The sequence below is a fragment of the Harmonia axyridis genome, chromosome 3, assembly GCF_914767665.1.
Source record: "Harmonia axyridis chromosome 3, icHarAxyr1.1, whole genome shotgun sequence".
Taxonomy (NCBI): Eukaryota; Metazoa; Arthropoda; class Insecta; order Coleoptera; family Coccinellidae; genus Harmonia; species Harmonia axyridis.
The window spans coordinates 34,442,536-34,512,345 of NC_059503.1; the positions used below are offsets into that span (position 1 = coordinate 34,442,536).

The following is a 69,810-nucleotide window of genomic DNA, read 5'->3' on the forward strand; positions in this document are numbered from 1 at the left end:
TCCCTCATTTCGAATGTAACGAAATACAAACTCGCCGATACAAATCAACAACGACAATAATTAATATTGTTTCCAAACCTCCAACTCCATTTTTCCGAGTCTAACGAGTGGAAAATGAAACGGGGAATGAATTCTTAATTTTCCCTTCGTTAAAATGTGGTCGATGTTCACTTGACCCTTAATTTTGCAATTTGAGGCGTCTTCTGTTTTTCGAATTGATACTGATGAATTCGAGTAGCTTCAGGAGGTTGGAGGGTTGGAGTTGGAAAGTTATGAGCTTCGATACAATAAAGTTAGGATGCAAACGACTCGACGCGGTGTAATCAAAGTCATTCAGTGGCGTACCTTGGACAGCATTATATTAACAAGAAATATTTCGAGAACAACACTGCCATAAAGTTATGACTTCTTTCGTTGTTATTCATATAAATTACCAATTTGTAGCTGAAATCTATCTTAATTATTCTCAATGATATTGAAAAGTGGTCCACTATGAAGCATTAATTTCTTTTACTTAATTTCCAGACAAGTTTCCAAACAACACCTCGACGTTGCTGGATGTGATACTTCATTCTTAGTCCATATAATGAAGTAAAAACCAGTTGCATAGAGTTGCGTTTTGTTGTTGTTCATATATCTACCAAGTTATAGCTGAAATCTACCACAATGGACTAGTTTTCATTTTTTTGTTAAGGATTAGTTCTAAAAATTTAAGTAAAATGAAACAAAAATGTGGAAGAATCATTGAAATATCTCTAGAAATGAAAAAGTTATGGGACTTGCGCTTGGAAGAATAATTTCATAGTACGCAGCGTCTAGTGTGTGACGTCACGCCACTTACACGAGGCGACTGGTATTCGCAGAGTGCATACGAATTCATTGGTGTACAATCACTTGTGCCGTTCGTGTCGTGTTTTGTTCGTTACACGATGGCTGTAAATAAATACACATAAATATGTTTTGCCATTGATAATGGATAGACTTCAACAACCAGTACTCAACTACAAACTGTTTATGAAAGGTTTTTGAATAAATCATCGTTATAAGTTGAACCATGATGAAGCAAATTCAAAAGTAGATACTTACTTGAAATGTCAACTCCTTTTATTTCAGCACTGACAAAAGATGGATTTGAAGAATAAAACTCCATCACTGTGAATATATCTATTTTAGGCAAATTGTCACTTTGTCCTTTCACGAAGCCTTCCTCCATTATGGTGACATGAAAACAAAACTCGAGTTAAAACTACACTGTACAACTACAAACGGCGCGAAAGCCTTGCCGCGGCTAAGTATTTAAACGTAATTTATGGTGTAGCGATCACAGGCAAGTGGCGTGACGTCACAGACGAGTCGGAGACCAAAGACGTTCCGCGCTTAAATACGTAAATTTAAATAATCTATTTCTCGGTCATTTATTGATGGATTTTCAAAATTTTTTCACTGATTTATCAGTTTTGCTCTATATTTTAATTATATCGTGTCAAATATAGTATTATCAACATCACTAAACTAGTTCATTAATTTCAATGACATTGGAAAGTGTTCCATTATAAAGCAATAATTTCTTCTACTTGATTTCCACACAAGTTTCCAAACAACACCTCTACATTGGTGGATGTGATACTTCATTCTTTGTCCATATAATGAAGTGATAACCGGTAACATAGGGCTGTGGTGGCCCTTTGCTAGCTATTTCTCTAGATGACCAACGCGACTGCTAAGGACTGGTTTCACAAACATCAGCGAAGTCAAGCGGTAGCACGCTGGTACTAAAAGATTTCGCGGGAATTTCAAATGGGATTCCTTTCAAAATACTTGCTCCTGTGAATGGGAGTTAGAAAATCGGTGTATAATTGAATATTATTTATGCTCTTGTGATTTTATATTTGATAATACTACCTCCTCGTCGATAATACATTGTTTACATTGAAACGTCAAAATTTTACTTTAAATTCGTCATTATTGACAGCTTAAAGTGCATTTTTGAGAAATGAACACAAACCGATTCAGCCCATAAAATATTGAACATTCAAATTGTTGAAAAAAAATAATCCTCTCAAATACAACTCGTTCTTCAAATTTTATCAGATAATTTTTATTTTCTTCACACAAACTTTTTTATTTGAGGCAAAAACATTCAAAAAATCACGAATCCGTTAGGAAGAGTGATTTTATCAATCGATTTGTTTTCATGTTTTTGCCAAATAAACAAGTTTTCGTGGAAAAGGAAAAAATGATCGATAATATTTGAAGCACTCGTGGTATTACCTTTGATGAATTGTTTTCAAATGAGTTTCTTTTCTATCATTTAGTATAAAAACTAATTGATTCATCCATTCTTCGATGAAATCCGCAATAAGGAAAACTCTCAAATTTGCTATTCCACCCGTGTTCTGCATCCGTTTTTTTACCTCCCACTTCGGCTCTTGTATTTCAAACAAAGTGGAACAGTTTCAATCACTGATTGTGAATATTTCACGATCGAGAGATTCTACCAGTGATCCGTGGAAACACATTTCGCTGCGTTCGAACGAAACAATCGAAGTTCGCCCTTTCCTATTTTTGTAGGGGAATTCAAGAACCTCAAAATGAATGCATTAAGTAGGAGGGAATTTTGACTTGAATTATAAATGGGGTTGAATTTCCATGGATACAGATCCGAACATAGTGGTAATCGAGTATTTTTCAAAGGTGGATACCTTTCAACTGTGTTCGAAGAGATATAATTGATACAATCAAGATTCTGAATAATTCTAAAACAAATCACAGTTGTTATTTAGGGTTTGTATTGAAAGGAGCCAAATTCCGTACAAAATAACTAAAATGAATGAAACATGACTAAAAACATTCCATAACAGTATGACAGTAGGTAATTTCAATCTCATGGATTAACAGTATGCAGTACTGCCTATATAAATAATTGATTTTGTTTCAATATACAATAAGGGAATCAGTCTGTTTAGTCAAGGTAAATACCTCATGAGGTATATAATAGGCAGGTTACTCAAGTTTGTTTTATTAACTCAGAATTCTGACTCTACCAATCTAGCGCAATAAGGTATGATTGAACCAATTTCGAAGCTCCCTGTTGCCGAACAGAATTTTCTCAACGATAAGGTCGACTCACTGATGATGAATCTGTAAAACCTAGAAGAGTTTTGGGTAAGCTCGATGATAGGTACCTATAAAGAGTTTAACTCGACTGACTGGCCATAGCCAAGTGGTGGATGCAAGTCATCCAGGCCATTCAGAAAAATAGCTTATTAAGTATCCTAATACTGTCAGTTTCGGAGATACAGGGTGATTTATGAAAAATGGCCCACATTTCTGATCTCCATAACTTGGGAATCAGCAGTCCGATATTGTAAAAATTTTGTGGGTTTATTTACTCCATGCAACCCTTCAAAACGTTGAAAGTAATTTCAATATTTTCAAGGCAGTACCTACTCAGATTATTGAGACTTCGAAATCTATATTTTTCACACGTTTTTAAGAGAAATATCATTATTGCAATGAAAAATGAAATAATTAAGTCTAATGAATTCAATTTTACTTTGAATAGAACAAGAGCATCCTTGGCGCCACGTTGGCGCTACATATGGTCATCGTGAAGTCACATCTTAGGGCAAGGAACAAAGACGTGGACCAATCAGGGACCTGGATTGCGCTTTGGTATACAAAATCCAAAGCGACACTTAACATCCCCAGGAAATCGGGGTACCCCAGTACGCTCGTAGCTGTTACTTTGTTAATATATAACTTGTACAGCCAAATTAAATATATTAGTTAAGAAATCCGGTGTTTCATTATCCCAATTTAATAGAATTACAGTTGATCGATTCAACCACAAACATTGGTCCTTCGAGCCGGATAGTGAACATTGCGAAAGATTTCGACGGGTAGTGTTGTAAAATCGGAAAACAACGCTAAGGTGTACAAGTGTAAACGGTAGCAGAGTTCAGCGTATTCAAGGCATTTTGGTGTTCCACTTGGGGGAGAATACAATCAACGCAACAGCGTAATCAAGGCAGTTTTTTGAGTTCCACTTGGGGGACGACACAGCAACAAAAACCAAAAAATCAACGCAACAGCGTATTCAAGGCATTTGTAGGAGTTCCAGCTGGGGGACAATACAAACGGACACATAGGGTTACAATTACAGAAAAAGGACGGATTGTGAGTACATTTTCCTTTCCTTCCTCTACTTGGGTACGATTTACCAGTGCATTGACTGGTTGAAATTATTAAATAAATTAGACTCTCATTATTTCTCACAAAATGTCGGAATTGAATGTTTTAATTAAACGAAGAGGTGTAGTCAAAGCTCAATTAACACGGTTTGAACTGTTTTTGAAGACTATCGAGTCAGAAAAGGCAGGTCAAATCCCGGTGCGTGTGGAAAAATGCAAGGAGTTGTGGAACGAGTTCGAAAATTTGCAAATACAAATTGAAGAACTCGACATCAATCATCCTGACTTACAGGAACAAGAAAGAATCGAGTTTCAGGATGCGTATTTTGAATCAATTGCTCTCGCGGATATAAAGATCTTGCAATTCATTAAGGGTTCACTTTGCTCAAGTGAAAATTCAATAGCAGAAAGGAATGTAAAATTGCCCACAATGCAAATTACAGAGTTTCAAGGTTCTTACAAAAACTGGTTAGAGTTCTATGATAGTTTTAATGCGTTAATACATTTAAACAAGGGATTAACGGACATCCAAAAGTTCTATTATTTGAAGAATGCTCTTAAAGGCGATGCTGCGGAAGTCATTCCCAGGAAATCGGGGTACCTCAGTACGCTGGTAGCTGTTACCTTGTAAACACATAACTTGTACAGCCAAATTCAATACATTAGTTTAGAAATCCGGTGTTTCATTATCCCAATTTAATAGAATTATAGTTGATCGATTCAACCGAAAACACCTTCCTTATAATTAATAAACTTTTGGCCTTACAAAAGGGCAATTAAAACTTACCTGGTTATGCGTCCAAAATAAGAAATCTCAATTTTTAAGGTTGATGCACATACGTGGTGATCCTCTCCTTTTTGCGTCAATGGGTTCCCTAGTTTATTTTTGTGGTTTTTAGATTAATGATTTTTTTTTCTTGTACCATGATTCTCATCATTTGGATTCTCATATGGTATTCCCAAGCGTCTGTGTTACACAATGTGTGCCATGGCATCTGTTGTGGTCGGCTTATATAGTCGCTGCACAGTGCGCTTTTGCATAATTTTTTACTAATGTTAAAGAAAATTGTATGATTCATGTAATTTATGCAAATAAATTGTATTGTATTTGATGTTATCTGTCTACTGTGCATACGCATGATCTAAAACTGAGAACATGAAACAAGAACCACCTAGAATTATGGTCAAACTAGTGGAAACTTTCTCAAAGGATAAAGGAATTCATTTGGATTACACAAGTCACATACTCTCAGCATAGTGCGGGAAAAATTCGAAATGAACTATCTTTACAAATACTTCGAAAGGAGAGAAAGGAAAAATCAACCATCAAAAAATTTATGAAGATATAACAACTGGCTTCATTAGGAGAATCGAAAATTTTGCTTGTTTACATAGCCAAGAGTGGAAAATATGCTTCGTCGCTGAAGAAAATTCGATGCAAAAATTATCAAACATTGTTATTCAAGCATTGTTATTCAAAATATGTTCAATGCATTTGTCGGAATGTCAAATTAAGCATTATACTCATAAATATCCAGATGTCTCGTAATCCCCCTAATAGTACTTTTTGCGAGTTATTGGCGCTCAAACACGCATGCACTCATCAGACTTAGATATCGGCTTTCCCTTTGCTAAACTTTGCGAATTTTTATGCGTACTTGGAGTGGCCTCTGGATGTTTCAGGTATTATTTCTATTTTCAATTCTCCAATCAGAATGTTGATTCTTCAGAGGAATGCAATATATTGGGGTAACGATTCCACAATTTCCATCTTTCCACAATTTCCATTGAGAGAAAATCCCAAGTAGATATATTATATACTGATTTTTCAAAGGCTTTTGATCTGCTTAACCATGGAATATTGTTGAGGAAGTTGTCTGAATTTGGCCTTTCCTCGGCTCTCATTGGTCTTTTCAAGTCTTACTTGTCCAATAGGCAGCAACATGTCGAGTTCAAGGGAGTCAGGTCTACAGTGTTCTCCAGTACTTCTGGAGTCCCTCAAGGAAGTAACCTTGGGCCACTCCTCTTCATAATATTTATTAATGATTTGGCGGAGGTAGTTGATATCGACTGTTTGTTATATGCTGATGATTTCAAAATATACCTGGAGGTAAGCAATGTATCGGACTGCTTGCGACTCGCCTCTAATTTGCAACGCGTTGAAGAGTGGTGTAGAAGAAACAGGTTACCTTTGAACGCTGAGAAGTGTAATGTTATGTCATTTACGCAAAATAAAAATACTATTCGTTTTGATTACACAATAGCTTCCAAAGTTCTCCAGCGTCCATCGGTGTTAACTGATTTAGGAGTGAATATTGATTCCAGAATTTCGTTTGTGCCACACATTGATGCTACCTTGTCTGCTGCGTATGGGATGTACGGGCTCATAGCGCGAATCTCTCGCGATTTCTCTGACACAGTCACATTAAAGACCCTTTATTATGCATTTGTCAGATCAAAATTAGAATACTCGTCTATAATATGGTCTCCTTGCTACCAGGTCCATATTGAGAGAGTTGAGTCTGTGCAGCGGCGTTGTCTAAAACTTTTTTCATATAGAGCAGATGGTGTCTACACGCCTATCGGTTTTCCTCAGAACCTGCTTTTGAGCAGACACTGCATGAATAGTTTGAAATGTCGACGAGAATTCAATTGTATTTACTCACAAACTAATAAATGGTGTCATTAAAGATCCTTGCATTCTCGAAAAACTAAATTTTGCTATTCCAAGACCAGCCTCTAGAGTTAGAAATACATTTTATATGCCGACACCTCGAACGAATACATTGAAGTATTCACCTCTTTATAATTTGTGTGATGCCTGTAATACTATAAGTTCTCACTTGGATATTTTTAATTGTTCCATTTTGAATATCAGATCACATTATTTTGACTGACTGAGCATTTTTGTTATCGTTTTTTTTTCTCAGAATATGTAATATTAGTGTATACTTTATTTTTCATATGTTCCTTGTTCTGTAATTGGGTTTAAACCTGTAGAACATTGTACATATTAAATAAATAAATGAAAATAAATAAAATAAAATAAATCTTATCATTCTAAATTGATATAAGAATTGCTCTCATTTCATACCATAATCAATTGTATTATTTTTTAATCGTTTGATGTAAAAGCAAAGTGAGTGTTTTCATATTCTTACTTTTACAATTCACCTTTGGATAATTGAGATAATGAAATTAGGTAAGCTCTATATTTTTTTTATTTTTCAAGCATTTCTCCGGCACTGGGAGATACTCACGATGGAAGTCACGAAGAATAGATGAAATTTATAAACACATTTTTAGATATACCAAAGTGTTACACAAATCATTTTGTTAATAATGGTGAAAAGAGAAATATAATAATCAAGGAGTATTTTGTAGGATGGGGTTGATTTTAGAAAAAATGTCTATCACTCAAAATAATGAGGATACAGCTCAACGGTATTGCGATTAATATGAAGGCAAAGGACAACGGTTTATATTTTCTTATGCGAATTAATTAAATTTTTTGTACAGGGTTGAAATTATTAGTTTTTTGTTAATGCATATTTCCTGCATGGTATTAGCAAAATATTTCAAGAAGATGCCTTCAATTTTACATTTCTCAGTAGAAGTCCCCGATTACCCAAAATTATTTTTTTGCATTCTGCGGAATTGACTTCTGTTAGAGCGGCAAATTATGTCTCTGCCTAGGGCGGCAGTTTGGCTAGCAACGGCTCGTAATGGTCGAAGCATAGTACATAATCATTATTTTTGTAGTTAGTTTTCAAAATTTTCAGCAGTTTCGGATAACACTGTTCAAACACGACATGGATAACTCAGTATGTTGAAAAATCCAGAAATAATTGATGCAGATAGCTATAACAAATTATTTGACAGAAATAGACAGCGAATATAGCAGAAATAAAAAAAAATTGTACCAAATTTATCGAAGAACACAAAGCGTTCCGAAGAACAACATATCCTTGAAAATTTATTAGAGTTTCCCAAACAGATGAATACACAAAGGGCATTTTATGCCTTTCATTGGTTCAAGTAAAATCCAAAGAAAACAAGCTCTGCAGCAATAAATCCTCTTCGCAGTTTGGATATAATTCGTAACAATCAGCTCCAAATACTCCTGCATCTCGTGCATCCGTATATTTGTTATTCAATTCACCATCATCGTCATCATCAGGACTAAAAAAAAATAGTTTATTATAAAAAAACATATTGCACCATCGGGGGCTTGATTTATTACAACACTAAAAAGACTCACGATAAAATTATATGAAGAAGTTCTCCATAAGGGCCATTAGAAGTGTGTTTAAAACTTGAATAACCTTCCTCACAGATGAATCTGACTAGACAATCTTGGAGATCACTGTTATATCTGAAAACAAAAGAAAAAAATTGGGAGAAGCTAAATGGAACTGAAGGATATTTCGAGATATTCAAAAAATTAGTTATTTTCACAAACGACATCGAGTAGCACTGACATGAAGTCGGTAGATTTTACTCACTCATTATTTCATGCGCCAATACGCTCTATTAGTGATGACGTCACACACCTCCATTTTTGGTTCTCCTGTCAGTGTTCGGAATCCAAACAAACAAATTGTCTTTCAAATTAGTACGTTGTCGTTGAAGAAATTGGCTTATTTTGATAAAAAAGATTATTTGAGTTAAGGAACGATTTTACAATATTAATTGATAGACAGAAGGCACGAGATTATTGCCAGTAAGTTCGAACTTGAAGTTCAACTAATAAACACGGCTTTATACAAAATCTGGGAAATGATACGGGATTCAAACTTAATGGTATTAACCTCGTTCCTTCTGTCTATCAATTAAAACTGAAATCGTTGCTCAAATACTCTTATTTATGAAAATAAGCCAATTGCTTCAACGACACCGTACTAATTTGAATGACAATTCATTTGTTTGGATTCCGAACACTGACAGGAGAACCAAAAATGGCGGTGTGTGATGTCACACTAATAGAGCGTATTGCACCTTCGGGGACGATATATTTATATACAGTTATGTAGTCGCGAACAGTGCATTTGGCCCATGAATGCAAGTGCTCAAAAGCACCTATGGATATGTTGTATCAATTTGAAAATTACAGAAATTATGACAATAGAGTGATCGGTCTGAAGACGAACGCTCGAAAAGTATCTACCTACTTCTTTTAAGAGAGGAGTCAATAAATTTCGCATTATGAGCGGATCAAATATATATCATCACCTAATGAAAATATGTTCCAAAGCATCATATATCTCTTTCCTCCTTACATCAGAATCTTCTCTAGTCTTTCTGGACAATATCGGAGGATAAGTCTTAATTACACTAGTGTTAACTGCAAGTGGATACTGCCACTGAAAATTCCATCCTACAGAAATTGTCCTCGTTTTGCTGAGTTTTATTGGAGTTCCGAAACCAATCACCAACTGAAAATGAAAACAAACTAGCGAATAAATGAGAAGGAAAAGAAGGAATACACTACAAATATAACAATCAGATTTTATATTATTATATATTGAACGAATTATAATTTCCATTCATTCACGATAAAGAAACAAACCATGGTTTTTAAAATAACAATTTAAATAATAATCAAATTTTTCGAACTTTGTCCAATTTCAAAAATTCATAAAAAAATAATGTAAGATGGGACAACTTTGAGTGATACCATGTATTCAAGCTGAATTTATGTACAGTGCATCCCATTTTGGGTGAGACAGCCAGGTTTCTCGCTTGTTATTTAAGATAGAGCCTTGGGGTTTTCACGTTCCTGTCCTACTTTTTCGTGAAACTCAAGTTGGTCTAATCAGATTGTGCATAACTGTTTCCGTTCAAAAGATACAGGGTGATTTTGGAAATTGATACTTTTCGGACCCCTTCTTTATCTCCGAAGTTATTAGAAATAATGCTGAGGTAAAAACTACTTCTGAATCAGAATTCTGCGTAGAATCCAGTGGCGTACTCATTATTTTTTTTCGGGTTATGTTTTAGAAGATTCAACACAAACTTATGTTTTTTTAAATGGAACACTATGTGTATCATTACTTCGTTGAATTCGTTATTTTTTTCCCTTCAAAATGATATATGACACTATGTAGGTAGGATGTTCAGAAAGGCCAAAAAACACTGAAACATCAATTAATGATGATTTTTTTGTTAATGGGCAATGGATTTCCCATAGAAAAGAAGAATCAATAATAATAACAATAATTTATAGCGATGACAGCTAGATCAGATTGGTTTTTTCCCTCCAATGCCTACTTGATAAAACAATGCTCCCAAATGCATAGTAGCCATAATAACAACAAGGATGTTTGTGTCATCAATGACCTACTATTTTTAAAAATCGAAAGTAATAATCCTCTTATTGAAACATAGAAAATTCATGGCCCATTTACAAAAAAATCATCATTATTTGACGTTTTAGTGTTTTTTTAACATTTCTGAACATCCTACCTACATAGTATCATATATCATTTTGAAGGGAAAAAAATAACGAATTCAACGAAGTAATGATATATAGGGTGTTCCATTAAAAAAAATATAGGTTTGTGTTGAATCTTCAAAACCATACCCCGAAAAAAAATATTGAGTACGCCACTGGATTCTACGCAGAATTCTGATTCAGAAGTAGTTTTTACCTCAGCATTATTTCTAATAACTTCGGAGATAAAGAAGGGGTCCGAAAAGTATCAATTTCCAAAATCACCCTGTATCTTTTGAACGGAAACAGTTATGCACAATCTGATTAGACCAACTTGAGTTTCACGAAAAAGTAGGACAGGAACGTGAAAACCCCAAGGCTCTATCTTAAATAACAAGCGAGAAACCTGGCTGTCTCACCCAAAATGGGATGCACTATACTTTTTGAAAATATGAACAATGATTTCAAATTCAAAATACAAAGTAATATTTTCAACCTGAACACTTCAAATGAGAAATAATGAGTCTGGTCCTGGAATGTTAAAAAATTAATACAGTATAAATTCAGTAGTCCGGGCAGATATCGTTCCGGTACCTGTCCGGATTATTGAGGCGTCCGGATTACAGGTAGTGATTTTAATTTATGAAATAAAGCAACTCATAAATCATCAAAATAAGGTTTATCAATCAAGTCACAAAAAAATATTATTTTCTCATAAAATAAAACAAAACTCATAAGTACATGTAACACGTTATGTAAATATGTACATGTAGGTATTTATAATATTGTATACATACATATTATGTATGTATGCAAAATGAAATATGTTCTTCTTTTTTGAAAAATACATATCAATTTTAGTTTGGCCTTTTTTGGATGCATCTTTATCCATCGCCTTGTCTTTAAGCCTTTTCAAAAGCTATAAATCTTCAAGGGGAATATTATTCTCCTCAGTCTACCTGATAGCTGGACTTTTCTGTGAGTGTAAGTGTCTTATGTGATCGTTTGACTGCAGCCATTGCGTCCGGCATGCTCAAAAACAAAGTGCAGAATGAAAAATGCTGCCACCGCGCTGTTTCCAACCGACATGTAACCGTTTTTTACATGTATAAACAGGAAAATGCTATTGTTTTGCATAATGAATATTTTCGCGCCCGGATTTCAGAGGCAACAATTTCAAAATGCCCGAATCCCAGCAGTGTCCGGAATACTGGAGTGTCCGGGCTATCGAAGTTGTACTGTATGTCTCTGACTCAACCTTGGCATGTGTCAAATTCTTCCCAAGTTTCAATAAGTTCTGCTGATAAGTTTGGTTCTGATGATGGTTTCATTATTCCATGAATATACAAACTCCATCTATAGCTTTCTTAGAAAAGACAGAAATTAATTTTTTGCAGTCAATCCGTACTCACCTAGTCCTATTCTACCTCTGGTAAGAATAGGACTAGGAACTTGCGGTTTCTAATTATCGAAAGAAAATCCGAACAAAGCGTGAAGATGAAAAGAAACTCAAACGAACATATTGTTCATTTGAAATTTCAAGACTGTACTTACTACAAAATAAATTAAATGAAATTTTCAATATTTGGGAATATTTAATACTACACACCATATGTAAATATATACTGCTAATTGACATAACTCATGAGTGAATTGAATAACAGCACAAATTTTTTCTGTAGTTTACGAAATACGTAAAATTTGAAAAATCGGCCACTATATTTCATCATCCATTTCTGCTTTTGAATACCTTATTCCATCAATTTTAAAAACGTTATCCATGTTTAAAGTTCATTCACTGAATAATAAATCAACAATTAATATTCTTTTGAAAAAAGAAACATTTTCAAATCCTGCACTGTATGGTTATTAAATATCAATTATCCAACATTGAAACTCTTTGATCTCAACATACCTTGAAAGTTCCTCCTAGAGGAAATACCAATCCACGCTTTTCCCTAGCTAGAACTGCAGAATTATTATTCAACCTTAAAGCTCCATCTCCACACAGAACAAACACGAACAGGCAGAAGATTTCAGGCAGAATATAACGCATCTTCATTATCTAAATATTCATTTATAATTTTCGTTATAGTTCCCGCAATTTCGTTCAGTCTGTTAAATCATCAACCAGAAATTATAAATATCAATAACAAGCTGAGAGCTGTATTAACTGTTATTGTTGTTTTTCGATCATTGTAGGCCCCATGAAGAAAATGTGTCGTTTACCTTAATTGATTCAAATTGTTGGGCAAACAATTAGATCTTGTTTATCGTTCATGTTAATATACACTTTTGTCGAACCAATGTTCGAAGAATTCTTTCGAAAAGTTCGTGCTTGATTTGGGTCATTATACAGGACGTTTTTGGAAGTCGGCTTTTTTCGAACAATTCCATTTTACATACATAGGCGTACAACTTTAATTCCGCCGTTTTTTCTGCGAAATTCGAGGATTTTATGTGAGAAACTTGTTATACATTTAAGTTTCAAAGTATTGTCTATTGCTGGCCACTACTTTCTCCCAGCTTTCGGACAGCGTACGATTCCCGCGTTAAAAAAACTGGTCATCTTTTGAAACGATCCACGAATCGATCCAATTTTTCACTTATTCATAAGACCAGAAGTGCTGGTGAGTCAGGCCGTGTGCCATTGTTCGATACAAGTAATAGTTCGACGAAGCAACGTCTGGAGAATACGTCGGGTGGCGTAGGACCTCTCATTTCAACGTTTCCAAAATCCAAGTATGTCTTTCGCAACATGAGGTCGAGCATTGTCATGCTGTACATTCACTTTATCATGTTTCTCGTTGTATTGCGGCCGTTTTTCCTTCAATGCTCGGCTCGAACGCATTAATATTTCATTCGGTTTTAACAACACATAATACACTACGCCGAGCTGGTCCCATCAAATATTGAGCATCACGTTGGAACCGTGAATATTCGGTTTGGCCGTCGACATGGAAGCATGGCCGGGATGCATTTTTTCATTTCCTATGTGGCTAGCGCCACCAGTTGCTCTAATCCATTAGGGAACGGAGACTAGCGAGACAACTCCGTTCCCTATGTGTCTAACGCAACTCGCACATTTATTAACAATGCTTTCTGAGTACCTGCAAAAAATTTTTACATATACACCCCTATTGTTACGTCGTGTAGAATTTTTCCTGCAGAAAATTTGTTGTTTGTTGGCGCCACCTGCGGCCGCGGTATTACCCGATCGTTAAAAAAACATCGTCATAATTAATGATAATAACTTTCTCAAGTGTAAAACTGTGCTTATCTATTCTAAAATTCATCAAAAATTAAGTTATTTGATTACTTAAAATTCATCTAATCATCTTTATACATTTTCAATTTCTTCTGTTAAAAACTGATTGAGCAATTTCGAGTGAATTGTGTGATACTCAAATTAAGTCATCACCACGAAGCCGGTGCAGAAGAGGTTAATCATCCCTTTTACCCATCCACCTGACCATCTTTTGCCACCAGATTAGGGGGTAAATCACAGACATCATCTCTCTTAACTCACGAGGTAAGTGCACACAAATTCTTTCAACAAGTTGCTTAATCTCTTAATAGTTATCGTCATCTGAAATTGGTTGCAATAATTTGCGATCATTTATATATTGTTATACCTATATTTATGTTTAAAATGATAATTGAATTTTTTTTTCTGGTAATAGTCCATCGGTGGAGTTATTGATTATAGGTACAATAAACAAATGGTCTACTCCACTATATATATTTGATTCATGCACTATGCATTTCGGCGAGGTAACTTGCCATCATCAGGTGCTCTGAAATCAAACAAATGAAAAGATCACAAATTAAATGAATTATAACCTACCTAGAAAGTTGTTTAGATGTCGACGATGTAACATGAGCAAGATGAAATAAATACAATTAAAATCATCAAGAAAATCACACTAATAACGACATCTTTATTCAACAATTAAAATCAAAATAAAGCTTATCCACAATCATCTGTTCAACAAAAAGGGAACATGCGGAAACTCATGAAATTCAAGAAAGAAAACTTAGATGTCGTTCCGTTCTTCAATATTGTCTAAAATTACAAAAATGAACAGTCCACGAACAAACATAAATTATAAAATTCAACAAAAATCAGGCACCTCGTATGGAATTGAAAAATGCTGAACAATGCAAGTTAATATGTTTAGATGTTGTTCCGTTCTTCAATATTGTCTAAAATTACAAAAATGAACAATCCACGAACAAACAAAAATAATAAAATTCAACAAAAATCAGGCACCTCGTATGGAATTGAAAAATGCTGAACAATGCAAGTTAATATGCTCATTGACGCAATTGTACTCTTGAGACCTCAACGTTCTGTTGATCTCCAAGATCTCCAGAAGAAGAATTGTATCAGTTCAAATGAATAAAAACTATATGGCACCCCTTCTTATATTGTGCAATTATAAGACCCAATACCTTACGACTGAAGTAAAGTTGCAAGCACACTTTTGACTTGAATGTTTTTGATAACAAGGTCTTCGTTTCCGTAACAATGCCATGGCCTTTATCGGTGTGTTTATTTCGAATGAACAGGATGTCCCAAATTCGATGCTCACTGAAAGCATCTCAAGAACTATGTATAAAAGACTTGGGGTTTTTTCACATGCGAATAAATAAATTTATATGATACTCATAATAGATAATAGAAATCAATTACCGTTTTACAGATATAAAGGAGAGTTGGAGTTTCTTAAATAGGAGACATAGTTTTTTAGAGCAGTTTTATACCCCAGATTGTTCGAAAACCATCGGATTTTCAAAAATATCACAAGTTTCAGAGATAATAATAATAATATTTATTTGCTCCATCAAATATGTTACATGGAAAGTCAGGATATATAGATACTAATATATATCACGAGTTAAATGTTTACAACAAACACTGTCACAAGTTTGACAAACAATGTAAATAAACATTTAATAATAACGATCAAGGAATTCTCTCACAGAATAAAAACAATTATCTTTCAAAAAAGTTTTCAACGAATGCAAAATTTTTCAGACAATCTGGTAACCTATTGTATATCTTGGCACACATATGTATAATTTGCACTTGATTGGGTTCTCGTGAGACGATGATGTTGAATCAGTAGATGGTCCCTATGTCTCGTTTCATAACAATGAAAACTTCCGAGAGTGCGAATTATCTCTACCACATATTTCATACATGCGAGGATGTAAGCAGACGGCAGAGTCAGTATTCGCTCCTCTCTAAACAAATGTCTGCAACTTGTACTGGTTGAGACTCCACACAAAGCGCGAAGAGCCTCTTTTTGTCTCAGAAAAATCCTATGTGCAGCAGAAGAACATCCCCACAGAAGTATACCGTAGGTGGCCACGGATTGAAAGTTGGCAAAATAAGTAACTCTACAGACATCAGCCGAGGAGACTGCTCTCATCCGCCTTATCGTATATATAGCCGTAGACAACCTTCTTGATAATTCAGACATATATGGTTTCCATGAGAGATTTCTGTCGAATAGTAATTTAATCTTTTCTGCATCGTGATTCTCGTGGTCTTCGAATCTCAGAATCTGGGTTTTATTCATATTTAATTTCAAACCATTTGCAGAAAACCATCCCTGTGCAGCCAGCATAGACATTGAAGACGCATCTCTCAGTAACTCCACAGAATCGGCTCTGTTGAACAAATTCTTATCATCAGCATAGCGTACAGTCGCACTGACAGAAACATTCAGAGGGAGATCGTTTGTGTATATATTAAATAATACTGGTCCCAAAATTGAGCCCTGTGGAATCCCACGCTCTGTAGTATAGGTAAATTTTTCACCCTTCCAGTCAACAATATTCATTCTTCCCTGAAGGAATGACTGAAAGATAGAGAGTGTGGTGCCACGAATTCCATAATACTCCATCTTGTTCAGTAGGATCTCCCACTGTCAAATGCCCTCGAGAGATCACAACTCAGTACTTCGCATTGATCTTTATCATCTAGGGCCGTTGTTATTGATTCTAATGAGCTAGTCAATGCAGTAGTAGTCGATTTTCCAGAAGAAAAACCATGCTGATCCTCACTTAAGACATTTTTACTCTTCAAAAATGCTATTAGCTTTCTCTTCAGGAGTTCTTCGAGGATTTTCGAGAAAACGCGCAGAATGGAAATGGGCCTGTAGTTGACGCATCATCGGCATCTCCTTTTTTGTGGAGTGGTACAACTCTGGCTATTTTTAAATTCTCTAGAAATATTCCCTGTTGCAGACACTGGAACTTCACTCATAATATCTGCCACATATGGAAAAATCCTTTTCAATAGTAAGTTGTTCATGCCATAAATATCTTGCGTTAATTTTTCCTTGAGACCTCTCACAATACTCTGGAGTTCAGACACGTTAGTTGGAAAATTGAACATTGCGTGGTCGTTAAATTTCTTTCTCGACTTGTAGTTCTGGAATAGAATGGAGGTGTCGGCATCCGATCCATGGAGAATCTGATTTCCACTATCTACAATATCAGAGAAAGATCCTGCCATATCATCAGAGGACAACTGGGGCTGCCCGGCACCAGTGCCTCTTCTTCCCGTCTCTCGGTTTATAACCTTCCATACATCTGACCCAGTTGATGGTTTCCGCTTGTTCAATGGCTGATTTCAAGGTTTTACTTTCATTCGATTCCATATATTTCTTTCTATGCGTGTTATTCGAACAGAATTTGATTTCTATCTCAGGAAATGAAGCGCTAAAGCACCGTTGAAAGACCTCATGAAATTTATTGTAACTCCTCTCAGCCTCAGTATTCATCGTAATATCCCACTGAGTCGCCGTAATTTGATTTTCGAACCTTGACATATTTTCGTCATTGATGAGAAATTTTGTTTTTTTGACATCGTTAAGTGCACATTGTGCACATTCAATGTTTCGGTACTATAAAAAAAGTGTTGAGAAAGATGATATCTATGCAGGTCTGAGATCTCCTCGTCACGCGACTAGGCTCACTGAACACTGGATTTAGGCCATACGATTCCAACAGGTCAACCAGAATGTCCTTGTCACTGCTTGGTTTAATAAAGTCAACGTTAAAATCACCTGTTATTATTATTTCATATAATTTCTTACTATACAACCTGTCTAGTACTTCACCTAGCGCTGTTAAAAACATCTGAACATTTCCTGTTGGAGGTCTATAAACGGATAATAGAACTAGTTTTTCATTCGGTATCCTCACTGCCACCATTTCAATATGATTCTCCACTGACATCTCTCTGATAAAAGGAATTCGGGAAAATTGAATATCATCTCTTAAAATCACAGCGGCTCCACCATAATTTGAATTCTTTCTACAGAAGTAATCTGCCACCACATACTCCTCAAGTCCCAATCGTTGAATAACATCTTACGAGATCCATTGATTTTCCTTTGTCTCAATATAGATAAGAAAAAGTCAATTTTGTTGCGTATTGATTGTAAGTTAGAGTTTGTTACAATGAAGTATTTCTCTCTAGAAATTTCCGATTCTTTCTTGTCTCCGAAAAGGAAACTTGAACTTTTTCACTGTTATGTTCTCTGGCCAGTTTTCGCCTTTATAGATGTCCTCGAGTAAGGAGATATTTGCACCTACCTTGAAAGAAATACTGGAGGCACCTTGTCGAACTGGTAGGACCTCCACAGTAAAAGGTTGTCCGTGAAATTTTGTTTGAAGATGTTCCATTATTTTCTCTTTCGGCGTTTCAATACTTGCACGACTTACCCATATCCAATCCTTCTTCTCCATGCCACTGAAAGGTGCAGAGAACATTGTACCCTTTACTATTACTTCCTTTCTTGGTCTATTTCCACGTAACGTAGAAAGTGTCGATGGTATTGGGCGGATGCTAACATCTTCCTTCTTTGCAGAAACCACTGGTGAATTCCGTAATAATAATTTTCTTTATGATCCACAACCGAACTGCCATCTGAAATTTCTTTAATATTATCTTCAGTTTCCGTATCTACCACAGATGTAGTTCTCAGGTTTTTATTATTCAACGTTAACAGACAGGAACCATTACTACGGTTCAAATCCTCCTTCATAGGTGGCACTAAATTCGATGTATTATTTTCAAGTTTCTCTAGAAATGAATTGAAACTTTTGAGTAATTTTACTTTATCATGTAATTCAGAAATCATTTTACTCTTCTCTTCCAGTAGGTAACAATTTCAGATAAACCACTTCGTTGTTTTGGCAATTACTTCTGTAATTATTCTCTGTATTGAGCTGTTCCTTTTCTGAAGAATTTTCCACTTCATCAACTGTAATACTTTCATGGTTTATAGAATTTTCAAAGCATAGTTCATTCAGGTTGACTAATCGTGACTTCAGAGATTGAATTTCTTTTTCCTTCTCCTCGAAAACACATATTTTGGAGGTTATGTTGTCACAACAAAATATTTTCCGTTTTCATCCACATACAATCCATTGTTTTTAAGAATGCAGCTCGGATGAAAAGAACTTCGACATTTTTCACAGGTCACATAATTTTTCACCTCCTTTACACATCTTTTGCAGACAGATTCTGCAGTGTTGTTTACTCGTGGCGCCATTTTTAACTTGAGATTTTTAGTTAATTTTTTTATGGGACGCCTTATATATAAATATTTTTCATTTATTTCGATATTTTTCGATATAAATCGAGAAATTGAATAAAAACCCAACTGAAATAAGCCTGATCTCAAGAGAAAAAATTAAATTATCAGAAAGCATGGATAAGAAATGTGCGGATTACGCTAGCCACATAGGTAACGGAGTTGTCACACATGTCTGCGTTCCCTGATGGATTAGAACAACTGGTTGCGCTAGCCACATAAAAAACGGAAAAATGCGGCCGGCATATTCCTATGACTTTCTGAGCTTGGGATTATTGTATAGAACCCATTTTTCGTTTCAATCACAACACGATGCAAAAATCCCTTCCGCCTCTGCCTTGCAAGAAGCTGTTCACAAGCAAACAAACGCCGTTCAACATCTCTTGGCTTCAACTGGACGACACCCAATTTCCTTGTTTCTGAATCATTCCCATGACTTACAGGCGTTTTAAAATGGCTTGTTATTTGATTCCTAATATTCCTGCCAATTCTTGTTGCGTTTGACAAGAGTCTTGATCAAGTAATACCTCCAATTTACATCTTCGCAAACCTTCTCTCTTCCACCGGTCTGGTCTTCGACGTCAAAATCACCGTTCTTGAAGCGTTGAAAACACACTCTCGGCCCGTTCCTTCACTAATAGCGGCCTCGCCATAGGTATTTGAGAGTATTCGTTGAGCCTCAGTCACAGATTTCTTTATAATGAAGCAGAAAGCTAAAACCTCTCGCGAATGATGAGAATTTGGCTAGTAAGCTGACATGTTCAATTGAGAAATCTAGAATAATTTATGTTGCAGACAAATCGACTAATATTTCGATGGCGTTATGTTTACAAATGCCTAAGCTTATATTGTATGACATATACGATCTATTTATTTCGATTACCATTCACCGCTACAGTCATTTATTGCAAAACGGAGGAAGCAAAGTTTTACACCTAATATATAATTATATAAAGTGAAGAAATAATTCCTACTGAAATCATTTTTATCATTTTAATCTGCTGATTGTCTTCATTTAGTTATCATATTATAATGGAAATCAGGAAATGACATTATACCTACATCCTGATTTGCATCATATTATACAGAGTGTACCATGTGTGGTTGACCATAGCTCAATGGTGAATGTGGGTCAGCCAGATCTTTCAGAAAAGTATTATTATTATTATTATTTGAACTGGGGTCGTTTTGCTTCGGTGAGCCTTCCGGGAACTGCGACCATGCAGATCTTTTGTTCACTACCCTACTCATTCATAGAAACCCAGGGAGGTCGTCAACGACGTTAATAAAATTGACAACCTCCCTAGGGGCCTTGGCCATTACCTCTCTGGTATCCAGGACCGGCTTGCCCATGTGAATGGTTCTTAGGCCAGCCAGCTCTGGACACTTGCATATCAAGTGTTCAGAAGTTTCTACTTCCGATCCACAGAGCCTGCAAATCTCGTCTGCTGACTTACCCATTCAGAAAAGTAGCTTGTTGATATCCTAAGACTGTTGTTTTCGAAGATACAGGGGGATTAATGAAAATTGACCTATATTCATATTCATAACTTGAAAATCAACATTCAGTTTAAATTTTGTTGATTTATTTACCTCGTATAACCCTTCAAAATTTCAATATTTCCAGGGCAATACCCAGATTATTGAGGTTTTCCTATCAGACTTTTACAAGTTTTATAGGAATGTCGTTATTGTCATAAAAAAAAATAATTCAGTGTAATCAATTTTGAATTTGAATGGCACACTTTTTTCGAAACAGTAGCAAAGCCACCATTTCATGAATTAGCATGAATAGGTTTACATTTAGTAAATAGAATCACAGTTTACATTTTCGGAAATGGACACGTCATTTTATTTAAAATAGATAGATTAATAGAAACCAGAAACAGAGAGATCAATATAATTCGGGAAATAAAAAAAAGGCACTGGGAAATTTCCACCAGAGAAATGGAAGATGACTTATATGGAACACAAAAGTGCATAAGGAAAATCATCAGGGGCACCAAAAAGGAAGTTGAGGAAACAGTTCGAATAAGTAATATCTCTGCAGATAAATGGAAAAGTAACTTTGTGAGCCTGCACTAGCAAAACAAAAATCAACAACCGAAAAGGCGACATGGATTAAGATGAGCACGTGTAATTCCGAACGTGGTAAATGGCGGTAGTGTATTACTACAATACACTATTGAAAATAATTCACAACATTTCAAAACATAGCGTTCTTATACTATTGACTATGTGAGTTTCGGTAGCGACAGGGAAGCGATCATTTTTTAAAAATAAAGTTATAACTCCAAGGAATATATTAATATAAGACTTTCGATCAAATTTTTTGTATTGAAGAATTACTCAGTGAAATAAGAAAGTAAAAATTTCTGCAAAATAATTATGTAGAAGTTTCAGTTACCATTATTTGATTTTGAATTTGAGTCACCCCAAGGAAAAACAAAAAGGGGCGCAATTATATTATTTACCCTGGGGCCCATCGCTTGCCTATCGCGGCCCTGTTCGTCGCATTCATGATTTTTTTGGATTATTTATTTTAGATTCCATTGTCTAAAAGAGAATTGCTTTTTCTTCAGATATGCGAAGGACTTCCTTTTATAAACCCCCATTTATCAAATTGACATGAAACATTCTGAATGTCTTGAATTATCGGACTCTGTAAAATGCGATGAGAGAGTTCCGTCCTATAAAATCATCGAGAATATGATGAACCAAATTGACATAAGATTCGCAGACAGCTCAAAATTATTTTACTTTTATATAATATAACAAATTCTCCACTCTTTGGAGGATACACTGCTAACTTTCCCACCGATTATAAAATCTCATCAAGTTTCATTGATATATACTGCTCAACAAAAGTAAAGGATGTTCAGACATTTTGAGATTGTTTCAGAAGTTCAAATTTTTTTTTAACCAAAGTTTTGAATATGACTAATCTGAACGTTTACTCGCTCATCTGAATAATTTTCTTGCCTCTTCATTTATAACTCTCACAGTTGGAAGATGAAAATTTATTTTTAGTATTTGTAGGACAAAATCTGTCCACTCAAAAAATTAAAGTTCAATGAAAAGTATGGACTCCTCGAACATCAGCTACAGCTTGACACCTTCGCATATTTTTGATCAGATTGTTGAAGTTGGATTGAACAATTTCTCTCCATACTTGTCTGAGTTCTTGACAGGCGCGGATCCAGGCCCCACTTTTGGGGGGGGGGGACCTTTAGATACTAAAAATACTGAAAATGTGGACCCCAGACACCTCCACCATTTTGGGACGCCATTTTTTGCCGTTCAATAATATGGTTTTCCACAAAATGTATTGAAAGTGAAATTTTTGCTGATCTTGTAATTATTCGAGCCTTAGTATGTCAAATTCTAAGAGGGCCGGCAAAATTTAAGAGGTGCCCGGGCCATTTGGGTGGGGAACGTTCCCCCAGTTCCCCCCCCGTGGATCCGCGCCTGGTTCTTGAAGTGTATGAGGAAGTAATTGATGAAATTCCAAAGCTCTTTTTAGCAGATCCCAAGCGTGTTCAATGGCATTGCAGTGTGGCGAACGAGGAGGCAGGGCCAAATGAAATATACCATGAATTTCCACAGCTTCATCGACAATTCTCGCACGATGGAGTGACGCATTATCGTCCAAAACTAAGAAATTTGGCTCAATGGCAGCATCAAACAAAGGAATGATATTGTTGATAACTTGCTCTATGTGAATTTGCGCATTCGTGGTAGCATCAAGCAACAACAATTCTGTAAGTTGCCTCCCCAATCAGTATACTCTAACACCTCTGGACGGATGAACTTCCTGAATCAATCTACGATTTCTGCTCGCCAGATGTTGGGTCTATACCCGAACACGCCAACTATCAGAAAACTGTTCATATCTCGACTCATCCGTGAACAATACAGACCTCCATTGATGGATGCAATTCACGCAATGAGCCCATTCCAATCAAAGTCGCATATGATTTTGATATGATAGGAATCCTTTTGAAAAGTCGTCGTGAATGTAGATTGAGACTTCGACGAACTGTATCAAGTGAAACCAATACAACAGAAGCATTCAAATGCCGCTGTTGCATAATTCGACAAGAACTCAAAAGCTCTCTACGTGTAGACACAGTCAGAAACCGACCTTTGCATGAGTGGGAGTTCTTAGGCGTCCACTTCTTGGTCTTCCGGTCAGGTTTCCAGTTCCTCAATATTGACGAACGAGTCGGGAAACTACGAAAAATTCTTGAAAACGCAAACAACAACAAGAATTCGCCAAAAAACTGAAAGAGTTTTCAAACGAGTAGCAAAAAAATCATTCAGATATAAGGAAGTGAACTTTTTATTTCTCATAAATGAACATTTGGTGCACAAGAATCGGAAAATTTTGAAACAGTCGCAAAACTATCAGATTCCTCTAATTTTGTGGAGCAGTATATTTTCCTCATTAAATATATTTGTCGCCATACCTCAACCAATCCTCACTGATGTTACTTCAGGTTTTGAAAAAACAAAAAAGCATTTAAAACTGGAAAATCTATATTTTAAAACAACTCATCTGAATAAAAATTTTTCTATGTGCTTATTAAAATCGTACTGATATCGATGTTTATCTCTATTCTTCATCTTCTGTCTCCAAAATCATGTTGAAGCTGAATGGCTGGAAAGCATGTCCTTCTCCCATGTAAAATTTGCTCATAAACTCGACCCTAGAAAATAAAATGAAAATTGAATTCAAGGGATAAAATTTTAAATATAGATAACTCACCAATGTAACCTTAGGGTGTGCAAAAACGCTGATAAACCCTCCATAAGGACAAGGATGGCTACAGAAAAGAATGCCCATGCAGCAAACAGTATATAGATCATTACTACACCTATATAGCCATTTGTTCCAAAGGCTTTGCTGAAGAGCATACTCCACAATACTTCACTAAGCTCTGTAAATGATATGTAAGCAATAAAAATACATATACAAAGTTAACGAAATTGAAGATCATGAGAAGAATTCAACTTACGTGCGTGAGCAAGGGACAACGCCCATAGACGAAGATAAGAGGCAGTGTGGGACACAGTACTCAAAACATATTCTATGGTGTGGATAGCTTGATGAATCATAATTTCTCCAAACTCCTCTTCTTCGTGATCCCCATGATCTTCTTTTTTTTGTACATGTAGGGGCCTGAAAGCTACTTCCACTTCTTGATTGGTAATATTACCATCTTTATCGACCATGCCACGGCCATTGGTATCAGAATTCTCTTTGTTGAATTCAGTAATTTTTATTAATTCTAAGCTTTGATCTTGAGCGGGATGGACACCACCGTTTCTTGATAGCTGATGAGAAAAAATGCAATATTAAGTTAATTGTTGCAAAAAAAATTGTAAACGACAATGTATTTAAAGTAACACGTCATTCTATGTTATCATGAAATTTCACAGACCTAAAGTTTCGCTTTCAGATTTTTGTTTAGAAAACTGAATTAAGTATATTTGATTCAAAAAAAAATTGTGAAAATTACATTATTACGAATTTGGACAAGCGCAAAAAACTTCTGAATTCACTTCAGTGCTTTCCTTGTATTTTTAATGAAACATTTCTTTTACCAGGCCAAAATAGGTCTGAATCGCCTGATGTTGAGTCATTCAAGAATCAGACCATGTTTTTGCTTTTAATATTGGAACTTACACCACTACTTCTCTTCGACTTCTTTCCGTGAGTCATCTTGAAAAAGATAGGCTTCCCGAACAACATTATTGGTATCATCAAGAGAGCCACGACGACGAGGATAACTTGAAGTGTATGCTGAAAATCGAACATGTAGGCATCGCACCATAGTTCAGGATGGTCTGGATCCCGACGTCCAGCATCTGGAGCCTCTTGTGCTTTCTGTAGCATCATGTTGATGAAGTATATGAGTACAGATGGTGCGCATGATGTTCCAAGTTTAACTAAGTTCAAACAAATTGTTATAAGTAAATAGTAGGTGATTTTATAATCTAGAGGTGAAACTTCATAAGTTGCTCGAAGATTATTGGGTGAATGTAAGACTTCTTCGAGGTGTAGGTTTAGGTTCAGTTCATTATCTCTTTAATATAGTTGTGTGATATTAGAAATAAACGTCTCCATTTTTAAGTGTACCTCAACAAAGGAGCACCACGCATAGATCAAAGGTTTGTTGAGGAGATTTTCTCATTTTTGTTTCGGTGCGAGCTCTAGCGGCATGCCGTTTTGGATGCCTACTTGGATGAATGATAAAAATGAAAATCTTCCACCAATCAAAACAATGTGTGATAGAAGATCGAATTGGATATTCAAAAAAAAAATATTCAACTACTCAGAACAACAAAAATTCATTATGAATTATTATATGCTAGGTATATATGCTTCTCTTTGTTTGTTTATTCGTAGCAACTAAGGAAGTTCCACTTATTTTATATCTTTTTATATTAAAATATTACTTGGAAGATCCTCGTCAGCGGCATATTTAATCCATTTGATGAAAATCATGATCACCATCCACAAGAAGATGCAGCAGAGAAAGACTATTTGTGGCACGAATTGAAGAAGGATGTCAGATTTCTTGTTGAAGTGTCTGAAATAGTGATTATTCATGGAAAAACATAATTTAAAACACAAGTGTTGGACAAAACAGTTTAATTGCATGCTGATCGGTTTTTCACCAAATGTTCTGCCTTCAACAACATTTTTCAACTCTTTTTATCTGTCATTAGTTCACAGTGCTCCATTCGCTCGATTCATCCCAAATGAGTTTCTAAAGTACTGTGAATGCCATATAATTAGATGAACAAGACCAAACTTGTAAAAAAACTCATAGATTCTTGATCACGGCAAAGATTTTCTAGCCAAATAATCAACATCGACTCCGGTCGAACTTTTTCTCTTCGGAAAAAAAATACGAGCTAACCGTTTCAATCAATGGAAAACAGAACGAATAATGGTACTGAAATCAATGCCTCACAATGCATTTGAAAATTGTGTCTTGATTGTATCATTAGTGAGCATAATAGTATATTAATTATCGAGAACGGTAAGGACATTTTACCGATCGAAAACAATAGTTTGGAGGAGGCGCAGCGACAACTTCAATTATTGTCTGAGATCGGTAGTCCTTAACGTTCAAGATATTTATAGCGTTTTTTTGGACGGTAGACACACTTTTTACTTGAACTGCAAAATAATTATCCAAAAAATTGTAATAGTCATTCGTGGCTTCAAAAATTCAAGCTTTCAGAAGCGCTCAATTTCGAATCACGAACGGTTTCTAGATGGAAAAACTATATGAATGCACGTGTCAGCAGTTTTTTTCGATTCTACCCGCAGCAAAACTTAAAAACTGTGGTCACCAAAAATTATTATACCTTTGATAACAAGTTATTATGGTCTCATGAAATAGTCTTGTCAAATAGCATTCGGGCATTCAATTTTTCTTGTGGAAAAATCGAAAAACACAATGCAATGTATCTACATAATATTTTTTTTAACAAAAAGGATTCGTGCAGATGCAGAAAATCCTAGTCTTCGACGCGGATTTCTGTTGCCATCAACATGCATACTTCTTATTTAAATATTAGCAACGTGTTTCTTCAGAAAAATTTCATAATGACCAACAAATTCCCGCTACATTATTGACAATGTATTTATTGAAAACTTGTTTTTCACTCTTTAATTAAATGAACGTTTAACTCACACAAAATTAGGAATACTCATGCAGACTCCAAAAATCATATGGAACACTCCGAATATGATCGAAAGCTTCATTTTGTAAGAGTTGAGAAAGATAATTTTATTTTTCGCCATCTGAAATGAAAAATGTAACAGATAAATAATAGAGGAGAAAGTATATTTCCTCATGGAATATAATGAAGCAAAAACTGAATGATTTTCAAAGAGTGGAAAAATTTCTTTCAACCAACCTGCCATATAGGATCCACGCCAAAAATGTAGGGAGAACCCTTAAAAGCATGAGTTGGGTTTAATTCGAACTCCTTCTCCGTTCCTGAAACGTTTCTGTACTCGTAAACAATCTTCCACCCGCTACCGAATATATTCATAGACTTGGAGAATATATCATTATAGATGAATCCGGTGTACATGGAAAAGATGCTCATGAGTAGTATGATGTATCGTCCGGCAAAGAAGATATTTACGATCTCTCCTTTGTTTTTCATTGCACTTAGTTTTTTCTCAGCTAACACCATATACAATGCGAAGCCAAACATCACCAAAGCGTGACCAACGTCGCCAAACATGATTGCGAAGAGGAAGGGAAAGGTGATGATTGTATACAATGCTGAAAAAATATTAATATTGAGGATTCTTTTATTGGATCAAACTTGTATTGAAAAGGTACCTGGATTAACCTCCCTATAAGATGACACACCGTAAGCATCAATCAGATTCTGGAAACCTCTGGTGAATTTATTGGTCCTGTTGAATGTTGGTGGGTTTTCCATGGTGTCTATTATATTCATAAATGAAGGTATTGAACTACCACTGGCAGTCTGGAAAATTTTGATTTGAAGTTTGGTGAGGTAATTGCATCAAATGAAGACTTACCGAACCATCAACTAAGGCTTTCTGCACAATACCGATATCTTTGGTAGCTACCCAACACTCTCCAATAAGGCATTTCTTAGTCACATCAACATTGAAGAAGTTCAAGGTATGGTAGATAGCTTTCATTTTCGAAACCATAATACTCCAGTTTTGCAACTCCTTGGCCACGCTCACCAAAACTCTCTGACGATGATCTTGGGTTTGGTTCAACACCTGAAAACATCAGTTGATAGAATTCGCGTTGAGAGGGCTTTGATTCTCACCATCTCTAAATCCTTCAAACGTAACTTCACACCGTTTAACATTTCATCTCTTTCTTGGATGGTACTAGGGCATGGATACATAGAAGCGTGGAAACCAGCACATACTTTCTTAATCCTTGACTTTAGTTGTTCTCCTTGGAAGAAGGCAACGAATACTGTTTTGTTTATTTCGTTTCCCTGAAATCAAAGATTCTAAAATGAACCATAAATATTCGAGAAAACCAGAAAACAGAGGGTGAGAGCTTTGGAATTTGAGCGGGACCACAGAACTATATAGTGTGTAGATAATGTAAATAAGAAAATTCATAAGTCTGTTATCGAATGTTTTGAAGCGAAACGCTTGGATAGGTCAAATTTGGTTTTTACGAACAACCTTATAGCATACAAGTTTTACTCATTATTACAGAGTGACGTCATAATTTTTTTTAATGCCTACCCAATTTATTAGGTGTAGTAAAAAGATCTCGACTCTAACATTATTTTAGGAAGGTTTACCTACGTTTTTACCTATGGCTTGGAAACCATGGCAATTACCCTAAAAGCAGCAAAACAACTGAGAGTTGCACAAAGAGCCATGGAGAGAATAATGCTGGGAGCCGCCTTGAGGGACTAAATACGAAATAGGTGATAAAACCAAGGTTACAGATGTAATTGAAAAAGTAGCAAGCCTAAAATGGCAATGGATCGACCATGTGGCCAGACAGGACCCAGAAAGTGATACTATGGGGACCAAGAGGGACAACAAGAAGTGTGGGTCGACCTAAAAAGAGATGGATCGACGACGTCAGAACAGTGGATGAAATTGGCAACAGATCGTACAGCATGGAAAAACCTGGACGAGGCCTATATCCGACAATGGATGAACATGGGCTGAGGAAGCAGAAGAAGTAAAAAAATAACCATTATTTTTCCAATAGATGGCTTTAGTTGTCTGTATCCGCATTGTATAAATCCGATCAGGTTCCACTAAATAACGTTAGAAAGATGAGATTTCGTACTACAAAAACTTCTGCCAGTTTTGTGATTAGTTGACTCAGTTAAGTTGGAACGGGCGTTGAATATTGATTCTAGCAAACAGAAAATACGCTTTTTTCTTATAGTTTGTATTCGATAAAGGCGAGAATACAAGACAAGCGACTGAAAAAATAAATAGTATATGAGGTCCTGATACTGTAACAGCAAATCATGAGCAATTTTGTCTTCATTGAATCCGTTCTGGTGATTTCGATCTCAAAGATGTACCACACACTGGAAGGCCAATTGTCGAAAAAGTCGATAAAATCATGGACATTTTGAGTCCGACCATCATGTAAACACTCTTTTGATTGCCGAAGAGCTAAAGATTGCACCAAAAACCGTTTGGAACCATTTGCATAAGGCTGGTCTCAAGAAGAAGGTCGATTTATTGGTACCACACGAGTTACCTCAAAAAGACGTCATGGCCCGAATTTCCATCTGCGAATCGCTGCTAAATCGCAACAAAATCGACCCATTTTTGAAGCGATTGGTGACTGTTGATGAAAAGTGGATCACTTACGACGAAAGCCAGCGAAAACGCTCTTGGTCGAAACGCAGTGAGCCGTCGGAAACGGCCAGGAAGGTTTTATTGTGTGTTAACTCGGAACTGTACTATCAACAATTGGACCATCTGAAGATAACAATGGCTCAGAAGCGGCCAGCTTTGACAATAGGAGAGGAAGTGTGTTCCTTCGCTACAACGCCAGGCCACACACATCGATAGTGACTCGCCAGAAGCAAGAAGAAGAAGAAGGAGAAAAGTGTTTAAAATGACATAGATCGTCTTTCCAACGTTAGTCCACTTTTATCAACACAATAATTATATTTGTCCAACCACAGAAACCAAAATATCTAGCTATAGATTATCCATTCTACTCACAGTTATAGGGTCCTCAAGAGCTATTCCAACGTCTGACTGCCGCAAAAATATGTTTCCTCTGGATATTCTCCACAACATCCGTTCGAAAGCTGGTACCCTTTCGCGTTTTATAACTCCAGCTACAAAACCCAATCTACCCCTTCCTGAGGCAGTTTGGGATTCCTCAGTGATAAGAGCCTTATTGTCAAGTCCCCCGGATATGTCGTCTTGTTCATTAAAAAAAAGTTGAGTCTTCTCCAGAACGTGTTTCAGCTCGGTGAGTTCCAAGAAGTTTGATTTGAGACTCACAGCTGATTCCGAGAACTCCTTGATGTCTGCTTCAGTTTTCTCTAGATGGGCCTTGAAGAAGAATTCTTTAATTAATTGATTAATGTGAGATTACTACATATTTATGCACTTCTATAAAAATTGATTTTCCCAATGAGTCAAGTTTTGTGTCTTGAAATGAGTTCAACATTTTTTGTAGACTAATTTTTGACGAACAATAATATTCAACAGTTGGTCAAAGTAATCCTACACCACTATTCATTTTCCTACTCCTGCGCCAACAGGTTCAAAATCATAATCTTAATTTGGAATCAATTGTTTTTATGTTACATGGGATTACTTAGAACAACTTAGAAAGGATTTTGAGTTATTATTCATTGAAAATGATCTCAATTAATCCTCAATATCAAACATAAAAAACTCAACAATTACATTGATCGAAGTAAAAATGCAAATACTTGAGTGAATTTTTTTATGATTGATCGTGTTCGTCATATTAAGAAGGTATAAATCTGTTTTGATTGTATTTTTAATTACTTGAAATTCCTGAGAATCTTTTCAAAGATTCAATTGCATAATCGTGAATCACCTTTGGAATATTTAATAATAAGAATCTCAACTTGTATTGTATTTTGACGTGGTTTAATTCGCACCTCTAAATCTATTATCTCTCTTGGATTAGGAGCCCTTGGAAGCTCCCTTACATCTGGGATGTTGACCTTATCTTTGTTCACTTCGGCCTCAATATACCTCAGTTTTCTTTCCATCTCGTCACATCTTCTTACTTCGGTAACGAATTTTTTTTGGAAAGCATTCACATTTTCATTCAACTACGAACAGAATAAATTGAAATAGAGGTTGTTCAGATTAATAATAATAAAAATAATAATGATTTATTGATCCTGTTGGACCCAATATTGGGTATAGGACAAGTCAAAATTATTAAAACATAATTCTGTCATCCGAATACTCTTTCACACTATAATATGTCTAAGAATACTTTTCACCTCAACTCTACATAAAATAGTAGCTACAACGCATCTCCGCAATGAAAAAGCAGTTTTTTATCAAATGAAGTAAACGAAAAAATGAAATATTATTATATGTACTTTCTTGTCATCAGATTTTAATCATAACTCAAGGAAGAAACATTGAATATATGGACTGTATATGTAAACAGGAAATCTCAAAAGCACGAGTTCGTCAAAACAGTTGTGGCTAGGTTCGAGCGATGTCGTGATTATCAAAGATCATCACATAAACATTTGTTTCCAAACCGTACTGAGTTTGTTTAGTTGTCATCATGTATTCGATCTTCGGTGGAATGTTTATGATTTCAAACTGTTTCCAAATGTAGTAGGTATATAAAATTAATTGCAAAATGATACTTTTCTCTTTTGAAAGTTTTTTACACCGAGCACAGAATATCAACAAACGAGATAACAAGATTTATTAGAAATAAAAACATTTCTTCAAAACATTATAAAATTTTACAAATTTCAAGGTTTGATTAGTGAAATTAAATTTATTATTTTTTGGAATTAAGTTTGTTTTCCAAAAGAACACTTATACATAAACATTGACTCGAAAAATGAAATGAATCGGAACTGTAGTGCATGAGTTCTCATTGAGTTGATTAGCACCATAATTGCATTGCTAAAGATAAAGTTTGTAACACCCTAAAGTATTCACAATAATAACTAGTTGGTACATATTTCAATTGAACGATATATGAGAGAAATGGAATTTAATAGGATCAATTTAGAACATTTAAATACTCACATCTCTAAACTGTACAGTGCCGGTTTCTCCGAGTTCAGATATAACAAAGTAGGCTGCTTCTGGCTGTATAAACAATTGAGCGAGGGACATCTCCTCGCTGCGAAACATGGACCCCATGGTCGTAAGGTTTTTTCAACACCTGAAAAAATGTATTCCTACTTAAACAACATAGGTCTAAAGTAGTCAATATTCAACTTTCTTTTCTCAGTTTTCTAATCCAAGACCATCACATAGGTAGTAGCGTTATTCAGAAAAAAATTGAACGATTGACAGTTGTTGGATAAGAATAATATTCCAGTTGAAGCTATCCATATTTATTGATAAGAAATGTCATATGTGCTGACTTCACGTTATCGCTAATATAGTAGAACCTCGACAAACTCATATATCTATAATTGGCGGAAAACTACAATAAAAAGAAGACAATTAGTGCAATTACTGAAAACAATCAACTGAGGAAGTTTCAGAGTAATATTACCAGTAGGAAGTAATATTCAAGGAATAAATTGAATGAGTCACTTCTACTAAAAATATAAGGCTAGTAAGCTGGAGTATTCATAAAATTTTCGAGAAAACACCGCCTTAGTGTATATAGGGTGTTTCATTATTAAATGTACGTACATAGCAGTGGCGACGCCAGCTTTCATGAATAGGGGGCCAAGAAGGAAGAAGAGCCCAGGATTTTTTAAGGTGGGTTTTGAGCTTCTTAGATATCGAACCATTGGATTGGTGCATATTTAATACAGTTTTGTTTACTCTGGAATCTTGACACTGTATATTAAATCAACAAATATACACCGTATCTTGCGGAAAAAATTTGCTGTAAGTAAATAGTTCATTATTTTTGTTGTCTTTTTCTTGCTTGTTTCAATATTCTCATTTATAAGTATAGTTGTTCTCTCTCTTTATGATAGCACGCACTGATATTTTCATTTTAGGCAAATGTTCAATATAATTGTATCTAAATACGGCCCTGCCTTTTTATTAGCGATTGTTTGGTTAATATAAAGTGTCGTAAGTGGACAAAAGTATTGAATGTGTACCAATCCAAAAGTCCACAATCTAAGTAGCCAAAATATCCTCCTTAATTTTATTTTACCGCATTTCAAATTGAATTCTACAACTCAAATATATGTACCTTCTAAAACGTAATGCGCAATATTCATGAAATATATCAGACTTTATTTGATTTTCTTCGCTCTTTTTAGATACCTTGGTATGGTTAGGTTAGGTTAGAGGTTACTCTCAGGAATTTCGAATTCAGGGTGTTTTACAGACATGTTTCCGACTTAAGAAATTTTCCTGATGATGGCCTAGATTCCATGTTTCTTTGTTATACCGTTCTTAGGGGATATGCATGCAACATATTCTCGTCAAAAATGAATAAAAGATACTGAGTGGTTCCAAATTTATGAGTTTCGGCAAATATGGAATCATCCCCAATAGGCATCGTAGACAATAGGTGATTTGGGGTGTCCTCTACCCGAAGATTAGCTATGAATAGTTAACCATGAAACACCCTGTATATATAAGATGATATTTCTAATTAGGTATATCACTGTTTTCGATTATTTATCTAGATGAGAAATTCTAATGATACAATTTTCCTGAAATTCGCCATATGTAACATTCGAGTGATTATTTTTCACAATATAATATACATACAATAGTATATTGTGCAAGAGGGATAGTTCATTTTTTCTCATGAGTGTGGAAGTTTGTGACACGAGCAAACACACGAGTGAGAAAAGGGTATTTTCCTATAACTGCAATAAAAAGTAGCATATCCTTCATAACTTACTGAATTTCAGAACTGTATACCTATCGCTCATATACTGTGTGAAATATTATTCCACACGGCACTTTGCCCACACCTCGCTTGATAGACCAATTAAATTTGGCTTTTGAAAAGTCGTTTCTATGGAAACGCAAGAAATGCATAGATACTGGTCAACGAATGCCATTTTGAATTGAATCAGGTACATTAGGTATTGTAGGGAAAGTATGGTGTGCAACATGTGGAGAATTAGCATATCGTGCAACGAGTGGGAAAGTCCAATTTTTGTCACGAGTGGAAGAAGAATTGTGGCACGAGCCTGAAAGGCGAGTGCCGCCTTTTCTTCTGCTATGTTCTGGTGACGCGGTCATCATGAAATTCTGCATAAAACTTGAAATTTTTATTATACATCGGCACGCAATTCCAACTCTGCTAGATCTGTAGACACTGTCTCTCATTTACTTCGATATCAAAACTTAATTAAACACGAAATTTAAAATTGTGGTTGATATTAACACGTAAAAATCTATTGCCTTATTTAATATATTTGTACCAATATTCTTTATGAATTTTCACTAGTTCTGTTGACGACATGGACGACATAAAATTTTACATGAAACTTGAAATTAATATTTTATATTTGAGCGCAAAATTCTCGATCGCGATACGTTGGTTCGAAATTACTAAAAAGAAAACCACTAATTTAAAACCCAGCATTCCGGATTTATGCCCTCTGTGCACAAAAATATAAAAAATAAAAAAATAAATAAATAATATGTGCTTATGCATCTATACTGTTACCTACGTTTTAAATTAACGTTTGAGATGATAATTCATAATTTGTTCTTAAGATCAGTCATATTTTAGGCGTGTTTATATTTCATTTCTCAATTTAGCTATCTCAATTAATTGATGGTCCATTTAGAATTGTTTAGATCATTGGGTTGCACGATGCATAGGCATCACAATTCAATTCTTTATTCTTTAATGAATGGTTGATCTTGTGCACAAATAATAATTAATAGTATAACGTCAACTTGAATAGTAACATTTGATTTCAACAAACTAAACGTAAATGAATGCCGGCTTTCATACCAAACTTGTTACCTATGCAAAGTTATTTGAATATTTTATTTTTGAAAATAACAATCCTCACTTATAATAATCTGTACCAACATACATGTTCCTAAATTGGAGGAACAAACGAAAATCATTTTAAGAAAAAAGTCCCATGAACATAGACCCGTAAATGTCCAAAAAATGAATGTTTATTGCTACTCCGCCCCTGTTCAACTAAAAGAGCTAATTTAAATTTGAGGGCAGTATTTTAAGTGGTCCTTACGACTGTTCATCATATCAAATTTTCTTCAAATTATATTGAGTAGTTTGAAATTTATTCCACTAAAATGGATTTCCAGTGACGTCATTTAGGAGGCCGTATCTTCGTAGGGAGGGCCACTAGGAAAAAATTATGGGAACTAGTCATCTTATTTTTTTATGTTTCATCTGAATCCGAGAGATTTCCCACATTTTCCCGGACGCCCTGTATATGCAGGTGGTCCGAGTGCGCAATTGGTACATGAATGAACAAGAACTCAAAATTTTCTGACTTCATGTCAGTGCTCAATTCATTTTTACTCTTCAATTTAATCGATCAATCCGCAATACGAACCAACTCTCAAAGTCAAAGTTTCCTGGAAGGAAACAGTAGATGATTTTAACATGCAAATTTCGGATTCTACACATTTCAAAACTTATCTTTGAAAATCAAATCAAATGAAAATTGGTTTATTCTCCGAATGACAGCAAATATTAATTTTGCAGAGACATATCAATCAGCAAAGTATTACTTTTTCAGTCTAGGCAGCAAAATGATTATTCTTAATGGGAATAAAACATTTCATTCATTTAAGTTGAAAAACTATAGTTATTATAGACATATACATTTCCATAGCAATCAACCAATACAACAATTGAGATTTCATAAAATTTTGTCCTAATTTGTCACTACAGTAAAAATAAAAAGATTGTGGGGATCGAAATAATTTGCAAATACAATATCCTACACATATCATTGTAAACAATCGGAGAAAAAATTATATGAACAACTCGGCAGCAAAGTAAATTGACTGCCCTAGATGAATTTATCTGAACTATCAGCCGCGGCAGCAAATCTACTACTTTGTTGTGAAACAAATAACTATTCCCCCAACTTTTCAATCTATTTCATCTATATACATCAATTTTTATCTCCATTTTTTTTTTCAAATCGAATAAAAATTTATTCTATCTAGTAGTGAAAATAGTTCACAACCTTTGAATGTTATTGAAGCACTCGAAAGGAGAATAGTAAATACTATATGCAGAATGCCTATTATGTATCACAGACCCCCTCCCAAAGTGCCATAAATTTGTACATTAGTTTGTATATTTTCAAATTTATGCGAATAATGAAAATATATCTCTGTTATTTGGAGGTGAGTTATAGAAAGTAAAAAAAGTCAGTAAAAATCCATGAAACCAGTTGCGATTAACTAATTTCGCATAATACACACCTGAAATATGGAACCTAAATCATGAACTCCACCAAAGAAAAACTGACGAACCTGTACCCTTGTCAGAAATCTGCATCTTCGATTTTTCAGGTTCATTGCCACCACAAACACTTCAAGACAAAATACCTAGCAGAATATGCCAAAAGTTCTATTAACCCCTAATCCCTAGTTCTCTTCACTGTCCAAATCTGCGGTATAACTGTGTATGGGTGTTTTATTTATAGAATGAGGTAAGGCGTATTTATTGATTCCGAATGACCACTACTTTATCACCGAAACAAATCGATATGAGCTTTTCATTACAGCAATTTAGTTGTTTTAATCTAATTGGATGAATTTTCTTATCATAATGTTGGCACGATGTACCTGTTATATAATACGGTGTCGTTAAATTACAGTTCTGCGGAGAGTAATTACTATGAACAAAACTGGGGTTTCAGAGGTTGTCAAAGGAAATTCCATTTCTCAATTGGAATAACGTCAAACGGGGAAAACTCTCCAATTCCATTCAGTAAAAACTTTTTTTTTTAAATTCAGGTTTATTCGTCAACATAATCAACTTCAAGTGTGATACATGTAATGTAGGTACTTCAAAGCTTCTTTATATTTTCAATGTTTTCAATTTCTTCGCAAAAAAATTTTCTGTAGAAATATTCAAAAAGTATGAGTTCCCGTCATCTCCATTTTTTTCATAAGAATCCCATTGACTCATGTACTGTTGAGTTTTTAACGAAGGTATGGCATATTGCTGAAATTGCCATCGAAAAAGCTAGCTAATGATGCAATAATATACTGAGTATGCCATTTGAAATGAGGAAGTAGAAGTCGAAGTTGTATACTCCTTAATTTTATTTCATCATATTTCACAATTAATTCTACAACTTAAATATGTACCTCCTAAAACGTAATGCGCCAAATTTATGAAATATGTCAAACTTTATTTGATTTTCTTCGCTCTTTTTAGATACCATGGAAATTCAACTTTTTTCGTCAACATAATCAACTTCAAGTGTGATACACGTAGGTACTTCAAGGCTTCTTTATTTTTTCAATTTTTTCGAAAGAAACCGTTCTACAGAAATATTCAAAAAATTATGAGTCCCCATCATCACCATTTTTTTCATAAGAACCCCATTGACTCATGAACTGTTGAGTTTTTAACAAAGGTATGGCGTATTGCTGAAATTTTCATCGAAAAAGCTATAGGTAATGATACAATAATATACTGAGTATGCCATTCGAAATGAGGAAGTAGAAGTAGGAGTTGTAGAGATCTGAAAGTATTTTAGGGAAAAAGATCATCATCTCAAACCCCAACATGCAAATTTTCAGCACAAGATTATGATTAGTTTTCCATAAACGTCTAATAGGTCATCGCGGTAAATCATCCGTATAGGTCCTTTATATATATATGATAGTTTAAACCCCCTTTTTGTATAACTTCACAAGAGTCGTGTAATTTCTTTTAAATAACTTCACTTCCGGTTCGCGCACTCCGAGCTAAACCTATTGCTTAAACCACCAAATCTAAAATGTATTATAATTCCTTTTTAAGCTCTTCGTAACATTACCCCCCTTTTCTTAGAGGCGGAACAATTCCTTCTTTTGTCCAAATACCTAAAAGTTCATTCAATCTCTTGTCTACTGAGTCTTGTTTTCTTAAAAAAAATAACTGCTACTCAAAAACTCAAAAGAAATTATTCTGCTCTAAGTCCGGTTTCGCGCCCGACGTGAAAGTTCTTTTATAATCTTATTCTGAATTTTTTCTTCCTTCTCTTCAAAAACGTAACTTCAGACGACTGGCTCATCTCAAGTCCGCCTCAAAATTGACCAAAATCGCACCCTCAGTTTAATCATTCGTTAAATTTTTGTCAAAGTCTCCGCCTTCAAATTGGTCGGATTTTTTGCTTTCTCAACTGGGAGCCGAATTGTTCAACTTGCTTACCAACAATGATTAGCCAAAATTCACGATACTAATTAAGTTTTTTCATCTTCACTCTCATCCCTAAAACCCGTATTAAATTCTACTGTCAAAGCGGCTAGACGTCTATCTACAGCAAGTGACAACTGGGAGAAAATAATAACTGATAGTGCATATCAGGTTGCCAAGATAAACGATCCGAAGAGTGTTGGTTTATTCTTATCAATATCAAACGTTCCGTTACGATTTACAATGTGAAGAATATAAAAATTGAATGATAAACCTGCATGAAATTTTGTGCAAAAATGAGTAGCTACACCGCTGAATCTGCTGTTTCGAAATACCTGTATATAATAATAATAACTGCAAGGGTGCATATTGGCGCATAAATGCTATCCCTCGGATGCTCCTAATTCACGTAAACGCTTCCCTTATTCTTTTTAGATATTCCGCTTGAATTTTCTATGGTTCTGACTCCACAAAATTTTGCACGAGGTTTAGAATTGTTATACTCTATATGAACACAATTCATCTCAGTCATTTCTTCACGAAATTTAGTCTGTAGATTTTGTCTTCAAATTTTAATTCAATTTCATCAACACAAATCTGACAAAACCTCCTGGTCTATGAATAACGATAATATGCTTCCAACACAATGTAATAATTCATTACACTTTCGAACAATACGGGATATAAAAATAAAATAATAACGCTTGAGAATAATTTTCCTTTTCGATATAGTATGCTATCAACAAAAAACTGTACCGAATTATTCTACAGGCAAATTTGTCTAGTTTGAATTAAATTGACTTTTTTTTATTGAAATTTACAATTTTTTCGAAAATTATATCCTGGCAGTTCTTCTACCCTCCTTGCAAAAACATTCTGAACAAATCAGTACCATCTCCAAAAGATACACATATTGCCAAAATTATTGAACTCACACGTAAATTGTAAAACGGATATTTATCACGGATGGTTTTGAGCACATTTAATCTTTATTTCTTCCTCATATGCTACACATACAGAAATGTATACAAAAACTATTTCCTCCAAATTTACATACCGATGTTTTAAAAGTGGTTGATATCGAATATCGATTTAGCGTGTTTAAGTGATTATAGAGTTTTTCTTTGCAATTATGCCTGGCAATAGATTGTCAGTGTTGAATAGAGCAAGAATAGATGGTTTTCCTGATTAAGGCCTTTCGAATCATCTAATCGCGCACAGGCTAAGGATTCTTCGCACTTAAGTTATTCGAATATTGCATTTGTACCAGGAAACTGCCAGCGTTTACTGGGCGTCATAGGGTAAGTAATGCAAGAGAAGATCGGTATCTAGCAAGATATGTACGTCGAAATCGAACCATAACATCTCGCATAACATTTTCGGCTGTGCGAACACATTTAAGAAGAACGTTTGGTCTCTTAATTTCCAGTACCACAATACTGCAGAGATGATAGATTCAATTTGCGATCAAAGAGACCTATGTTACTTCCCAGACACATAGCGCTCGTCTACATTGGGCACAGGAACACAGACGAGCTTTTGGCTCGGTGTCGAAATGTTCTTTTTCGGAAGAAACCAGAATTGGTTTAGGTAGTGATAGTTGGCAATACAGAGTTTGGAGCGGGTCAGGGCAACACGAAAGACTACCTTTTGCTAGAGAAGTCGTTTCATACTAAGGAGAATCAGTATTGTTTTTGGAGGCAGTACAAAATGCACTAGACATTGCGAATATACAAATATTACCGGGGCCTGCAAATTCTCCAGACATGAATCCCATTGAGCACTTATTGTGAGTTTTATTAAACGAGCAATCTCAAACAGAAATTATCTTTCTAGCACCCTCCAGAAACTCACACTCGTGGCCAAGAAAAATGGAACTACATTCCAGTGGACACCATTAACTCCCTTATTGCTTCCATGCACAGACGCGTTAACACTTCACTACAGAACAGGACATAACAGACCGAATATTAATGCATTTTTTTCGCTCTAAAGTGGTTTTCTTCTTCATTTCAGTTTCTGGTATTATGCACAATTTTTTTTTCTTGTTCATTTAAATTGAAATTCAGCCATTGCATTGGTTAATTGAATGGACTAATTAAATGTACTTTGTGACCTAATTCTTGACTTATATTAATGGTGTCTCAATTCGACAAACATAAGGGGATCCAAGAATTTTGGCGATGTGGGTTATAAAAATTTAATTGTTTTTCCGTGTAGAAAAGACATAGACAAATTTCTCAATAACTCTTTTCATCGATGATATACATAAAGAATTGATGAATTTCGACAAAATATACTTAGTCTCAACCAGTACAAATTAATCCATAAAGTTAATAATAATCTTGTCAAAAATGATATACTGCTGGAGAAATCTGGTGGGTTGCATCAACATAATACCAGAAATAGGGATAAATTTCTTCTCAAGAAAGTACATTCTGAACTGAGCAGAAGGTCTCCTGTTTATTCAAGTATGAACGAATACAACAACCTACCTATATATTTGAGACAGTGTGATGGTTATTTGAAATTTGTTGAGTGTATTGAATTGTATTCGAAACACGAAATATCAGTTCTTGCATTTGTTAATTGAAGGCAAGATCGAAGGTCGAAGAGGAATCGGACGGAAGAAAATGTCTTGGCTGCGAAACATCAGGCAATGGGCAAAACTACGCGATGTACAGTCATTGATACACACCGCCAGAAATAAAGAACAAATGGAAAATGTTATCGCAAACATCCATTATTGGATATGCATGGAAGAAGAAGATTGAATCCTATATTCTACGGGAATAACCTTGTTGATTTGTAGATTTAATGTAATAAAAAAAAAATAATAAACTGTAATATTCAGACAGGGCCGCCGCGAGGACCGGCATACCGGACATTTTGCCGGGGCGCCAAATTGTAGGGGCGCAAAGTCAGTAAAACAAGACATATTTTTTACACAAAAATGTTTTCTTAGTAGTAAAATTAAAAATTGCCAAGCGTAAATTTTATTGAAGAAATCGAATAGGCGCTCTCAACTAGTTATGAAAATACAAATAGGTTCTAAAATGCGCCTTTAAATACTGTCGAAATCCACAAAACGTCCACTGGTAAATTTGAAAAGGTGATTTTGAGTTAAAAATACAATTTGATATTAAACTTCCTAAGAGGAATATCAGAGGCTCTTTCAAAGAAAATTCAAGAACCCGCATTTCGAAAGCGCTAAATTATACAGAGTGCATCACCATTGGTGTGATGCTCTGTTACAGATAGGTAAGCGCTGAATTTTTTTTAGACTCTGTATCATGAGGCTTCATTAGAGCTACATCCTCGAATTGTGTGGAAATACACAGGGTGTACCAAAAAAAAATTAAATGGTCATGTTTTTTTTACGAAACACCACGTTTTTTTATTTGAATTTCAGAATGTATTGAAGAAATGAACCCAATTTTATTCGAATTCTTCATTCGTTCGAAGTCTTCTTCAAGGACCTTCAATTTTTTCATAAATTGAAAGGTTTTCGGAAAAACCTTATAACTTGGAACTAAGATACTTGAATGAAATTTCGAAAATGAGACGATTCATTAATGACCTGATGAAACGTTGATATTGAGCTTATTCCAAATGTTACATCATGTATTTTATTTTTTATTTGGTAGCAAGGTTCATTATCTTCGAAAACTTCTCTGCATATGAGAAATTGAATAAATGTGTGCTATTTGATTTTGCCCAATATTAACGAATATAAGTTATCTATGAATTGTCTCATTTCGAACGCCTAGTAGAATTCCCAATTATCATCGAAAAGTCTGTAGATACTTACCTCCTGTTCTTCTAGCTGTATTCACTTCAAAAATGTCATTAATTTCGAAGTTTTTAGGTTCTTCTAAAGACTCTTCAATTTATGAAATATCGAAATAACGGTAAGTTTAAAGCAGTATTTCCACACAAATTGGGAATGTAGCCCTAATGTGGAACACCTGTATATGTAACTCATTAAATCGAAAGATATTTAGTGATGAATGGCTGTTCCACAGAGCCTTCAGCCGCCATTTTTTTTTCTGGTGAATAACAAAACATAACAATTTAATAGCAGTCCATGAAGGGCGGCGAAATTTTATTTTTCCGGGGCACCGAAATGTCTGGCGGCAGCCCTAATGCAGACCCTATAATTGCGCTGAGAATTTAAAGAATATAGCACATTTCGGATTAATCTTGCATTCGGAAACATACAGACAGAATTAATTTTGACCACAAATTCTTCATCAGTGATCATACGGAATATTTTAAGACCACCCACTGCTCGAAAACCTACATTAACGAACATTTGATGCAATGATAGTAGTCTGATGTTCTTTTTGAACAAGCGCGCAAAAATAGACCGAATCGAAACAATATAAAATACAGAAGGTCAATTTACAAGTGATAATTTTCATTACCATCAATTTTCCTTCAAATCGTAAAAAAATATGGCCCAGGTCACTATAATTTCAAGATCAAGCTAATTAACTTATTTATCGATCACAGCTTATAAACATTGAATGCATGATTAGTCAATAACTTCGAGTAATTCAAGTCGATATTCATTATTCATATTGAGAGCATTGGGAGTGAACAATCACGAATAAACAGTTATTTGATTTAGAAATTTTGTATTCTGTAGCAGGTGCAACTTCAGGAGGGGTTCAAATTTGTCCAATATGTCTATTCTTTGACTGGTATATCGAACAAAAATTAGGTTTATTTGTTTAGGTTACTGCGTGAACACAACGATAAGGGGGATTCCCTATTATGAATTTGTTCGCTATGGAACGTTTCTTGAGAGAAAATCGAACGATATGCGTATGCTACTCTTACAAAAATGAAAATTTCACGTCTATAGCGCGAAGAAATGTGTCCAATATTTGAGGTCATCTTCACTCAAATGATGCGCCAAGACTCAAGAAAAAAGTTTGAAGACCAAATCAACCAAATCCCGACCGCCCAAGGTTATTGAAAATGGAATAAATCGTGGAACGGGTTAATTGGTCTGTTCGTGATGATCCCGAAGTATCCATGCAGAATCGTGCAAGTGCATTGAATGTGCATAGATCATCGCTCCAATGCATTTTGCACAAAAATCTAAAAAAACTGAATCTGAACACATAGGGGTTCAGAATTAAATCATGGAAATTCAATTGGTGCAAAAATTGGAGCCCCAATTGCCATTCAGAGGAAAATTATCCTTTAGCAGGGGTCATATTCATTGCCCCCCACGGTTCTGATTTGACGCCTATGGACTGTAACTTGTACTAATATAATTCGAACAATGCTGAAAAGCGACACCTCACAGAACTGGTACATTCTAGCCAAAGCAACAGGTAGGCTATCCCAAAAAATCTGAAATAAAATCGAATCAGTGCACGCACCAGGCTTTCTATGCATCTTAGTTTTGACAACCAATTGTTGATGTTTTATGGTAAAAAATCCACAGTCTGGCAATGTTACAGGAAATCTTTTTCCGATGTGATTTTCTTAAAAATATGAATACCCTATATAGGAAAGGGTTACTAGACACACTTGTACAAAAAAAAAATAAGAAATGGGCCACTGAGAATACCAATTGACATATCCCAACGATTATTTCGAAAACCGAGATTAAATGATGGTTATTTTATTTCCCTTTTTATTATTAGACAGGGTGAGTCTTTCACTTGTACATATATTTCAACCGAAGATTTCTGAGGTCAAAAGAAACATTTGTTCTCGACTATTTTTTCTGATTCGAATTATTACTTCAATAAAAAACTGTATTCCGAAAATCATTTCCTTCGATTCCATTCCATTTACGAGATATAACTAAAAATTATATTTTTATTGATTTTCTACAGCCTGTATCTTATCAACCGAGCCGAATCGGAAAAATGGTAAAGAAAAAAATGTTTCGTTTGAACTCAGGAATCTCAGCAATGGTTGAAATATATGTACTACTCAATACTCAAAGACTCATCCTGTATATAACAATTGGTATGATACACAGGGGCTTCATTAGAAGCAAGAGAACAACAACAATTGTTATTTAAATAATAAAAATATTGAAATAAAATAATAACTATCCTTCAACTTCGATTAAAATGAATTTCCATCAAGTAAAACCGAGTTAATCCAAAATTTCGAAAACGTCCAATTAATTGATTATCAAATTCATTCTATTAGACTGATACACACTGTATAATGCAAATAATAGAAATACTTATTTCGAGAATCCCAATCTTCTTAATGATTCATTCAAGACAATACTATATGTGGGAAGTAAATAACATGCCAAACAAATTGAAATTGTTTCCATTCATATCGACCTTCATGAAGTCATTCAATGTATCCATGAGTCGGTATTTGGTTATCGTATAGGATGACCTAGGTTATACCTTCTACGTCTATAAACCAGAGAGTGGAACTCACAAAAATTTCAATTAATATCAACTTTCGATTAATCAATCAAAATAGTTAATTATGCAACTAGTGTGTAAAGTTAAGTTTTTTTCACTAACGAAATGTTTGTTGCATGGATATAGGTTTGTCGAATAGCAATTCCATTAGTGAAAAATATTTTTTTACAAGTGTTACATACTTAAAAGGAATAAGTGTACATGGTGATTCAAACTTTGACTTCACTTTGACAAACTTCAGGAGGTAATTCCTCACAACATTCTAATATAAATTGTCCAAATGTTTGTCAAAGTACTTTTGAAAAAGATGCATAGAAAACCTGGTGTGTCTACTTATACCTGTAAAACTTTCAGACAAAACGGGAGGTTTTTCAGATTTATACCTACTTGATTTCGAGAGATCGCGTCTATTTCAGATAGCGCATACATCGTTTACATTTGAAATTTTCTCGACTCTCGTGAACAATAAGTATAGAACAATAATATCTTATATTCTATGCTCGTCATTATATTCATTTATAGTCTGTCATTATATTCCATTCATTTCATTGAAAATTTGATAGGAACTGAATTGTAATTTATTGTGGAAGTTTGCAGTGCCTAAAATCAGTATTTCATTTTTAAACGACACCAGACAGATAGCGGAAATTTGAAAATTTTTGAAGGGCGCCACCTTGTTAAGCTGAAAACCAAAGTAACAGGTGGATATCTCAAAAAATCTGAAACAAAATCGAATCACTTCACACACCAAGTTTTCTATGCATCTTACTTTTGAGTCACCCGGTATAAGTTGTCATCTGATTTAACCTACGAAATGATTTTTTCTATGGAACATCGTTTATGAAGTGTATCGTCACTCGCACTCTTTTGGGGGTGACCCTGGATGCATAAATTCGACGTTAACCTTGCCGTTCACAGTTGATGTTTCCTCTGACGGCTGAAATTCGCTATTCGACAAATTATTTAGGTCATTTATAATCTTGTTGTTCTTGTTGAAAACAGAAAAATATCCAGTGTTTGGATGAAAGCCTAACCTTGTTGTCTCTGACCTAACCTCCAAATACCTTCTCAACGAATTGCCATGTATGAGATAGTAGACAAATCAAAATGGATGAATTTTTAATCTACTTTTACTCAGTATTCTGTGTTCACAAAAGTTAACAAATACGGCCAAATTGGGTCACCAAAAATTATCTTAGGTCTAAGAAGGAGAATCCTCAGCGAAGCCGATGACATCTCCAACCAGACCTTTAAACGGTTGACAGACAACGCCGTTGAACAAGTATAATATGCAATAAAGTTCTGAATTTTTAATTATTTTTCATTTAGATAGAAGAGAGCTACTGTGATTTCCATCACGAAGCCAGGAAAAAATCAGACATTCCCCCAAAAGGACCACCTAGTTGTCTCCTTTCATCAAAAAGACAAAACACTGGGCGCCTTCAGCAGACTCAACAGTTGTGGAACAGTTGTCAATATTCTATGAATTTTCTGCTGAATGCATTCTATCAGTTTCCGCTACGGAGTGGTCGCTATGGTATCGAATTCATTTTATGCTACTTTTTGGTAACACGTTGAGTAACTGACATTAGTGACAGTTGATGAGTGATGATGATTTTGGGGCGTAATTGAAATTTCAAATATAGCAATAACGGAAACTGAAACATATAGTAGTTAGTAGTTAGTTATATAGGGTTTATTGACATTCTGAAATGTTACTCTGAATAAATTTCCCATATATTGAAGAATAAAAAACTAATAATACCTCAAGCAAACTTGGAAATAAAAATCGATATTATAACAGAAAATTATCTCTAGTCATTACGAAACCTTCAAGGAGGACCCACAGGACCTATTGCTGTCAAGAAAAGGAGCAACCCGTCCAGCAGAGAATACTAACGTTACCAAACTGATACATAATACATATCACCCCATCAGTAGCGCAGCTACTTGCGCTACCGATCTTTCTGCTGAACGCGCGTCTAGAAACAGTCAGAAACCAATCATGTGCAGGAGTGGTAGATATTGGGAGTCCACTTCTCGGTCTTTCGGTCACGTTTCCAGTTTCTCGATATTGATGAACGATTCGGGAAAACCCACGCATTCAATAATTTTAAAGAAATTCGCAACATCTCTCTGATGTGGTTTGGTTTCATCCGCACTAAGTTTCCGTCTGGTCATTATTGCAAAACCAATTTTCCGACTTTGAATCAAAGTTGATTGTAAGAACGTAAAACAACATCTGGTCCAAAATTCTTAGAAACGCAAACGACATGCATGAAACTGAAAAAGTTATCAAACGAGAAGCAAATAAACATTCAGATTAGTTATTTATAATACAAGTGCAGAAGGCATTGATATTCTTCCACGAGTTCAAAATTCAAAAACGAGCCACGAAGTGGCGAGTTTTGGAATGAACGAGTGGTAGAATGAGCCTTCTGTACGAGTATTATACATTATTTTCTCTAATTCATTGCATTTTCATTGAAATTAATGAAATATTTCCATAAATATAATTTAGTGATTTTTGCATTGAAAAATGTTGGTTGGCAGAGCTGATTTCTTTAAGGCAAATTGATGAATTGACAGATAAAGCCGTGGCGGAAAGTTCGGAGTACCAACATAGAATAATAAAATATAACCATGAAAACTGTGCGTTTCTGATATATTCTCGCACGATTTTGTTCTACAAGATGGGGAAGAATGAACGGAATAACCACAGAATTAGAGAATAGTTATTTATAATACAAGTGCAGAAGGCATTGATATTCTTCCACGAGTTCAAAATTCAAAAACGAGCCACGAAGTGGCGAGTTTTGGAATGAACGAGTGGTAGAATGAGCCTTCTGTACGAGTATTATACATTATTTTCTCTAATTCATTGCATTTTCATTGAAATTAATGAAATATTTCCATAAATATAATTTAGTGACTTTTGCATTGAAAAATGTTGGTTGGCAGAACTGATTTCTTTAAGGCAAATTGATGAATTGACAGATAAAGCCGTGGCGGAAAGTTCGGAGTACCAACATAGAATAATTAAATATAACCATGAAAACTATGCGTTTCTGATATATTCTCGCACGATTTTGTTCTACAAGATGTGGAAGAATGAACGGAATAACCACAGAATTAGAGAAAGTATATTCTAAAACGAGTTGCAGAATGGGCTCTTATTCCAACACGAATACGAAATTCGAAAACGAGGGACGAAGGAGATATTTTTCGAACGCATGAGTGTTGGAACTGCCTTCTGCAACGAGTATTAGACGATATTTTCTCTATTTCAGTCAAGTTCTGTGAAATATTGTCGAAATTCAATGAACAATTCAGATTTTATATCCTAGTGACTTTTGTATTGTATCTTGGCAGTTGGTGTGACTGTTACGAAAATTGACAGATTACGGAATTTGAATATGAATCGTACATTTCGAATTTTGAAATAACTTACAATTACGCATTAAATTCGTGAATTATGTCTGACGAAATCGATTTAACATCACCAGAATTAAGAGTAATTGCGAATAATGTTGCAAATCATTTCACTTTATCTAAAATCTAAATATATTATATTGACAATTATTGACGTTTGTTGAAATTTGAAAGGATTGGAAGTCAGTATAGACAACTACAAAAGGAAAAATATAACTGAAAACGATACTTTAATGAGTTCATTACAGCACTGTTTTTAGAACTGTAATGAACACATTACGATACTGAAATAGAGAAACATTTTATTTCTTGTAATTGAACATCTGGTAGGTACACAAGAATAGGCAACTTTAGAAACGCTCACAAAATTTTTGAACTTCCTCAACTTTTGTGGAGCATTATATTTAAGGATTGTTTTCATTTCTATGTTTATATTTAGTTACGCTTCTCACCTGAGCAAGTCATGTTTTGATCAAACAACCATTGTGAACTCGAATTTATTTTGGCTCATCATTTTCAAAAATTCTAAGTTGGAATCGTTCGAGAAAAAGATATCGATCGAGCTGAGATTTTGCGAGTACATATACATATATAGAATAATCGTTTCAAAGTTTCGTATGCACAGAATCATCAGAACTATAGAAATTCAAGCTGAAAATAAAAAAAAATATTTCAGTGACAGCAGAGCCGAGCGGACTCAAAATTTGCGTGTCTATACAGGGTGTCCCGGGAAGAATGCGACAAACGAATACCATGAATTAAAGTCATCAAGGAGGAACCGTATCAAGATGTTTCAATCGCCTGAGTGTCTTCGTTGGGGATATACAGGGTGATGTTCATCTTATGAGTGAAATTTTATAATGAATTGATTCTTTGTGGTTCCGAAAACGGAAAAAAATCATAATGTTCACGTACAGGGTGATCCAATATTCACGAAAATAGGAAAAGTCTGAAATTTTTCTAGTCTGGATCTGATTTACTCGAATTCAGAAATATTGAAGGAAGGCGATAGAAAAGGGTGACAAAACTTCAAAATTTGAAATTATTCGGTCGATTAGTTAAAGAGTTATTGAACTGTAAAATTTCACTCATAAGATGAACATCACCCTGTATATCCCCAACGAAGGCACTCAGGCGATTGAAACATCTTGATACGCCGGGTCCTCCATGATGACCTTAAATTGGTATTCGTTTGTCGCATTCTTCCCGGGACACCCTGTATAGATAACAATTTCAAGGTTCATGCAAAAATTTCGTGACGAGAATATAAAAAAAAAATGAGGAAAACTGAAGTGAAGCAAAATGAGGTCAGAAGCTTCTGACCGCTTATTCATTCACTCGTTCAAGTCCACACACACAGGATTAATAAAGATTACTATTACTATTACACACATCTATAAAAGGTTAAAGGTTGGTATCTGACGGTGCAATTGATGCTCTAATGACGAGCGCTAAAAAGCTCCTGACACCACTTCAGCGCTAAACTATTGTCTATTGTGTGGAATTGGCAGTGATTTTTTATTTTCAAATAAAAGGTTGAAAGAGTGAAAAGATTCCCAGACAAATGGTAATTGTGATATTTTCGATAAGATCTTGTGGATAAGAAATAAATGGAAAAACTAACATGTGTTCAACTCGAACTCAAAATTCATTCTAAAATGAATGCTAGAGTAAGTTCGTTGTTTAAATCAATCCAAGAAACATTCTAAATTCAAATCTATTAAGATTCAAACTATAATTTCAATCGAAGTTATAACAATAATAAGTGTTGATTGTGCCAAATTGAGAAAGACACACCAGTAATACAGTTTAAATTGTTACATTTCATTTGGCCATTTGTGAAACCCATATGCTTAAAATGTAGAGCTCGATTGGTTAGAAAGCAGCCTTTCAAAGGCTTATCTTCCCTATCTGGAGATGTTGAAACCGACTGAAAGAGGCATTCATACGTAGGTATATATTACGAAAGCTTTCAATAAACAATTATGAAAATACCCATGTCAAACTTCCTTTTGGTTAGCAGGTTAGCCGTTATCAAACTTCAAAAATATTTCGAATCAGCAACAGCGCTACACCGCTACTCAATAGGGAATTCCAGAAAAGCTTACAATGTAAAATATGAACCGTTTACAATGTAAAACATGAACCTGTGACGGATGTATAAATTCAACGAATTCAAGTACTGCCTAGTCGATTTTTCTTGATATAAAATATCGTTAGCACTTTGAACAAGCAATCCTTGTATGATTCCGATATGATTAAACACAATCCCAGATAAATGAGATCTGGAAATATTTGAATTGAGTCTTAACTATGCAGGATATTATAGAGGCTATTTCATCATAAACTGGACAAACATATACAGGATGGTCCAATAGTTAGTGCAATAACTTTTGCGTCCGATGCAACAACTCTTTCAATGAAAAAAAAAATCCTATAAACACGTTATATCCTAACAAGCTTCGTTTTCGAGATACAGGGTGTTTAGTTTTGGCAAAAAAATCAGTTTTCACTTATAACTCTAATATTATTACATTCATTTTTAGGTGTTGAAGTCTAGATAATGTAATGTTTCGAATTAGGTGTTTTCTGTCAAAATTATCCACCCCAAAGAACTACGTCGTCTTTTTACTATTATATATAGACTTATAGAGCGTCCTACTTTTAAACAATGCAGGACTTTTTTTATGAAATCGACAAAACGTCTTCTGGCATTAATTTGATAAAGTAAGTTGGAAAATACGATGTCATATGAAATTGAAAAGACACCTGAGGGAATAACAGAGGCTGCTTCAAAGAAGATTCAGATAAATTAGGCAACGCAGGGCATCAAAATTTTATTCTGGCGGCGGACCAAAATGTCTTGCTGCGGCCCTGATCAGAATCACAAAAATTCAAGTAAAATCTCATATTCGGTATTTTAACGATTGTTAAAAGAATATTCGAAAGAAGCTGAAAAAAGTGCATGATGTGTCAAGAGAAAGTTTGCCAACTTATAAACTAATGAGTTTCCACTTATTTCTTCAAATGAAACGTACTTGATGATTATCTATTCTCCATATTTTCTCATCAGATAATACAGGGTGTTCCTGAATTGGAAGTACAAATGAAGAATGAGTCCTATAAAAATGGGCTCCAAAATGAGTTGTTTTCAAGTTACAGGTTCGGTTGGTTTGATTTTTTTCAGGTTTTTCACACATAGCATAGGCACTTTGAACTGAAATTTGTCATTCCGATTCAAAATTTGCATCACTTAATATTTCAATTTCGTTAAAACCCTACACGATGATATTTTTTCCAGTACTAAACTTTAATTAATTCGAATTACCAAGGAATCTATATCATTTTCATTTGTATCTCCGATTAAGGAATATCCTGTAGACTGTATAGAGCAAGGTTTTCCTCCAAAATTAGAACATATTTCGTCTCCCTCTTATATTTGCTCTTTTTTTTTTAAAGTACTTTATGTATATGAATATTGGTAATAAGGTTGTCCATTTCAAAGAATAAGTATAATTGTGTTCATATAGAGTGCCTAAATAGGAAATCAAATCAATTGTTTCTCCATAATTATATTTTCGAACGTCAATAGATCACGTGAGATTATCATTCATGAAAATCTTCTCGTGATAAAACATAACAAAAGCTTATTAGTTGTATTCTCAGTTCTTTCAAATTCCGTTGATAAACCAGATAGAGGAAGTATAACCTTTTCAAAGGTTAAGAGGTCAATCAATAACCCGTTTTTTAATCAATATGTTATAAAATAGGTTGTTCTGATTGGTGACAATTTTCACAAATTCATTGAAGAATGAATAGACACTATGAAATGATGATCTCAAAGTCTAAAACCAGAAATATTCAAAAAACACAATATAGAAACATTTGCATGCGAAATATTCAGACGGCAATAATAATTCTTCGTTGTTCAATTCAAAGTCTATATTAATCGTAATATAAGGACTAATAATTATTAGAAGGACTAACTATCTAGTTAAAAACACTAGAAAATTTCAAAAAAAAATCTAGTATGAGATTGGTTGGTGATTTATCCATCTTCTGGTATAGCGAATGAAAAATTTTTAAACCATATTTGTCTAATTTCCACGAATACTTTATTCTCAATAAACTGGTTTCGAATGTTCAGTTATCTTCAAGTCCTGAAGATGATATAATGAAAATAAGGTAGGTGTTAATGGAAGACATGAGTTATTCAAAACATACATAAATATCTAAAAGTATTCGCAGTTCATATTTGTTGATCAATTACACAATATGAGAAACTTCATTTCCAGTTTCGTTCGTAAATAAGTTCAGTGTTTAATCTGATTATGTACATCTGAATACTAAAAAAGGGCTTTTTTATGGAATTTTCAAGCGATATGCCAAATAATTCTGAATCTTATGCAAACACTTTTATCTCTTATCAAATTCATGAAAATCGGTCATCGCCCATATATGAATTCATAAAGTCAAGCCAAATTTGCACCAAACAAGTATAGCATCAAATCAAAGATAATTCAAAATATAATATAAAAAACTTGTCAGATTGTTCATCATGGACGAATACCAAACTGATAATTCAAAATTGTTATATTAAATGATTATAATCACTATTTATTAGTAATTTGCCAAAATTTTAGTTCGCCACTAAAGCAACAAGGATGGTACGCTACTGAGTTGAATTTATAGCCATGATTTTGAAGTCAAGGCTCTCTGACCATACCAAGCTAAAATACATCGATCAGGCTGATGAAGACTCATAAGTAGTTGAATCAAGTGCAGAATAATAAATTATGTACAGCTGGTCGCAATACAGAATTAGGAAGGAAAGACCTAACAAGTTTTAAAAGGACATTTCATTAACATTTCAATGCTATGTAAGGCATTTCATCATATTTGAGTTAAGTAAAATCAAAATAAATTTTCCATAAATCGAACAAAATTTTTTTTTTAGATGTCTACAGGGAAAAATATCGACGTTGAAAACCCTGTTTATGCTTCGAAATCAAGGTATACACGACTATAAATATTTCTCCAGTTTATGATGAAACACTCTGTATCCATTTGTCACTTATCACTCAAAAATTTCCTTTATATGACTTTTTCGTTTGGAGTGTTTAGTAGTCGATCGTCACCTACTACTGTTGAAGCATACAGCGAAAGTATTTTACTAAACACTCCATTCTAGAAAGTCATATAAAAGGATAAGTGATACATTTTTTCAGAGAAGCTTTAGACGGTGAATGGATTTGACTTTATTTTCATTTTTCAATAACACAACGCTTTGAGCTTCTGTGAGGTGTCACCTTGAGGTCTTAGAGAAATAGGATTAAAATGATAAAAAAATCAGTGTCAAATTTTCATTCTACTTGACTTTTTTTTGTATGCCTCATGATAATATTTCGGCAAGTTATCTTGTTGAAATTGATCTTTTTCAAGATAGAAATTCAGGTCACATGTAAATGAAACGCAGGTATTTGTTCAGTTTGTTTGATCAAGAAATTAGTAAAATATATTTCCTTTCGAGGAAAATGGCTGTGTAAACGTGACAGTGATTTTGTTTGTTTTTTCATAGGGATTCATAAGGAAGTCAAGTACATATTTATGTACTAGTAAATAACAGCTATAAATAGGATTTTATAGTTTGTATCATCGAAAATTAATTCTGTAGATATACTTGACATGTTACAATTGAGAATTTTAAAATTTGAAATCATAGTTTCCACTAATTCTACGTAATTATCTGTGATACCAAGAAAATTTTCTACTACTTGAACAAATTAATACCAAGCGTTAGACTCAATCAATCAATGTGGATCTTCAACAAATTTCCCCATTTTAAGACCATCAAATATAATGGCTTTTAGTTTTCCATGCTAATCCTAGGAAATTTACCTGACAAATACCCAAAACAATTTCCATCATTTTTATCCTATTTTCACCTTACGGTGAAATCTCACAGAAGCTCAAAGAATTGTGCGAATTACGTTATTGGAAATAATAAAGTCAAATCCATTCAACGTATAGAGCTTCCCTAGAAAATTGAAGGAGCTTGTGACATGAAATTACGTACATATGTATATCAATTGCTATAACGCATTGATCCATCTAGGTTGATGGCTAAGAGTTGAAGAATATATGTTTCTCTAATTATGTGGTTATTCCGTTCATTCTTCCACATCTTGTAGAACAAAATCGTACGAGAATATATCAGAAACGCACAGTTTTCATGGTTATATTTTATTATTTTATGTTGTTACTCCAAACTATCTGTCAATTCATCAATTTGCCTTAAAGAAATCAGTTCTGCCAACCAACATTCTCAATGCAAAAAGCACTAAATGATGTTTATGGAAATATTTCATTAATTTCAATAAAAATGCAATGAATTAGAGAAAATAATGTATAATACTCGTACAGTGGGCAGGAAGACCTAGGTCGCTAGCCCTTTGAAACATTGTTTCAATAAAGTTTTTCTTCTCTCTCTACTCGTACAGAAGGCTCATTCTACTACTCGTTCATTCAAAAACTCGCCACTTTGTGGCTGGTTTTTGAATTTTGAACTCGTGGAAGAATATCAATGCCTTCTGCACTTGTATTATAAATAACTATTATAAATTTAATCTACAAAACCAGAAACTCATAAAATCATGATCATGCGATGGCGCGATGTATTGGAATGCAAAACAATTATAGATCTATGAAGTTACAATTTACAAATATCTGATTTGAAATAGAAAAAAAAGTAACTACTACTAATTATTAATATTTTTGTGCAAAGAGATAATATACGCTATTGTACAAAATTAATATGGAATGAATGTTTTTAAAAATTGTATATACGACAAAGTAGAAAATGTATATTTTTTAATTTCTCATCTTGACTTATGCTTGAACAGTGTTGAATCCAGGTGTGTGCCAAGGAGATATTACCCCTCAGAGTACCGATATCCCCCGAAGAAAAAAACTATATCTGAAAATCAAAACAAATTTTTGACTAACCCTCCCCCTAGATATTGAAATTCAGGAAAAAAATTGTCTGGATTCAACACTGTGATGCTTGAATATTAAAATTCGAAATTCAGTGTCAACAAGTACACCATTATCAAAATAAGAAAAATAAAAAATTGTGGTTCATAACTCTTATCACATGGAATCTAAAATTATCGAAAAAGACTCGATGGATAGAAAAAAATTGTCTCTCGAAGATAAGATGTGGTACAATTATGCACCACAATCTTTTCAATAATTTTAAATAATAAGAAAGCACAGTCGGGAAATATATTGTACCTAAACTGAATTACATATAACCGATTCATCAGTATAAAATATTCAATGTTTGCCATTGAAAACTGTCAATGATGGCGAATATTTCTCTGAAGAAAATCGATTCTCGAGTTCGGGAAAAACTCTGACTTCTTGGTATCATTTTCAGCAGCTTTTGAACGCTAATTTGATTCATTTGCCTACTGGAGGCCACAAAAATTGTTATATATTATATGAGATGTAATTTATCATTATTCGTTTATACATATATTTTATGAGGGACGGGGTGTGGTTCTGATGAAACGACCCGCTTCAATCTAGCAATTTTTTTCGATATTCTGCTTGAGTTTTTTATGATTCTTGTGACACGACTAACAATTTCGCACCTTGCAACTTGAAATTGTTATTATTCTTCTGTTATCAAAATTTCAAATATTTTCTGTCTCTATAATATCATTTTTTATGTATTTTGTTTGAATTAAAATGTTGTATACAGAGTTTTGAAATATGTACTATTTTATACCTGCAACATGTTGTCACTGAGATATTTATTTTTTTTTTTTATTATTCTGCGAGTTATTCTGTATATTATTCTTTGATTCTGAACGAATTTCACATTGAGTTTCATGTTATTCTACAGGTCAATGCAAAATTTATCTCGTTCGAGTTCATACTTTTGAAATTACATATATGGAGAACATATATGATCATATACATAAAAACCCTCGGCAAAACCCAATATCGGATTTTTGGCTTTGAAAAACTCTGAAAGAGCCTGAAATTTTAAGTTTCTAGAGTTTTTCGTTCATGAATTTGCGTAGTTACGGACGGACGGCCGATCAGACATAATTTGGACCAATAATCTTGATGTCGTCATCAACGAGTCGAGACCATCATAATAATTAACGAATATATTTTTTATATACATATTTGTGTATTGGAAGTTATTGATTTTGCACTACGATAATACTCGATAACGAGTTTCCTTCCAAAAGCTCAATAAATCTTATCGAAAAACCAAGGTGAGTCGAGTATTGCCCTGATATGGCTCCAGGGCCTTCAACCACCTTTATTTTTCTCTTTTCAAAACATAAAATCACCTTTTCGAAGCAACCTTCCAGCTTTCACATATGCATTATACATAGATAAAAGAGAATTCGTGACAAGTAAGAAGTAAGAATCTTTTGTGATCGATCGTTGAAAATGAATCAAAAAATTTATCAAGCATTTGATTTTTTGACGGACCAACGTCAACTAAAAAGAATTCATTGGATCGCTTTCATACCTTTAAATTATATTTTGGAAGGGGTCCAGTCTGAAAGAGATACAATCAATTGTGATGAACAATATTTTCTATATCAACTACTTATTCCCGGTATCTTTTCGACAATATTCGACCAACGCGGAAACAACAAATTGTTTAATTCCATTACGTATATCCATTGCAAAAAAAAAATATCAAACAACTCATAATATATTCTCCAAATATTGAACGTTTTCAAATTTATTGATCATTATAAGATCATTCAAAAATACGGGTACACCACTGGAAAACAAACACCTAGCTACTATCTCGCGAATACTCTACACTGCTGATAAAATTCGTGATGCATTCTAATCACCAACAATTCTTCACGACATTTTTTAATTCGAAAACACGCATATTCTTGATTGTAAACAAGGAGAATATAGCTAATTTTTGAAGGCGGACGGTCGAAAACAAACAATTCTACCGCGAAAAGACATTAAGCCGAGCATTAAGCAGAGATCGTTAAAATCGAAATATAGGTACTATAGAATAGAGTTTATTACCTGACGCTGAAATTAGATTAAATGGAAACAACCATACCGCCCAATGGGTGTTTTGCTTCGGTTGAATTATTTTATTATAACAATAGTACAAGAAATATAGAAAATCAAGGTGTTCCCTGCACTGACAATATCGAAAATTGTGTCACATGATCTCTCATCTCGTGACCAATAATCTTGTCTGGACATTCTGCGAGAAAAATTTTTCAGTTTCTAATGCGGGAGTACAATTTATTTCGCGTCTAACACCCCAGGGACGTTCTCAGCCCAATGTGCAGCCCTCTTTAAATGCCCTTAAGGGCTTCAACCTGAATAATTAAATCACAAGTCTCAATTATGCACATGATTCACGAATATGACATTAAGAAAATAAATATAAAGTAACAACAAGATTGATCATTTCTGAAATCGCTTTAGGGCCCTTTAATTGAGGGAATATCGTTAAATTCTTATTGAGGTAGAGTACCAATACTAACCTTCAACCGCCAAAATTGTGCACTAAAGCCCTCCAACCACTAAACTTTTCAAATGTTCTTGTTTTTGAAAACACGCGATTTTTTTCACAGCAAACGCGGTTCCTTCGATGACTTTGGGACAAATCACATGATAAACTGAACAAGAACCACCTCGACCAAACAATCTTGATTCGAATTCTCGTGACGGACGATGTAAATTGTGATTAAATTGTGGGTACTGCAAACGGCGATCTCAGGTAACCGATTCTTTTTCCCAGAATGAAAACTTAATTACAAATTCAATGAGTAAACGTTTATTGAATCATAATTGAATTTTTGCGTGAATTTATACACAGGGTTTTTCACAAATTGGGAGAACATATATTGTTGTGTAGATGACACATCAGAATCAGAATCATTGTTGCTTTATGGCATAGTCATACCTCGTTTTCGAAGAGCGCGATATAGGGTGTTTAATATTATTTTCGAGTAATAGCATAGTTATGAAAGATCTTTGAAAAAACAATTTCTGTTCGCATATTAGTATTTCTTAATTCTAATATGGTGCAGAATTCTGAAAAATTATCTGGACTGTGTTAAACAATTTATTGTGTTTCATTCAAATTGCAATTCATTTGTGAAGACATCAGTTTTGAATTCACTATATCTACAGGGTGTTCCTTAATTGGAGGTACAAATGAAAATTATAGATTCCTCGGATCATTTCAAGAAAAAAAATTTCCTATAAAATGAGCCCGCAAACGCTTTGTTATTGAGATACAGGTGTTAAAGTTCAAGTTTTTCTCTCATAGCACCTTTCCTTCACAAGATATTCAACTTGAATTGGCATAGATATTCCAATTAAAAGTTTTCATCATGTGATTTCCTAATTTTAAATGCAAATCTACAGGGTGAATTTTTTTCTGGAAGGGTGCCCGCTTCTTTCTTCCAGAATTATTTTTTTGTGAACCACTGGTAGTTTGGAAAAATTTAAAAAGAAACTCTGATTCATTACTGCACTTTTTGGTTCGCTGTAGTTTGGTCGTATCTGCAATCTATTTCGAGAAAAAAATTCAAACAGCTCTCTATTGTAATTCTCAGGAAATACAAATTATTATAAAGATCCAGTTAGGTATCTGTGATAAATAAATTAATTAAAAGTTTTGGTACTTATTTACCAACTCTGTAGCGGAGATTAATAAAGATTCGGTGAAATAGTTAAACATCTACAAGAAATACCCTGTATCTCGAAAAAAAAACGTTTGAGGGTTCATGTTTATGGGCCATTTTCTTTTTAATATTATCCAAGGAATCTCTCATTTTCCTTCGTAACTCCAATTCAGGAACACCCAGTATAAGATGAGAACAATCGAATTGGTAATAAAAAAAATTATTTCGAGTAATTTGGTTCAATTTTCGTTATCAAACCTCTTTCTCTCACATCATAGATATGAGATATGTCGCCAAAATTTTTTTTTCGATTACCCCCCTCCCAAAAAAAATTCTACTCTTTTGATTTAACACAAGCTCCCACTAGAAATGCAGAAAAAGATTTATTTTCGGATATTCTGCTTGAATTCCCAATGATTGTGATAAACGATACACACGATATTTTGCATAAAGATTGAATTATTTTATTTTTATCGCGAAATATGAACTTAGTCGAATCTACTTTTGCAAAATATTTAGAGATATCAGATATTTTTCAATATTCTGTTTGAATTTGCTTTGTTTCTAACCAGGGCCGTCGCTAGCCAAATTGCCGCCCTAGGCAAATACACAATTTGCCGCCCTAGTCAACTTTGCAGAATGCAAAAAAATTATTTTGGGTTATCGGGGTCCAAAATATGGAAAAATTGAAGGTGACTGTAAAATTTTAATAATAGTAACATAGAAAAAATATAAACAAAACCAACAAGTTCCAACTTATACAAAAAATAAAAATCATTTTGGGAATGGTAAGCAACAATATAGGAACACATGAATGACTAGAACAAAAAATGAAAGTATCTGCCCGGAAAAAATATTCAACGAATTATTTAGAAATTAACTTTTCGATCATTTGAATAAATGATCATGACATTTCTAAGTTTTTATCAAATTATGCCGTAAATTGTGAAGAATCAAAAAGATGGAGTTCGCTGCTAATACCTTTCATATTTCATAATATAATATTATTCAATAAGGACCCGCTCTAGCGTTTCTGCCGCCCCGGCAAAAATACAAGTCGACGCCCTTGCAAGTGAGATTTTTTTATAAAAAGTAAGAAAGGTTTTATGGACGGAAAATGTATTGAGTGTAATTATTTCTTATGAATTCAAATTCAATCAGAAAAAATTATTAATTGATAAACTACAAAAGAAATTAACAAAAATTGTCGGACAGAAAAGATAAAAATTCCATTTCTTGGATAAATTTGTTTTTTTCCATGAATTGTTCGTAAACTGGTATTAGGTCACAAAAATCTACCCTTGATTTCAGCAGCTGGTATTTCGTAAACAAAACCGATCTTCACAGAGGGATTAGTGATAGAACTGTGAATAGAAACCAATTGCTAGTTATAAAAAGAAGCAAGGAGGATTTCTTATAAAGGCACGTCCCGGTCCGTAATGTTTTCAAGATGTTAAAAATGTGGAAATGGAATCTATTGCAAATGTTAGAAATTCTAACAAAGCAATCAAAACAAAATTGTTCATGAAGTTTGAAATAATCTTTGTAAAGAAGCACGCACACTCTGATCGGATCTACAGTTATCATGGAAATATTGGATATACCTTCGCAATATTCTTCTTGAATTTTTTATGATTGTAATGAGATCATTTTACATCCAAATGCAAATTATTTCGAATATGTAGTTTCGACAGGAGAAAAGATACCAAACGGCTATATTCGCGGAACATCTAGTCTAGTCGTATTATACCAATTGAAGAACTTGACGCCGGCTTTAAAAATCCGAACCTACCCAGAAAAGTTAAGGTTCTAGATTTTTTTTTATTCGAAAGTTATCGTGTTTACAGATGGATGGACATAATTGAAGTTGATCACGAATCCGTCATTAATTAGCCATACCTTATCGTTTAAGACCAAATTCGTAAATTACAGACATTGAGACGAAATGGTAGAGCGATATAGGTATTCAGGAAACGAACGCTCAAAAAAAAATTTCCAAATATTTAATTCTTATCGAAAATTTGACACAATCTATGTTACCATAGATTCAAATCATCTCAAAATATCAAGACCTGTATAAATAACAATTTCTCCAACTATTTAACAAGAATAGAGAAAAAAATTCATCCAGAGGATACTCTATTACAGCATTCCTTAGTATTTCAATTAATCAAAAGTTCATCAAAATTATTAAATGGAATTTCTACTGTTCTGAACTGACACTTGTACATGGTAATACCTTGATAACGTTTATCTTTCATTCACTTGCCTTAACCTAGATAGCGCAAGATACAGAAAGTGAGAATTCAACATACGTCCGCTCTGTTCTAGTTGTATGTATTATGTTATCTCAGTTTAACCGCAAATTCAAAATTGGCGGGCGAGTCCTACGCATCAAATTATTCAAATTAATAAGTTCATGTAACATACATCGAAAAATGCAACCCTAGGAGATGCAGTTTATTTCCAATTAATATTCAGTAGTTAGCATTACAGTTGGTCCACAAATTATCAAAGGCGTTGATCTTTTTTTTTCGTGAGGAGGGTAATCGAAAAAATATTTTTAGCGACTACGTTTACTCACATTTTTGAAGAGAGAAAAAGAGGTTTGATAACGAAGTTTGAACAAAATCACCCAAAATAATAGCATTTTCTTGATAACCCATTCGATTGTTTTTGCCTTATACAGGGTGTTCCTAAATTGGAGGTACACGGAAAAAAATGTATTCTCAAATCAAGAAATAGGATATTCTTGAAATATTAAACTTGATCCAAGTATATATTGAATCGGAAAAAGTAAAGTAAGAAATTTGGTATACTTGGAATGAATAAATAGAATACCGAATACATATACTTCATAGAAATATATAATACTCCATACAAGTAAATGATGTATTCAAAATGAAGGAATAAATTTATTGATTCAAGAATACTGCTACATTTTGTTTGAACATACGATATTGCGACTTCGAAGATATCATTTACTCATTATGAAAATTGAAATATACTCATTCCAAATTATATTTTTGAAGAATTGGTTTACACATTATAATTATTGCGAGTGATACATTTTAGTTGTAATTAGAATATGCCCAAGTCACAAAGATGAATTGGAGACCTATTTGCTCATTTTTCATGTTCGAGACTAATCAATAATAAATGAAAATATGAAATTTTGTGGACAAAATTTCGTCATAGTGAGACATATTTCATTTTAATATTTGAATATTAGGGTTTGAGTGTTAGAAGGGGAGTGAATAATTCATCTGAAATCCACCCTGTGATTGAATTAGCAGATAATATGAATTTTATTTTTCTTTTTATGTTAATTGTAGCTAACCAACTCAATAAAGGCCATACTAGATAATTTGTTAACATACCGTTTCACAATACATCTAGTTTCTGACGCTAAAAATTGTCATAGCGGTACCATATTGAAGTAAGTTATGTGATATTTTGAGATGTGTTAATAATACATAAAAATATAAGTAAAATTGATTTTGGTGAGCAATCATGAACCTAAAAAATGATAAGAAAAACACATATTTTCTTTTGAAATAACTTTTGTTTCAACATTCAAAAATGGATGAGGTATACTAGCAATTAAACACCTGGGATTGCCCCAGATAGCAAGGTTCTCGTGACCGACACAACATGGGAATAATCGTTAACAGTTTACGTTATATGTGTGATATAGAATAAGCCAAAAATTATTTAATGGATATAAATGTATTTTACAAAATATAATTCCTTTGAGAGGTGTCAAATGACCCAAGTACTTGATGAGTGAAATATTTAAATAAAAAAAAAACTAAAATATTTTGATCACGGATATCGTTTTGAATAAGATGAGTGACAAAATTTGTTTCGATTTTTGAAAAATTCAAATGATCCAGTTCAGAATAAACCATTCATAATCTGAATTATATTTGCATGTACTAGATCTGAGTATATTATACCGAAATATACTAAAACGCGAGTTCTTTTCCCTGCATCTTCGTCAACATGATTCGACTCGTTTGATATGCCGCGCCAATGAAAACGTTCCTATCCACCTGTTGGCAGTATTTATCGAAATTCAAGTATATAAATGCTTTCATCCACTAGATTCAAGAATATTATTCGAAGATATACTAAAATGCGCCCTCTGTGCAGTTTGCATTAGAAAATATCTCTTTCGATCCCCTTCAGTCTCATTTAGGTGATAGGACTGATCGGTCTACGGAAGTTTTGATTGTGTTATAAGTGTTAGATACTGAATACATACTGCAAAAAGCAAAATTTAATTAGGAATTAGGGATACATGGAGTGTCTGAGTGGAAAATTTCGAGGTAAGTTTTTATTGAGAAATAATTTCAACTCATTTAATTTTTTTTCATTAATTCGGATTTCATTTTTCTTTTTATGATGCTCTTGGTGTTTTTTACTATTGTAATTCAGCTTGATATCTTTGTATTATTTCTTTGAGGACTAGGTATTTTTGAATTGATATTTTCAACAAAATTCTTACTTTTTCAGAACAAATGCGTTAATATTTAATAGGGTCTGTTATAAAGATTTTCTAGAGATTTCTAATTATTTTCGAAATATTATTGCACTTTTTGAATACAACTTCCTGTTCATAATTGTAAATGTTAATTGAATTTGATTCTTTTGCAGAATATGGAAATTGTTCATGAACAATTGGGAGTTACGTTATCATTTGCTGATGAAAATGCAAATCAATAGATATCTATCGATATGAGTGAGATACAATTTTGGAATAATTCTTCAGGACCAGGTAGTATTTTTTATTCGAAAAAGTCCACGATAAAATTTATTAATCACAAATTTCTTCTTTCTTTGCAGATCTCAAATGATATTGGACAAATCATTCAAGAACAGAAAAATAGAACAACACAGAGGAATCAAACCGCCAAGCCCAACTTGTTTTTGGTATCAGGGGAAAATCTATTATAGCCGAAAAGTTTCCAAATTGTTGTATAGATGTAGATGAACTTTTAAGAATGTATCTCGAATTCTCTCCACCTAAATAATTTATTCTTTAGGAGATAACTATGTTCCTTTAATCCTTTGTATAGTACAATGTTTTATCCTGTATTTGTATGAATGTGATACAATTTTTTTTCAATGTAGATATTATTTATTTGTTGGTTTTTATTTATTTTATGGTGATTTGAGAAATAAATTCGTTTTTTATATATGCTGTATTTTATTTATTAATCAGATTAAGAAATCTAATGGATTGGATAGATAATTGCATTTATTCTTTCGAATAATTTCAAAGAATTGATTTGAAATTAATATTCATTTCAAGTAAGTTTACTGTTTCTTCGGAACAACCATAAAATTAATTTTGAATTTACCATATTACATACTTATTCTAACACTAACTTAATTTTGGTTTGAGTATATCAATTCTTTCATTCGAGTATATGATTCACTACCTTCAAACGAAGAAATGATTGCAATTGAGGAATTCAATATCTTGTCTTAAAAATATTTTATATTCAAACGAAATTTATCAACCACTCACTTCAAGTATAGTCATTTACTCACAGCAAATATAAGAATTTTCTTTGGACCAATAATACCGACTTTATTAAATTCAAGAATATCATATACTTATTTGGAATACTTGGTATATTTAAATTTGGAGAATAAAGTATACTTGACCCAAATTTATTATAGTCTTGCTTATATATGAATCTATCATATACTTCAACCAAATATTATTCACTCAATTTGAGAATAGATTTTTTTGCGTGTACGAAGGAAAATGAGAAAATCCTTGGATACTTTTAAGAATAAAAAGTCCAATAAACGGTTTGTTCTCGAGGTACAGACTGTTTCTTGTAGTCCTACTTTTTTGTGATGCTTATACCAGTTTATCGAATCTTTATTAACCTTCTCTACAGATTGGGTAAATAAGTACCAAAATAATTTATTTATTCATTACAACCTACTAAATGAATCTTTATAATAATTTCATTTGGATTTTCCTGAGGATTACTAGAAAACTGTTTGAAATTTTTTTCTCGAAATCGGTAGCAACTTTATGTATACGACAACACTTCAAGAAACCAAAAAGTGTAGTACTGGACCAGAGTATCTTTTTAAAAAATTTCTTTAGGAAGAAAGCGGGCATTTTTCCAAACAAATATCATTCAAATTGCATTCAAAATTAGCATATGAAACTTCAAAATGGAATATATATGCCAAATTTAAGTCGAATATCTTGGGAAGAAAGGTGCTATGCCAAAAAAACAGAGAAAACCGGACCCTCTCTCGAAAACAAAGTGTAAGTAAACACGATAACTATCGAAGAGATAGGTTTATCTGTTCGATAGTTATCGTGTTTACGGCCAATAGGACGGACGGACAGAATATAATTCAAATTTCAAATTTCTAGATTTAGAAATTTGAAATTTTCTGGTAGGTTCCGATCTGGAGTGGAATTCATTTCAGAGTTACATATTTGATCGAGGATTTTCTTAACAGAAACAGAAGTTCCATCAAATATGCATGAAAAACCTGAAGGTCACAAAGCGATAATTTCAGGCGTTCTGAAGTTATGGCCGAAAGAAGATATTCTTCAACTGATGCACTGCGAAAAACCAAATTGTGTCTTTAAGTTCTAACAGAAACAGAAATCTCATCAAATTTGTATGAAAAAACCAAAAGGTCGCAAAGCGACAGCTTCAGGCGTTCTGGAGTTATGACCGAAAGAAGACACAATTTAGTTTTTCAGTTGAAGAATATCTTTTTTCGTCCATAACTCCAGAACGCCTGAAGCTATAGCTTTGCGACCTTTTGGTTTTTTCATACAAATTTGATGGGATTTCTGTTTCTGTCAGAACTCAAAACATAATTTGATTTTTCGCAGTGCATCAGTTGAAGAATATCTTCTTTCGGCCATAACTTCAGAACGCATGGAATTATCGCTTTGCGACCTTCAGGTGTTTTTATGCAAATTTGATGGAACTGCTGTTTTTGTTAAGAAAATCCTATCATTACATTTGAAATTTCGCAGTGAAATGAACAAAACAATGAACTTCTGACTTAGCGCCCCTTATCGAAAGCAACAAAAACAAATTTATCATGACTATATTTTGTCCTCAATCAACAAGATATTATCTTTCAGACGAGATCTAATTTGCTCAAAAATGTTGAGCCAAACTGAAGTTACAGGCGTTTCAATCAGTCAGGATTCTCCCTTCCACCTACCCTTATTTGATGTCGTAAAATCGAAAGTGACTTCAAAAAGATAGAGAATTTTCCAAGGATTACAGTGATGATATTTTTTCTTCAACTTCATATGAAACATTTTCGAGTAAAATTAATTTTTCTACTCGACGATAGCTATTACGCCCCCTAGCGGTAGAGGTTTGAACTTCAAAATAATTTCCAGTGTGTTCTCTTGTTCACTTTAGTGGTAAAATTTTTTACCGCAAGTCTCTACGATGAGTGGATCCTGAGATATAGCCGCTTACCTCGCTTATTTGCCCACCCTGTACAGAAAAGAATTAACACAAGAAGAAGAAAACTAGCCACATCGAATTTAATTAAATAAGAGTTGAAACATTTTATCTACCCTTAATGTTAAAGTGTTATTTTATCTACCCTTGCGGTTGAATATTACTTGATCTAATCAAAAATGTTGATCTTCAACATAACTATAGTTATTCATTCGACAGAATTGATTAAACAAACTCATTGATCAAAAATGTTCAAACTGAAGACTTTCCCCAGCCTGGCAGTATCCAAGACGGTCAATGAATTATCGTTGGATTTGGATAGTATAGTGACAGTTTGTTGAATAATATTGTTTGATTTATTTGTAATCCTAGTTTTCAATTCCTCATTGCGGTTACAATTAAAAAAAAAAGGCCAATAACCTCATAGCCGAAACATTAATAACGTCAGGGCCGGCGCTCTCAATTTTGGCGCCTGAAGCAAAGGATTTTTTGGCGCCCCTGCTGAAAAAGTAGCGAAGGAAATTTTTATTGCAGGGAATGTTGTTTTTAAGAATCAAGAATATATTTTTTCAGAAATATGAAAGGGCGGCCACAAACTGGGCTAAATTGACGCCCCTCGAAAAGAGGCGCCTGAAACAGTCGCTACACTGTTTCACCCCTAACGTGAATAACGTCATCAATGTGACTAAAACTACAATTTCGTGTTAATAGCAGCAACCTGAAGACGGCAAGTGAATGATTGCCGAAACATCGATACCACCTAACCGCACAGATGATGGACACAGACCAAATAACTATCCAACAGCATCAAAACAGTAGAAAATTAAAATTCAGCTCTTTTTCATTCATGCGCCAACTGCACCTTTGGAGAGCATATACATTTATAATATTTACCTTGAACGTTTGAGTGATGAACAATTGGAATGAAACGAAAATAAATGACATTGTATAGTGGAAACGAATATCATGGTTTTAATTACTTCCGCTTAAATTAAGAAATGTCCGGACACATACATTGCAAACTGGTCTAGTAATAATAACCTTCATAGCTACTTAATTAAAATATTATATGAATTGCCGATATCTTTACACACATCTGGAAATTTTAAGTGGGGAATCAATTTCTCTTCAATTATTTCATTCTCGATATCGAATCTTTTGCAGAGTCGCAAAATTTATTTTTGAAATGTCCAGAATACAAACATTGAATGAAAAATCTGTCCGTCTTATAGAAGACGGAGAGAGCTTGTCTCATAAACAAGCACCCTTTTTTTATGTACGCCATATCGGTTCTCCTTATGAGGTGATGAAGAAAAAAATTACGAATTCAACAATATATCGCTCTCTACAAAATTATCGAGTCCAGCTCCGCAAATTTGAATTTTTTATTCATTTATTTATTTTTTTCATTAAGTAGTATTAAGCTGGAACCAGAATTGCCAAAAAACTTTGTTGACAGTTGTTATGTGAAACCATCACTTGAGTTTATTGAATTATGTAGAACAATTCCGATAAACATAAAATTTTTAATAAATATTGAAATCTTCATATTGCATATAAATGCAAAATTTTATCACGATCGCATCCTTAGTTTTGGAATAACCTGGAAAACAAAATTTTAAATAGTTGGGGAATCCCCTGTCCGGTTTTTTGCCCATGTACGAAATGCGTTATTTGAAATCCCAACCAATTCTGAAAATTTCAGTTTTTGTCACTGAATAATGTAGAGCAGGGAAATACATCAAGCAACCTATTGGTATTTTGGTGAGGGCATTATTCTCAGTTAGTTTCGAAGGTTCTCATACCGGTGTTTCATCCCAGGCTCATTAATGGAATCATCATTGTGACACCCAATGATCCCTACAGGGATCATTGGGATCACACCTTTCAGCTCTACAGCAGATAGCAGTGGAACAGTTGGGTTTATATTTCAAGTAAAGTATCACTATACAGCATGAATATTGAATACCATATACATATAGTGTTCTAAAAGTTATTACTCTATTTCTTCATTTGTCTAATCCAAAGGAATATACCTGGCATATTTCGGCGGCCTTCAACCTCCCTCTTGCCTGATTCTGGAGATATTCTTTCAACCGTGATAAGGATAAGACATGGTAGCTGGAAACCTAACTCGGTCGCTGACGGGTACATTGAAACTTCTAATGAAAACAAAAAACGAACGGCTATTACAATTCTAGGTGCTAACAAAGATGTCTGCCTAAGAGGGGAGAAAATTACCTCAACACGTAAAGGTATCAATCCAACAACATCCACAAAAGACGTTTACAATCCCAACATATTTAGTGTAAAGTGTTACACATGCCAGCATCTGGCATTAGTTAATCAGAACTGTAAAGATTTTGTTGTTGATGTTTACAATAAATGAGTTCTGATATAATCATCTTCCGAATGTTTTTAATTTCAAATTTTCTAGTATGAGTTTGATTTTATCGGATCTCATTACCACACTAGTGGGATAATGAATCGAAAAAAGGCACTAGTTCTGTAATAAAGTTAATTATATGCAGTGGCGTAACTAGAGTTGACTCATGGGGGGGGTTATGGGTAGTGGCAAGTTTCAGCGAGTGACCTGAATTGAAGTGAAAAGCGAGGGGGGGGGGGGGTGTAGATATCGTTTAAAAATATTTTTCTTTTCACAATGATACTTCTGTAATTCCACAATAACAACTTTGAAAAAGCAAAATCTTCCAAGTTATTTTTTTATTGTTCTGTCAAAAAAGTTTTTTCCTTCGGATCAATGGGGGGGGTTACGTCCCCAATAACCCCCCCCTCGTTACGCCCATGATTATATGTCATTAAGATGAGTTTCAAATCGTAATCATTATGATACAGTTGTAGATCAAATATTTAACGTAAATTAAATATATCACGTTTATCGTCTATTAGGATATTTGCGAGATCTCCAAATGGACGCCAAATGTTGGGTACCTTATCGGATCTTGCTGAAGGAATGTAATTACAGCCAGGGAAGTTAGCACAGATGATTTCAGTAATTTGCACGATTTGATTTAGTTATTAAACAAAAGATAATTCTCTTGTTTTCGTCGAAAAGAAATACCTAACAGTTGATTCAGTTCTCAAACAAAAGATAATTCTCTGGTTTTCGTCAAAGAGTTTCATTTTTACTATATGAGTATTATATCTGTTATTTCAAAATCATCAGGAAAATGAAATTTTGAAAGTCCATATTCACAAAACCCCTGGTCGGATTCCACCCATTAACGAACTATTTTCTATGGTTCTCATTTTATTATCAGTTCGAAATTTCGCACAACGTTTTCAATGCCATTAACAAACCTAGCCGCAGCATTTGAGATCCCAACCTACCTTGATAATTCAAAGTTTATAGGTATTTCCGTTTGAGAGTTATCGCATGTTTACAGCTGGACGTACGGCCTGCCGAATGAACACACAGAATTTATTTAAGGACTAATTCATCAGTGAATCAAACTATCGTTCGA

General features: G+C 34.1%; 2 protein-coding genes and 1 long non-coding RNA gene across 4 annotated transcripts; 1 reads left to right on the forward strand and 2 right to left on the reverse strand.

The window, feature by feature from the left end:
• Positions 1–8,190: 8,190 nt before the first annotated feature.
• Positions 8,191–12,896, reverse strand: LOC123675632. The gene is made up of 4 exons (XM_045611069.1): positions 12,542–12,896; positions 9,426–9,628; positions 8,455–8,568; positions 8,191–8,375 (listed from the first exon to the last, which is right to left on the reverse strand). Exons 1-4 carry the CDS (start codon positions 12,686–12,688, stop codon positions 8,228–8,230), a joined length of 612 nt encoding a protein of 203 aa, XP_045467025.1. The 5' UTR covers positions 12,689–12,896; the 3' UTR covers positions 8,191–8,227.
• Positions 12,897–23,765: 10,869 nt separating this feature from the next.
• LOC123674951 (V-type proton ATPase 116 kDa subunit a1) lies at positions 23,766–57,874 on the reverse strand. 2 transcript variants are annotated; one of them, XM_045610135.1, is made up of 14 exons: positions 57,699–57,874; positions 32,035–32,173; positions 30,906–31,082; positions 29,986–30,324; positions 28,089–28,265; positions 27,826–28,038; positions 27,620–27,770; positions 27,183–27,559; positions 26,957–27,066; positions 25,707–25,840; positions 24,934–25,196; positions 24,263–24,581; positions 24,013–24,184; positions 23,766–23,953 (listed from the first exon to the last, which is right to left on the reverse strand). In XM_045610135.1, the coding sequence occupies exons 2-14, from the start codon at positions 32,149–32,151 to the stop codon at positions 23,860–23,862; spliced, it is 2,643 nt and encodes an 880-aa protein (XP_045466091.1). In that variant the 5' UTR covers positions 32,152–32,173; positions 57,699–57,874; the 3' UTR covers positions 23,766–23,859. The 2 variants fall into 2 exon arrangements, with proteins under 2 accessions (XP_045466091.1, XP_045466092.1); XM_045610136.1 differs by having other exon boundaries at positions 57,695–57,874.
• A 4,228-nt stretch (positions 57,875–62,102) lies between these two features.
• Positions 62,103–63,970, forward strand: LOC123674952. The gene is made up of 3 exons (XR_006746726.1): positions 62,103–63,178; positions 63,507–63,627; positions 63,696–63,970. It is a non-coding gene; the product is annotated as an uncharacterized LOC123674952 (long non-coding RNA).
• The last annotated feature ends 5,840 nt before the right edge of the window (positions 63,971–69,810 follow it).

Excerpts from the sequence above, each read along its gene's own strand:
- LOC123675632 (XM_045611069.1), bottom strand. The coding sequence starts at position 12,688 with ATGAAGATGCGTTATATTCTGCCTGAAATCTTCTGCCTGTTCGTGTTT. Across the intron at positions 9,629-12,541 it reads CTCTAGGAGGAACTTTCAAG|TTGGTGATTGGTTTCGGAAC; the intron begins GTATGTTGAGAT and ends TTTCATTTTCAG. Across the intron at positions 8,569-9,425 it reads TTGGAACATATTTTCATTAG|ATATAACAGTGATCTCCAAG; the intron begins GTGATGATATAT and ends TTTTGTTTTCAG.
- LOC123674951 (XM_045610135.1), bottom strand. The coding sequence starts at position 32,151 with ATGGGGTCCATGTTTCGCAGCGAGGAGATGTCCCTCGCTCAATTGTTT. Across the intron at positions 28,266-29,985 it reads CTCTTGAGGACCCTATAACT|GGAAACGAAATAAACAAAAC; the intron begins GTGAGTAGAATG and ends CTTTGATTTCAG. Across the intron at positions 27,771-27,825 it reads AAGCCTTAGTTGATGGTTCG|ACTGCCAGTGGTAGTTCAAT; the intron begins GTAAGTCTTCAT and ends AAAATTTTCCAG.